Source organism: Solanum pennellii, chromosome 7, assembly GCF_001406875.1.
Source record: "Solanum pennellii chromosome 7, SPENNV200".
Lineage (NCBI taxonomy): Eukaryota > Viridiplantae > Streptophyta > Magnoliopsida > Solanales > Solanaceae > Solanum > Solanum pennellii.
In genome coordinates this window covers 8,080,462-8,133,402 of record NC_028643.1, presented here as the reverse complement: position 1 = coordinate 8,133,402, position 52,941 = coordinate 8,080,462, and the positions used below count along the sequence as shown (strand labels likewise).

Genomic DNA, 52,941 nt, shown 5'->3' with positions numbered 1-52,941 from the left:
ATTAGTTTAGTTAAATTATGGTTATATTTTGAATCACTATTTTACAATTAAAATAATTATATTACTAAAATAAAGAAGCTCGTTGATTAATTAATACAAATTCGTTTTATTCAAGGTTTAGCCAAATTTATTTTCTTAACTCAATTTGGTTATTTATTAAATTTAACCCATCTTCCAACTTAATTCAACTTTGGGCCCATTACCCATCAGCCGCCCCAGGCCCAATTACTTCCCTTTTAATTTAATTCCCAGCCCACTTTTCCCAAACCCAAATCTAATTCCCAGCCCAAATCCTCCCAGGCCCAACCCTCTTCCAACTCAACCCATTTTCCCAAACGTCTTCCAACCCGACCCAATTCCCCCCTTCTTCCTTCTTCGCAAGAAATTCCCAGAACAGCCCTCTGTTCTTGTCTTTTCCCCCGCATAGTTCGGCGCGACCTTCCCCTCTCTCCTTTATCTCGTACGAATAGTATACCTAGGTGTCGAAATCTCCTCTCCCCTCTTGTCCTTTCCCTCAAATCGGACGGCTATGCTCATCTTGCCGTTGGAGAATAAGACGAATTCGTACCATTCCGTTTCAAACCTTATCCCTTTAGGTTTTGGAATTCAAAAGGGGACATGAAATCGCGAATTTGCCCCAAGCCTTCTTCCGTTTTTCCCCCGCTCTCCACCCTTGAGAAATGGCTATATATATGGCCACCTTCACTGTTTCAAGGTTTTTTTTTTTGGGAGGCTGGAATTCCATTGTGATAAAACACAAAGATAATCGAGAAAATTGAAAAGTCAAGGCAATTTTCAAGAAAATTTTCCTTGTTCTGTTCTTATTCCTTCACTGTCTCTGGAGTGTGTTGAAGTTAGCAGGCGTCCATTGTGGTCGTGGAAGGTCGTTTCCTTCACCGGCTAAGTCTCAGTCGCTGCTCGGAGAAAGGTAATGCTTTCTTTTACTTACGTTTTTCTTCAAGTGTTGAATGCGATGCAATGAATGTTTGTTGGTTCCTCTGTTTCGTCACTGATTCATTTCGATTTTTATACTCTTCTTCGAAGGATTGTTTGGTTGTCGATTTGCTTCGAATAGTGTAAGTAACTCTCTGTTGCTTATGACGGATATGCTTCAACTTTGTTAAGTTCCATTTGGAAATGCTCGTATGCAGTTTCTTTGCTTCGATCATATTGTGTTTAGCTTGAATATGTAAGTTCGAAATGAGTTCTCGTATTGTTTGTCGGATAGTCNCAATGCACAGGTGGATCCAAATTCGAAATCTGGGTTTGTAGCAGTGAAGATATGCTGATAAAAGGGAACTTTCAACTTTCGAAAGTTGAAAAAACATGCTGATATACATCCTGTATACACCGATATACAGAGACGTTATACCTTGAATAGGTGTAAAAAATATGAATTGCAGGTTAACGTACAGGNGTGTTCCGGCTTCGCTTTTCCCTTTCAACCTCATTGTAAAACGTCCATAGGCTGGTATTGCTCTGCTTGCGACTTAAGAAATATTAGATTGTTTTTGTTATCTTGCNGCCCGTATACATTGGTATACATCTTTTGGGCGACGATATACAATTTTTAAACAGGTTTAAAAATGGTACAGGTACAAACACGCAGAAATAATATAGGAAATACAGGGTGATTAGCGAGAAATGCGTATGCGAACAAGTGCATGGCTCAAAAAGTCCAAAATGAATTGGATATGCACAGTATACATCATTTGTATACTTTAATTGCTTTTTCTTTTTTCAGGAAATTGGGCCAGGGCCCTTTTCAGCAACAATTTTGATAGGCCCGAAAGGCGACAAATATTTTTCTGCAGGATTCTAAATTGTTAAAAAAAAAAAGGGCCCAAGCCCACATTTTGAAATTAGTTTAAGACAGGTGGGCCAAAGCCCAAATGAATGAATTCGGGCAATCAAACCCAAGTTCAAATATTTTACTCTCTATTATTTATTTGTTTGAATTAATTAATATTTTGGTAAAATTTTAATAATCTCCTAAAGGGAAGCCATTTTTTCATTATTTTAAATCTTACTATTTTATTAACTTATTTTGTTTTATTTACTTTTATCACCATTTAGTTTTCCTTAAGTTATTTCCCTCTAAATATTTCCCTTTAGAAGTAAAAAATATTAAAACGAATTATCTCTTTACTTAGTTAAAAATTTTATTTTAAAAGTCATTTAGTCAAATCGCCGGTCAACCGCAAGTTAGCGGGCATCCCGAGGGCCTAACACCTTCTCGGGATGTACATTGAACTTCGAACCTTTTTCAATTGATTTTATCTGTTTTGAATCTTTTGAAAATTTTATCTTTTTCTTGATTTTATCAAAAATTAACTGGCGACTCCGTAATTTGGAAAGTCGATTTTTCTTAAATAATAAGATTAATTGAAACAATAAAACAGTGGCCATTGCAAAAACAAAAAAAAGAATAAATTAGAAAAATACATAGTTCAATCCAAAAAAAAAGTAAAATGAAAATTTTATTTTTAGCATAAGAGACAAATAAAAAATCGTATAACATTTATTTATTAATAATTAATATAAATTATGATTTATTAAAATTATTTAATTCTATTAATTTGAATAATTTGATACAAACTCGGATTCTTAAAATGGAAAATATAGTGAGAAACTAAATGGAAGAAATTAGAGTAGACATCATCATTAGAATAAAGGGTAGGGGACTTGAGCACACGTTTATGTACTTGTCAATTTAAAAAGTTCAATGGACCCCAAAAATTTACTGACTTTTAAATATATGACAGGATATAACCTGTAATTTAAATGGAAAGGGTGAAATTGTTAATAAAGTCTAAAAAATAAAGTAGAATAGATAGCATTTACTATATACCCTTAACATTTATATTTAATCTCCAAAAACTAATATATTTAAATTGGAGAACTCTTACCCACAAACTAGAAAATAAAATGCGAAAGGGAACAAAATATAAGCTAAACACCCTATTAAGTACGGAAATACTCCCAAATATATTTAAAACAAGTAATTTTGAGAAATACATTGATCTCTTCCAAGAAACTAGCCTAAACAAGTATATCATGCAACCAGAATATTGTCAAATGACATAGCAAGAGTAGTATGCATGTACTTTAATCTTTCATAGTCTACAAGAATTGCAAGTAGATGGAAAAAAATACTCTATAATTTGATAAAATTAAATTGCAAAAATGCCAAAATTATACATTTGGAATTCAAGATACTATAGCTACCAGCTATGTCAACAACATCAATATATTCTACTCATGGATATCGATCTATCGAGAGGGAAATTTTATGGTTCATACCTGGAATGCCTTGGTGATTAATCCGCTATGAACCTCTTATCTAACTATGACATTAACTTTCTTTTTGTTGAATCTATTGATAAGAGAAAATAGTGAATTGGTCGTCAACATTATTTATAGTTGTCATCCTAGATGTTCTAAGGTTATATCAATGAGATATAAATATAATATTTATTACCAACATCGTGTCGAAGAAGTTTTTGATGGAAACGATTACATGAATCAGTGAGAGCTTTTGATGCATAGAGTGAAATTAATCGAACAGATGTGGAATCTTGGTCATTGAAGAATCATCACATGGATAAGCTCCAATTTTTCCCATAGATTGTCTTTCTCATGAATATTTGATGGAGCCGATGGACGGTGTAACCTTTAGGCGCAACTTTCCCCTTTTGCATTTTCACCGTTTTCTGGAGTGTTTTATCATTTTATTTGTTTTGTTCCCTAATCCAACTGGAAATAGGATTATTAAAATTGGCTTTGTGAACTTTTTGTTTTATTCGGAATAAAAGGCGGCCTCTATAAAAAGAAGAAGAAAACAATCAAAAGAATACATAGTTCAATAATTTTTTCTTTACTTTTAGCATAAGATATAAATTAAAAAAATGTATAACATTTATTTAATAATATTTGATTAATATTAATTGTGATTAAAAGTATTTAATTTTATTAAGTTAATTAATTTGATAAAAACTCGGATTTTTAAAATGGAAAATATAGTGAGAAACTGAATGGAAGAAAATATAGTAGACATTATCATTAGAATAAAGCAACGGGGGGACTTGACCACAAGTTTTATGTACTTGTCAATTTAAGAAGTGCAATGGGACCTACAAATTCATTAATTTTTAAAAATATGGCAGGATATGACCTGTAATTTAATTGGAAAGGGTGAAGTTTTCTGGAATTGTTAATAAAATTTAAAGAGAAAATGCACAAGTAACCCCCCCCCCCAAACCTATGCTCGAAATCTCACTCAACTTAGAGAATTTATCTTGTAAAATCATTGGACTTTATTTTATATCAATAAAATTACTCAATTTATGAATTTCTATCAATAAAATCACTCAACATATGTATTTGTATCAATAAATCAATCAACTAAATTGGGCAAAATGAAAATTTTATTTTTATACCATGCAACATAAATCCCACAAGTAAATAAAATAAATAAAACACATTAAGAAAGTTTTTTGGACAAATTTATTAATTAGTGAAACAAATACTCTTATGACATTACAATAAAAATATACAATAATATTATATGAAATTTCATGCTCTACAATTATCATTTCTAGGTAAAAAGTTTAATTACCTATCATTTTCCATGAAATTAAAGTGTTCCACAAATATTTTCATGGAAAACACATTAAAATGATTCAAAATAGAAGTTCAATACTCTCCTTTTCTTGTGGATAATACTCACCAATGCGATGCATTCTGAAATTTGTCGTAAACAAAGCATATTTTTTTTAAAAAAACAAATATTCGCAACTTTCTGAAAATAGAATAAATAAAAAGTCGTACACAGAAGTGAAAAAACAAAGTTGAATTTTGTAACCTTCGAGTTTTCGTCGTGAATTTGTTTTGAATATCAGTGCATATTTGTTTATTGTAATGTAATATCGTAAGAGTATTTGCTTAACTATTTAAGTTTGTCTTTAATTTTTTTTCTTGAGTTATAAAATTTTGATTTGTTGTGGAGTTTATGTTTACATGTTATAAAAAAGTAATTTAATGATAAATTTAGTTGAGTGATTTTATTGATATAATATACAAATTGAGTGATTTTATTGATACAAAACAAAGTTTAATGACTTTACTAGATAAATTCTCTAAGTTGAGTGACCTTTTAAGATATTAACTCTAAGGTCTTATTACTCCCTGAACTTATTTTATATATAATTTTCTACCCCTTTTCAGCCTACGTGGCACTATCTTGTGGGCGCAACGCGTGTTGACATTTTCTTAAGCTAGTGTCACGTAGTCTAAAAATGGGTATAAAATTATTTGTAAAAAAGTTTAGGAGGGTAATATGATCTTAGTATAGTATAAGTGTGTATTTGGAATTTCAGGCATAGGTTGGAGAGGTACTTATGCATTTTCCCAAATCTAAATAATAAAGTAGAAAAGATATAATATCTTAATAAGTTGATCTTGTAAGATGATTAAAGACTATAATAAATTTTACATTTTTATTTAATGTCCAAAAACAAATATGTTTAAATAGGAAAGCTCTTAGCCCCAAATGAGAACATAAAATACGGAAGTGAGCAAAATATAAGCTAAACACCCTATTAAATACACAATTACTCCCAAATATATTAAAAACAACTAGTTTGCGAAATACATTGATCCCTTCCAAGGAACTAGTCTAAACAAGTACAGAAGCTTCTAACAGAATAAAATGTTTGAAATTAAATACACATAGCTCCCCCATAAAGGAAGAGGGTGTAGAACATGTCGAATATCATATTCTTCTTCGCCTAATACACATCGATTATCATGCAATCAGACTATGCCAAATGGCATAACAAGAGTATCAATACAACCACACGTATTGGAAGGCAACATTGGTTAACCCGAATCCACCATATAATATCAAGCAATCAATCAAAGAAAACTTGGGACAAATAATTATGACCCAGATTCTTCATTCACCACCCTTACTACCACATAATATTATCCTTAAGCTTATACACTTCATCTCAAGTCACCTCACCTCCTTCCGCTGCCAACCTCGCCATCTAGCCCATTTACCTTCATATCAGAACCTTTCAATCACATGGAAACTTTTTGAACCACTCATTCTTCCAACACCAGGATTGCTATACTATTTCCATTCTTGAATCCAAGTTCACTAATAACTATGTTAGTTGTCCTATTACTCTCCTTCAAGGTCTCAAGCAAACAGTATGGCCCTGGACTTATTTAGTAAACCACAAGCAATATTTTTGCTTAACCTCCTTGACTTGAATTCCCTTTATCAGATATCTCTCAAACCAACTAGACTAATAAATATTGCAAGTTAGTGCATCAGAAAAACTCGGCATCAACACACCTACATAGCAATAACCCAAAACATGTCCAAAATATAGCAATCACCCACCTCTGATTCATCACACCTTTCAAGAAATCTAAACCATCAAAATCCTTATGACATCATCTTAAGTGTTTAACATACTGTCCAAATCTACACGAGAACCATCCCAACATCTAAACATAAATATCGACCACTCGTGACCGACATGTAATAATCATGTAACAAAGAAGTAAACTTGATTCTCTAATGGAACTTACACACAAAATATCAATGTACCATGCATGGTACCTTACCCAATCATTAGTAATTTATACCAGTGTGGTACCCGAGTCAACTTTAGTATGTACCAGGCGTGGTACCCTATCCAACTATGGGAATATGTAGTATCAAGTGTAGTAACTGAGCCAACTAGCAATCACATTATAATTATTATCATAATGTATAGAAATACACCATGCATACACTACGCAGTTATTAAAAACATATACCATGAATGGGAAGCAAACAACCATTACCTACTCTAAACTAGTTTCATAATGTTCCCTTCTCATATTCTATTACCCGCAATCACCTTCCGCAAGTTAGCACCCAACGATCATCATAAGATAAACATTAAATAATCATGAGTTTTGACCCTCTTTGCACCAAAATCCCTCCCCTCTATTGTTCTAAGGCTTAGGAGGGTTTTTGAATAACCCTTGTTTAGTTTACCAATAAAAGTTGGAGGACAATTAAAAGACATTGTATTTTATAGGATTTGATTCTATCAACACTGCAATAGTGGCCATGCATGCACTATGGAGGTGCGCCATATTGTGAGTCTTACATATATGCTGGGCTGATGTCAACCCGAATGATTTAAATTCAGATTATATTGTTTATTCTCATGTTACCCCAATTTTAAATTTGCAACATATTAAAAAACTATGAGACCCACATGAGGTGCCTTTTGAATAACAACGGGAGAGGTCGTAATTACAATAGCTCGGGGCCTAGTGCAGTTGGTTTCTATATAAGGAATTAAGAAGTCAATTTGGTGAATGTTGAATCTAGGAAATTAGCTTAACACACAATTTTAATAGCTTAAGCATGGATATTTGGAGAAGGTACAATGTTTTCCTCTAATAATGGGAGAATACAAGTGGTGGTAAAGATTGATTCATGAATCATGAAGAAAAAACCGAATGGAGTTGCGAGGTACTTGGTGTTAGCTTTGGAATATGTTGCAAAATGACTAGTTCTATGTTATTGCGATAAATCAGGTAACGTGCACCAATAAGACACAAAGAAAAAAAGACCAATATATCACTATCAATTCAAAGAGAATTAGAGGAAAGAATAGATTCACTAATAATATCAATCAAGAGTTAATAAAAAAGAAAATAAGATAAACGCAACAATCAACCAAATCAATACTCATCTATGTATGAAAGGAAACCAAAAACAAATATCAGCCAATAAAGATACATAATAAAAAAAGGGAAAATAGATCTGATCAATGAAATGGACGTGAACATATATATATATATATCAACGAAATAAAAAATCATCAGTATACATGAACATATATAATGTGGACGTGTGTCATCTAAATAAAGGAAACGATACTACTCCTTGATTGAAGGAAAATCCCTTGGGTTTTCCTATTAGAGCTAAAACGGTCAAATAATTCTGATTTGCATATCAGACATATTGTGAGGTTCAAAACTCTGTACAACCAAAGTTGTCTTCAAGCTCTAAAGGAAGCCCATGAAACTCAAGGGGGACTGGAAATAGGCACCACATTTGTATTCTGAACCAGTATAAAATTCTCTAATTCATTTTATTTCCGCAATTCGATTCTTGCAATTTTTCAAATTAGTAATTGCATTAGTAATTGCAGGTGAGTCAACTATTATATACAGAAAGTCGAGTAAAGAATTTTTTATTCCCCCCCCCCCCCCAAACTTTCACTTGGAGTATTTTTTGGAGATATAGTTCATAAAGAGTTTAATAAAGAAGGGGTATATTTATACGAAGCATGTTTATAGAAAGGCAATGAGTGAGCAGCCTATGTAACTAAGTGGTATATATTGTAAGTAATATAATGTTTCGTAATCTACAAGAGGTGCCAGTAAAAGGAAACAATACTTTACTCTTTAGTAAAAGTAATATTTAAAACATCATAATTCAAAAATGCCAAAATTCTAGTTTTGACATTCAAGATACTACTAGAGCAACCCACTACATCAACAACATTAATACAACCAACTACATCAACAACATTAATACATAATGTATTCTAGTTTTGCTCCTTTGTTTCATTTTTATTTCTTTTGTTCCCCGATCCAGGTGGATATGGGCTTTGTGGACTATTTTTCTTCATTTGGAATAAATGATGGACTTTGAAAAAAAAATCAGAGGAAAACAAAGTTCCACCAAAAGAAAAAGCAGAACGAAAATTTTGCGTTTAGCATAGGAGAGAAATAAAATGAAATGTACAACATTTATTAAATATAATTAATTAATATAAATTATCATTTACTAAAACTACTTATTATATTAAGTTTAAATAATTTCATAACCACTAAAATTTTCAAATGGAAAATATAGTGGCAAATTATATGGAAGAAATTAAAGTAGGCACCATCATTAGATTAAAGGAAAGAGGCAATCTTGAGAATAGGTCTTATGTACTTTTTGATTTTAAGAATTCAATGGACCCCACCAATTCAATGACGTTTTACTAAATATGATCTATAATTTTGTGGGAAAGAGTGTTTTTTTTTTTTTGAAATTGTGAATAAAGTCTAAATAATAAAGAAGAAATAACATTTCTTAGAAACCTGATCTTGTAAAATGTTTCATACACTATAACAACCATAAACATTTTATTTAATGTCCAGAAACTATCATGTTCAAATCATTGTTTTTAATATAGTGATAATTGATATTAAAGGAGCTTGAACATGCATGTCACTTTGAAAAATATTTATTTTATTCAATGTTAGTATTCACAGTAGGGGTTGGGTTTACCTGGGGAATGTGTGACATTCTGAATTCATGTTGTGTAGGACCCACTAAATAAGAAAGAACTTCCTTCAAAATGTCATTCTTAGTCACCGTTAATTGTTGATAACCCAATCGGAGGTCAATGTTGGAGAAATAACTCGCTCCTTGGTGTTAGTCAAACAAATCATAAATCCTTGAGATAGGATAATTTTTCTTAATCGTGACCTTATTCAATTGTCAATAGTCAATGCCCAACACATTTGGAGAGAACCATTTTTTTTTGAAACAAACAACACCAAAGCACCCCATGGAGAGATACTTGTTCTAGTAAAACACTTATCTAACAAATCTTTCAAATGGTCCTTTAACTCCAATAGAGATCAGTTGTGTATATGGAAGAAGGTCAACACCGAAGTTATTTCCCTTTCGAGAGGAATATCGAGAAGATCATCGAGAAACACTTCCAGAAACTCATTTATAATTAGAACTAACTCAAGAGTAGGGGTTTTAGAATCTACATCCCTAACCCAAACAAGACAATAAATGCAAACTGTAGAAATCATTTTCCTAGCTTTTAGGCAAGACACGAGTTGACCCTTTAGAACATAATTTCCCCATTCCCCTGACATGTTTAGTTCATTCAAAACCTTAAAAGTGACCGATCGGATCCTACAATCTATAAAAGCATAAAATGCATGAAGTCAATCCATCCCAAGGATACATTAAAGTCTAATATATATAATCTCTACAAGGTTAAAATGGGTGACTATGAGAAACGGAAATAGGACTCTCTAAGCGACATAGCATCACCGAGGAGACTAGATTCATCAAAGGGATTAGTTAGGATTTTGGGTGCAACATCAAATCACATGGGCATATAAGGAGTGATAAAAAATAAGGTAGTATCGTGATCAAGTATAGCATAAACATCAAGATGAAAGATTTTCAACATATTGATCACCACATCCGGAGAAACCTCACGATAAGAGCATATGATCCATTTTTCTTTGGATCACCAAAACCGGAACCACTAGGTTGAATTTTCCTACCATCCCTTACCTTATTAGGAAGCAATGTGCAATCTCACATTTTGTGATCACTCTTTCCACACTTAGAGCAACCATCTATAACGGCCACACACTTGTTGTCATGTTTCCTACCATACCTAGTGCAAGTATCCATTATCACTATTTCCTCCTTAAGCCTAAGAGTTTGACACGTTATCTTTGTCGAACATAGGAGCCGATACATTAGAAGAATCTTGACCGAAAAACTTTGCCGTAAGTTAAGCACGCCTATGTCCACTGGGCCTAGAATTAGAAAAGTCGCCATCACCGCTCTTTTCTCTCTTGTACTCTTTTGCCCTTTCCTTGAGATTTTACTTCTCAATTTGTTGGGCATGGATTATCAAACGACATATATTCATCTCATTAATCAGCATTGTGGTATGAAACTCTTTGACAACCAAGTCGGACAAAACCGACACAAACATACTCATTCTTTCCTAGAATCGGCAACCGTAGTTGGAGCATACTTAGTCAATTGAGTAAGATTTAAAGAATACTCGTTCACACTTACATTGCCTTGTCGGAGGTTAATGAACTCAAGCACATTCAATTCTCTTATTTAAATAGTAGAGAAATGATCAAGAAAATCTCCCATAAATTTTTCTCAATCAAAAGGACCATATCGACTTCCCTCTCACTTTTCCATTGTTAAAACCACACTTGAGAAACACCCTTCAGTTGATAAGCGGCCAACTCCACCTTCTCAACCGTAGAAAAACCATAATACCTACTGTCTTGTAAAACTCATCAATGATCTCTTAAGTATCCTCCTCAAACATAGAACCATGTAATTCGAGAGTATTCATCCTAGTGAATTCCCTATCCTTGCTGCCTTTGTACTCACATTTAGGTTCACTGGAGCATTAGCCTCTTTATTGGACTTTTCCATCGTAGCTTGAACCAAAAATTGGAAAAACGACTTAAAGTTCGGTATAAGCCACTTGAGCGGCCAAACGGTTAACTAAAACTTGAGGAACCTCAAGCTCCACATTGTCGTTACCCGAATTACTTTTCACATAAGCTCTTTGGAGGGGCCACATCCTAAAAAGGATTGAACACGATATAGGAGAAGTATATTTGTAAAGATAGACTCCATGACATTAATTTAGAAAAATGAAAGAATTTGAATTCCTTGAACTCTTTATACCCTTCTATTCATAAATGTGACGCGCCTCACACTCATGAACAAGTTTCTACTCAATGCGGCTTACCAAACATCATAAGACCTTTTTCTAAAACATTGTGCTTTAAATTCCAAGTTTGTCATGACCCAAAATACACATATTCGTGACATGGTGTCTAAGACCTCGAGAGACCCTTACATGTCACTTGACATGCATATACACAATGTAATAGACAAAAGTAGAGCATTCTATATCAATATAAAAAGAGTTTGACATTTCAAAGAGGAAGTCTAACATAGTCTTGACAAGCCATCTATTACATCATAAGGAGTGGTTGGTACATAACTCGTACACCATGTATAACATCCGAAAGTAAATACATAATTAAGAAAGCAATAAAGGTGATATGGTCCTCATAGTATAAGGACTCACCATGTCTTCAAATGCCTAAAGTGATGAACTAGACATGAACGGAGGGAAAGGAGTCGTCAAGCCCTATATTGGTGAAACAATATAGGAAAAATCATAAATTGCTTGACCAAGATAAACATCCTAAAAGCCCTTAAGGGAACATCATAAAACATTAATATGGTCAATGCACCTTAAAACATACGAAAGCTTCATAAAATCTCTGAAAGTAACTTAGTTCATTTTGTAGGATATTTACTATTAACCAACTTACAACATATGGGTTATAACTTGGGATCCGGTGTCTTGCTTCAACACTGAGAAGAAATGTCCTTACTTGCCAAATCAAGAACCTTAACATCTATCTTAGGTGGATCAACTAGATATGTCACTTACTAAAACCTATGTGGACATGTAGTTAGGGACAAAGAGAATGATACTACAGACCCGACCTCTACTAATAGAAGATCCTCCATCTCAATATCCTCGGTTATAAATAAAATCCCAATGAATAGACATAATCATAAACATAGCATCATCCTTGGAAAACACAATTAAGTTACTAATCAAAGCTAAAAATATCATCAAATAGCTTCTTAAATCTTGAATCATGCATGAGTAGAAATCCTTTTAGCAAACCATGATCCCTTAATGTGAAAAAACCTTTCACAATTGAATTGATGTCATTCTCGATACAACCTAGATCATAAGACATTTATTTTCATAAATCATGCATGTCTTTCATGAGAACATCATTCATAACGTTATAGCTTCATTATAAGTTTATGTATATTGGGTTCATAGCAAAAATAATGATCAATGTATGGGTTCATATCGAATTGACTTGAAAGCATGTAATTGAGTCCAGATAATCATAACATGATAAAAATCAAACAATTAAACCCATACAAGTAGAAACCATGAGGAATTGAATGAAAATCTAATCAATTTAGGAAAATTGAATTTCATATATTGGAGAATACTTTGGGAGTCAATGGGTGAATGGAACCCATTGATGAACTCCCTACATACATTGATCTTGAAGCCCTAATCAATGATAAAGAAAGGAGATTTGAATTTGACGAGCCCTAGAATCTCTATTCTTCTTTCATTGAGTTTAAGAGGGAAATTTAGGAGGATGAATTTGATTAGTATTTGGATATAAGGGGAAATAGTTTTCAGTGGGTACTCTTAGGACCTAAAAACCGTATATAGGATTTCGAATTAGGGTAAAAATGACATAAGCATTAAACACATAGGAGAAGACCCAAATAAACTTGTAAATATAACTGTTGGCAGACCCTACAGTAGTGGCATATGGACCCTAGAAATTCCTACGGATATTACAGGTCAACCGTAGGTCAAGTAACTGGGCCTAAAACTTTTGGGGAATCCTACGACTCATTTTCATGGACCATTAAACTTTCTATGGTTCGTAGATTTCAGCCTTTAACTCAAATTTTACTAAGTCTGGAACTTTTCTATGGGATCTTCCTATGTCTATAGTCTATTCAGCGAACCGTCTTGATCAATCAAAGAATGAGTAATTAGGGCTTGATTTCCAAAATATTTTTCCCACTTCCTACATATTAGTCCATGACCCATAGAAGTTTCTATAAACTGTTGACTAGGATTGCGAACTTGAACCAGTAGCCATAATTTGGCATTTTTTCCCTTTTTTGAATTCCTAGTTATTACATGAGGGATCTTAGGGATCAGTTATACTCTTCAAAATAAGCATAAACTAAAATATTATAGGAATTAAAAGATTGAGAAAAGACTCAATTAACCTATGAGAAGTAACTATCGAATAGGAATCATGAGAAAGTTTATGGACCATACTTTCTTTTATGGATCGTAGAGTTCGTTTGAGCAAAGATATTGAAATTTCCTGATATCACTACCTTAAACTACAAGGCACCTTTTTACGACCATTAATACCTTCCATGATCCGTAGTGTCTAATCGTAGAATCTACTATTGAATTAATGTTCCTAACTTGTACTTCCCTATTCATACAACATAAATGGACCTAGTCGATGATCAATCCTATATATTGTGATTTTATATTGATACTGCATTTGCTCTTTGTTTGTTGACTATATGACATATTTAGACTGTTTTCCGCTATCCTGAGTGTGATACCTCAGTTATCTGAATCCAAGTGTGAGCCACTTTCTCTAGGTTGATATGGATTCTTAATTATTTCCTCAGTAAATTTTTTTGGACTCAATCATTTTAGACTTGTGCTTTTATTTCTTTGGGGTTGTATCATTTTCTTCTAGATTGTTCGAGTTTTGATATTGTGACTTTCAGTTTCTAGGGGGTTACTTCTATATTTGTTGATGGCTATGATTTTCTTCTTTACAAACATGTTTTAATTAAAGACTACTTCTTACATATTTGTAACTTCTTAATTTAATCGTATTAAACAACTTAATAATTTAATTATATAGAGATTAGTATGCATGGTCACTCGAGCACGAAGCAAAGGTATAAGAACCTTTTCTCATAAATGTGCTAAAAGATTGAGTGAATTGCTTTAATATAATCGACAACATGGTAGTAGGCCATCTTTGATTAGTGAGGATATACGGCCTAAACTAAATGAGTACTGTGCCTCTTTAATCCAATACTCTAGAGAGGCCTAATACACATAAAGAAGAAAATAAATTATTGTGACACCCGTAGCCAAAATAGACCAAAAATCAGTTTTTTTTCAAAAAAATCTGCAGGTGCAACCAACGATGGTATCCACGGTCCGTCCTGCACAACCGTCGATGGGATCAGAAACTCCCAAAAATTTCAATCGGGAAAAATTGGCTAAGTCTTGATCGATAGACGGACCGACGGTCCATAGGTCAGATAATGGTCCGTAGGGCGTGACCGTGGATCGATACCCCCATTCACCCACTCTTTTACAAGAGCTACGGATTACCAGCACAGTCCGTAGGTGGACCTACGGTCCGTAGGTGGAAAATTTGCAGACAATTAAGGGGAAATGCAATTGGGTCAACTTCAAATGGTCATAACTCTTAGATTAAAATGAATTAGGTGTCCCATGACCTACCCACAGATAGATAATTGAAATAGCTTTTCATATCCACCAACCTTGCTAAAATTAGACCTCCGAGTAAAAAGTTATGCCAATTTTAGTAAAGGCCTATTTAACAGGACCAGTCGACGGACCCAACGACGGGGCGTCGGTCAGACGACGGACCGTCAGTGCTAGCTGTCGTTTGGTCCGACAGCAACTTACCCAGGGGTCTTTTGGTCTTTTACCACTTTGTTTAAACCCTAAGTTACATCGTTTTGATCCTAAATCATCATATTTTCGTCAGTTTAAGCCTAGAAACAGAATTAAAACGAATCTAAGTCAAATCATTAAATCAAAAGTTAGAAAATTAGAAGCAAGAAAGGAGAAAAAGCTCAAGAACCCTAGTTCAAGAACGAAGCAAGTTTCCAGCAGTTCCAGCCCCAAAATTAAGCGTTTCTTCGTGAATTTCATCACCAGGTATGTGAGATTATACCAGTGGGTTCCTTTCACCCATTGAGTCCCTAGTTTTCAGTCAGTTCTTGATTGTCTTATCAATTAAACCTAGGGTTTCTAGAACTTTGATATAACTTCATGATTTAGTTAAAATATATGTTCCAAATCAGATTATCATGTTACTAATAGGTTATCGCATGAATTTCAGAACCCTAGCTTTATATTTCTTTAGTTCTTGAAATACATATGCTAGGTCAGATATTTCAGTTATGCAGTTATACATGCTTCAGTTTTTTAATGTATCATTATGAGATTAAATGTTGCATTTTTCAGTTTGCATGTTCAGTTTTGAGCTATCCAGTATTTACAAAAACTCAAACATAATCAGTAAATTTATAGAATTCATTGGGAGTATCATAATTCCGAGTTGGACTAGGGTTTAGCGTACCCAATAGTCCCAGAACTACTAGCCAAGTAGGTTGTAAGTCCCCTCTGTGGGCAATTAGTTTAGTGATCTTGCCAGCATGCCTTTATACCTTTCTTTGGCAGGGTATATTGGGTCCTCTCAATGGGGTGTATACATCGGACTCCACATTTAGCTAATGTGGTTTTCTTATTGGTTATTAGTAGCTCCCACAGATCAGTCAAACTCTCTGAATTGACCATTTATCAGTATATTTAGTATTCAGTTTCAGCATGTTATAAATTGGTCATTGCATCCAATTAGCTCAGAATTCATTTTATCATGTCAGATTATTATTATACTTGCTTTTATGCTTGTTGAGTTATGATTTATTTTCGCTTAACTCTATCCTACATGCTCAGTACTTTCAAGTACTGACACATACGTGCGCTACATCTTCTCGTGATGTAGGTTCAAGTTCTCAGCATTCAGATCACGCATATATCGATTTTCCGATCTCCAGTTCAGCAAATTCTGTGGTGAGTCCTCATTCTCCGAGGACCATAGTCATGAGTTCATTTAAGTTTTCTTTTAGTCATTTAGTTCCAGTTTTGCTAGATTTAGCTGGGGCTTGTCCCAGTATTTCTAGTCCAGTTTAGAGGCTTATTTCATACATAGTTAGATTCAGCTTAGTATTGAGTTAATATTTCCTTTGTATTAAACTCATTGTTTTCAAATATCTCAGTTATAGAATATGGGTATCCCCCATCTTTTCAAATTTAATTATGATTTAGCTTCCGCATCAGTTTATTATCTTTAGTATGCTCATGATCATGCCAGCAGGGTTAGATTGAGATCACTTGTGGTCCTAGGTTCCGTGTTCTCGTCTCGGGAGTAGCTCGGGGCGTGACACGTATCATTTTAACATATCCTCTATGAACATGTTCTCTTACTTTTGCCTTCGTTTTGACTCACCATGTACACTTGATCTACATATAATTAATTTGTTTTATTGGTTAAATTATTCAACATGAAGTACTTCTATTTAAATGACATATTGAGAGCATGCAGACTTGTTATTTTGAAATTGTTCTAGACCAAGAAAAAGTCAGGGTATTCAAAAAAGTGTAAAGGCAAGTTTTATAGAACATTTAGACTTGTTTCGAGGTAGGTGATGGATGATGTTTTCCCGTTAGTGTTATACGTTCTTGTTAAGCACTTGGTTAGTATAACATGCATGATGTATGATAAAGGGGAAAAGAAAGAACATGATGTGAAATGAAATGATTCTTTCAATCACATCCAATGAATGTGTTACTTTTATTTACTCATTGTCCTGGTGATTGTATTTTGTGCTAGTTTGTTTGAATGGGTACAATGCCGGTATGTTAATATTTTGAACTGATACCACTTGTACAATGGTACCATGTACCACGCTAGTAAACTAACAACGGGAATGGGTAACAAGCTCGGACAATAAGAATAAAATTTTGTACCAGGCTCGTACACTAAGAATTCTTATGTATGTGTTCCATAAAGATTTGGAGTGGCTTTTTGTCTTGTGATGGTTCTTATTAATTTGTATAACAATTCAAGTTTAGGACTGGAACGTGATATGTTATGTACTTGCATTATTATAGTGTATAACTAACTTTCCTAAGGTGTACTTTCCTATTCATACGACATAAATGGACCTTTTCGATGATCAATCCAGCATATTGTGATTTTGTATTGATAGTACACTTGCTCTTTCTTTATTTACTATATGACATATATAGGGTTCTTTTTCGCTATCAAGAGTGGGATACCTCAGCTATCTGAATCCAAAGCTGAGCCACTTTCTCCGGGATTATATGGATTCTACATTGTTTCCATAGTACATTTGTTTGGATTCAAACATTCTATACTTATGCTTTTCTTGCTTTGGGGTTGTATCCTTTTCTTCTAGATAGTTAGAGTTTTGATACTGTGACTTTCAGATTCTAGGGGTTTACTTCTATATTTGTTGATGGATATGATCTTCTTATTTACAAACATGTTTTAATTAAACACTACTTCTGAAATCTTTGGAACTACTTACTTTAATCTCATTAAGCAACTTAATAAATTAATTATATGCATATTATTGTGCATGGTCATTCGAGAATGAAGCAAAGGTGTAAGAACTTTTTGTTAGAAATTTGCAAAAAGGTTTAGTGAATTTCTTTGATATAACGGACGACATGGTGGTAAGCCATCTTAGATTAGTGAGAAATATATGGACTACACTAAATGAGTATTGTGCGTCTTTAATCCAAAAATTTGGAGAGGCCTAATACTCATACCAAAGAAAATAGCTTCACCTTTTAACATATCCTCTATGAACATGTTCTCTAGCCTTTGCCTCATGCTCGACTCACCATGTACACTTAATTACATACAATTAATTTGTTGTATTGGTTAAATTATTCAACATGAAATATTTATATTTGAATAATATATACATCACAAATGATTTGTTATTTATTGATTATGTTATTTTTGAAATTGTTCTAGACCAAGAAAAAGTCAGGGTATTCCAAAAATTATAAATTCAAGTTTTCTAGAGCATTCAGACTTATTTCGAGGTAGGTGATGTATAATTTCCTGTTTGATACTGTGACTTTCAGTTTCTAGAGGGTTACTTCTATATTTGTTGATGACTATGATTTTCTTATTTTCAAACATGTTTTAATTAAAGACTACTTCATGAATTTATGGAACTACTTATTTTAATCTCATTAAACAACTTAATAAAAAAATTTTATATGCAGATTAGTGTGCATGGTCACTCGAGCATGAACCAAAGGTATAAGAACTTTTTCATAGAAATGTTGTAAAAGGTTGAGTGAATTTCTTTAATATAATCGACAACATGGTAGTAGGCCATCTTAGATTGAGTATTGTGCCTCTTTAATCCAATACTCTGGAGAAGCCTAATACTCATACTGAAGAATATAACTTTACCTTTTAGCATATCCTCTATGAACATGTTCTTTAACTTTTGCCTCGTGCTCGACTCACCATGTACACTTAATCTACGTATAGTTAATTTTTTGTATTGGTTAAATTATTCAACATAAAGTATTGCTATTTGAATGATATATACATCACAATTGATTCGTTGTGTATTGATATGTTATTTTGAAATGGTTCTAGACAAATAAAAATTCAAGGTATTCCAAAAAGTGTAGTGTCAAGTTTTCTAGATCATTCAGACTTTTTAGAGGTAGGTTATGGATGATGTTTTCCCGTTTGTGTTATATTTTCTTGTTAAGCGTCTTGTTAGGATAACTAACATGCATGATATATAATAAGGGGAAAGAAGAGAACATTATGTGAAATGAAATGATTCTTCTAATCACATCCCATGAATGTGTTACTTTTATTTACAAGGGCGATTGTTGCTCATTGTCCTGGTGATTGTATTTTAGGCTTGTTTGTTTGAACGGGTAAAATGCCGGTACGTTAATCATATGAACTGATATCAAAGGTACAATGGTAGCATATACTATGCTACTAAACTAACAATGGGATCGGATAGCACGCTGGGACACTAACAATGAAATTTTGTAACATGCAGGTAGACTAACAATTTGTATGTATGTATTCAATAAGAGAACTCGAGTGGCTTGTTGTGTTTTAATGGTTCTTATTATTTTTAATAAAATTTCAAGGTTAGGACTGGAACATGGTATGTATTGTACTTTCATAATGAATGTGTATAATTAACGTTCCGAAGGTGTACTTTCCTATTTATACGACATAAATGGACCTAGTCGATGATCACTCCTGTATATTGTGATTTTGTATTGATACTACACTTGTTCTTTCTTTATTGACTATATGACATATTTAGGGTGCTATTTTTTTCTATTCTAGAGTGGGATACCTCCGTTATCTGAATCAAAGCGTGAGCCACTTCCTCTGGGATGCTATGGATTCTGCATTATTTCCTTAGTACATTTGTTCGGATTCAAACATTCTAGACTCATACTTTTCTTGCTTTTGGGTTGTATCTCTTTCCTCTAGATAGTTTGAGTTTAGATACTGTGACTTTCAGTTTCTAAGGGGTTACTTCTATATTTGTTGATGACTATGATTTTCTTATTTACAAACATGTTTTAATTAAAGACCACTTCTTAAATATTTGGAACTGCATACTTTAATCTCATTAAACAACTTAATAAATTAATTATATGCAGATTAGTGTGCATGGTCACTCGAGCACGAACCAAAGGTATAAGAACTTTTTCATAGAAATGTGCTAAAATGTTGAGTGAATTTCCTTAATATAATTGATAACATGGTAGTAGGTAATCTTAGATTTGTTAGGATATATGGCCTAAACTAAATGAGTATTGTGCTTTAATCTAATACTCTGGAGAGGCATAATACTCATATCGAAGAATATAACTTTACCTTTTAACATATCCTCTATGAACATGTTCTCTAACCTTTGCCTCGTGTTTGAGTCACCATGTACACTTATTCTACATATAACTAATTTTTTGTATTGGTTAACTTATTCAACAGGAAGCATTTCTATTTAAATGATATATATATCACAAATGATTTGTTGTTTATTGATTATATTATTTTGAAATTGTTCTAGACAAAAAAAGAAGTCAGGGTATTCTAAGAAGGGTAAACTTAAGTTTGGTAGAGCATTAAGACTTGTTTCGAGGTAGGTAATGTATGATGTTTTTTGATTTGTATTATATATTCTATTTAAGCGCCTCGTTAGTATAACAACATGATATATTATAAGGGAAAAAGGAAAGATCATGATGTGAAATGAAATGATTCTTTCAATCGCATCCAATGAATGGGTCACTTATATTTACAAGGGCGATTGGTACTCATTGTCCTGGCAATTGTATTTTCTGCTTATTCGTTTGAATGGGTACAATTTCGGTACATTAACAATTTTAATTGATACCACATGTACAAAGGGAACATGTACCATGCTAGTAAACTAACTTGGAAAGGCTACCAAGATAGGACACTAACAATGGAATTTAGTACCATACTAGTACACTAACAATTTTCATGTATGTGTTCCATGAGAGAACTCGAGTGGCTTGTTGTGTTGTGACGGGTTTTTGTTATTATGTATAACAATTCTAGGTTAGGACTAGAGCATGGTATGTATTTTACTTGTGTTATGATTGTGTATAATTAACGTTCCTAAGTGGTAGTAGCCTATTCATACGACACAAATGGACATAGTCGATGATCAAATATGTATATTGTGATTGTGTATTGAAATTGCACTTGCTCTTTATTTATTGACTATATGACATAGTTAGGCTCCTTTTTCACTATCCCAACTGTGATACCTTAGTTATCTGAATCCAAGGGTGAGCCACTTCCTCTGGGCTGTTATGTATTCTTCATTATTTACTTAGTACATTTGTTTGGACTCAAACATTCTAGACTTATGCTTTTATTGCTTTGGGGTTGTATCTTTTTCTTCTATATAATTATATTTGATACTGTGACTTTATGTTTCTAGGGGGTTAATTCTATATTTGTTGATGACTATGGTCTTCTTATTTGCAAACATGTTTTAATTAAAGACATCTTCTTAAATCCTTGGAACTACATACTTTAATCTCATTAAATAATTTAACAAATTAATTATATGCAGATGAGTGTGCATGGTCACTCGAGCACGAGGAAAAGGAATAAGAACTTTTACTTAGAAATGTGCTAGAAGAGTTGAGTGAATTGGTTCAATATAATCGACAACATGGTAGTAGGTCATCTTTGATTAGTGAGGATATCTGACCTAAACTAAATGAGTATTGTGCCTCTTCAATTCAATACTCTGGAGAGGCCTAATACTCATACCGAAATAAACTACTTAACCTTTTAACATATCCTCTATAAACATGTTCTCATACTTTTGCCTCATACTCGACTCACCATGTACACTTCATTCACATATAATTAATTTGTTTTACTTCTTAAATTTTCCAATAAGAAATATTTTTATTTAAATGATATATACATCACAAATGGTTACTTGTTTATTGATTATGTTATTTTGTTATTGTTCTAGACCAAAAACAAGCCAAGGTATTCCAAAAAGGGTAAACTCAAATTTTCTAGAGCATTCAGACTTGTTTTGAGGTAGATGATGGTTGATGTTTTCCTGATTGTGTTATATGTTCTTTTTAAGTGCCTCGTTAGTATAGAAAGGATAATATGTAATTAGGGGTAAAATAAAATAACGTGGTGTGAAATGAAATGATTCTTTCAATCGCATACAATAAATTGGTTACTTATATGTACAAGGGTGATTGTTGCTCATTATGCTGATGATTGTATTTTGTGCTTCTTTTGTTGAATGGGTACAACACTGGTACTCTAATAGTTTGAAATGATACCACAAGTACAATGGGAACATGTACCATGATAGTAAATTAAAAATGGGAATATGTACCAAGCTGGGACACTAACAATGGAACTTGGTACCATGCTGGTAGATTAACAGTTTGTATGCATCTGTTCCATGAGACAATTGGAGTGACTTGTTGTGTTGTGATGGTTCTTTTTATTATGTATGACAATTCAAGGTTAGGACTAGAGTATGTCATGCATTGCACTTTCATTATGATTCTGTATAATTAACGTTCCTAAGTTGCCGTCTCCTATACATACTTTATAAATGGACCTAGTCGATGATCAAACATGTATATTGTGATTGTGTATTGATACTGCACTTTCTCTTTCTTTATTCACTATATGACATAATTAAGCTGCTTTTTTTGCTATCCTAGCTGTGATAACTCAGTTAACTATCTGAATCCAATGGTGAGCCACTTTCTCTAGGCTTCCATGGATTCTACATTATATTTAGTACATTTGTTTAGACTCAAACATTCTAGACTTACACTCTTCTCGTTTTGTGGATTGTATCCCCTTCTTCTAGATAGTTTGTGTTTTAGTTCTGCGACTTTAATTCAGTTTCTAGGGGGTTACTTTCATATTTGTAGATGAGTATGGTCTTTTATTTACAAAGATGTTTTAATTAAAGACTACGTCTTAAATCTTTTGAACTGCTTAATTTAATTGCATATTGGACTATGTGTGGGTAGTTGATTGGGTTCTCTCGTTGATCTCATTGTTCTAAAATAGTTCTAGTAGAGTCTTGAAGAATGGTATGGATACATCTGTTCTTTTTTTTTTCTTGAGGCTACAAAACTTTAGAAAAATTCTATTCTTTCTTCTTTCCTCGTGTTCAAACTTGATTCCAACTGGTATTTGTCAATCCAAATTGGTATCTAACCTCTTTTATTATCTATGCAATATATTCAGAGTACCAGTTCTAGAAAACCAACGGTCAAAAGTAGAAGAAAGGTAGAGGCGAAGGCAGAGGCATGGGAAGAGGGAGGGAAACACCCTCTAGTGATTGAGCTCAGACAATTTTTTGCGTTTTCCCACCAATTTCTTTGGTAAAGGTAATTTAGTTACTTCCCTAAGTTGTAATTTCTCCTAAGCCTTAGAATCTAGGGTGTTACTCTTGGGGAGTGGTTTTACTTGAATTAATTATGGGAAAACCCTTGGTTTTGGGTAGAATGATCATGAAATTGCCTTAGGGTTAGGATTAAAGTAATAATTTGATTTTAATTAGGACATTGTTCATTGATTATTCTATTATTTAATTGTCGTAGAGCAAGAACAAGCTAAGGCATTCCAAAAGGGAAAAACTTAAGTTCATTGGATCATTTAGGCTTGTCTCAAGGTAGGTGATCCTTTATGTTTTTGCATTTCTTTTATATGTGATTGCTATTTGCCTCATTAGTCCTGTATGCATGATATATGATTAGGGGAAAAAGGAAATAACATGATGCGAGATGTTGTTAATCGCATGCAATGAATGAGTTTCTTGAATGACAAGGACGATTGTTATTCATTATAGTGGTGATTGTGTTATGCATTTATTTTTTAGAACGGGTACCACACCGGTACAATAATAGTTTAAAAGGGGACCACACCTATATAATCTATAATGGGAACATACCACGCTAATATAATAACAGTTGAAACAGGTACCACACTCGATGCACTAAAAGTTTATATGATAGGTCCCGTGAGGTAACCTGAATTGCTAGTTGTGCTTGATGTTTCATGTTTCTGTACATACAAATTCAGGTTCAGGACTAGAGTTTGGATTGTGTTGTACTTGCGTTATAATTGTGTATTTGTTGTGTTACTAAGTTGTAGTTGCATTTCAATATTTTACATAACTGGAACTAGTACATAATTCTACAGATAGTCTATGGTTGTGTATTCATATTGCACTTTCTCTTTCTTTGTTGAGTACATGGTATGTTTAGACTGTTGCTTTGTAACCTCAATTATGAGACCTTACTTATATGAATCCAAGGGTGAGTCACTTTCTTCATGCTTCTCCGGACTCCTCGTTATTTTCATATTACATTTGTTCTTACTTGGACATTCTAGACATATGTTTTTCTTGTTTTGGGGTTGTATACCCTTATTAGTTAGAGTTTGGTAATGTGTCAGTTTCTAGGGGGTTGCTTCCACATTTGCTGATGATTATGGTTTTCTTATTTACAAACATGTTTAATTAAAGACTATTTTTAAAATCTCTTGAATTGCTTACATGATTGCATATTAGATTGTTTGTGAGTAGTTGGTTGGTTCTTCTACCGGGGGTTAGTGTGGGTGACACTCATGGTCAGTTAGGCTCGTAACTATCGAAGGTCTTTTTTTCACTACTGAAATGTTAAACATGAGACTACATATTGTAGAAGAGTTTACCAAAATGGGAGTAGTAAAAGATGTGAGGTGTTGTTTGTTGCAATGAAAATGCACCTGAAATATTCCAACATTTGTTTTTAACTTGCTCTACAACTATGAGGGTGTGGAAAACTCTTATTGGTGCTATTAAGAATAAAATTTCATTTCTATAGCTTTAAGTAATAACTAAAAGATGGTGAGAAGTGAATTACTCAACTAAGACAAAGCCAGTGCACAACACTATTCCTGCTTTCATTGTGGCCTGTCTGGAGAACAAAAAATGTTACTAAGTTAGGATGATAGAAGGACTGCTAGCAATTTGATTTTTGAAACAAACAAGAGTCTCTATGTATTAGATAGAACAACGTATCCATGGTTGAAGTATATACCTAAGAAATAACCCTTCATAATGCAATTTTTAGAAGAGTATGTCCCTCTAATAACCCCCAAGATGGTAGTTAGTGAAGAAAACAAAGAGACATCTTCAAATGCAACTGTGATGGACTATCAAAACGAGAGTCAAGGCCTAGTGCAATGGGTTTCTGTATAAGGAAGTGGGAAGGTAATTTGATGTATGTTAAATCTAGGAAATAGACTAAAGGCATAAGTTTAATAGCTTAAGCAAAAACAATTAAAGTAGGTATATAATTTTGCTTCAATGATGGGAAGACTCAAGTCGTGGTAGATATTGATTCATTAATTATGAAGAAGGTCTTGGATGGAGTTTGCGAGGCACTTGGAGTATCGCTTTGGAGATTAAGTACAAAAAGGATTAATAAGAAGGCACATATTTATGTGAAGCATGTTTATTGAAAGGGAAATATGTGAGCAGACTATTTAACTAACTTAGATGTATATTTTGCAGGTACTTTAATCTTTCAATCTACAAAAGTTGCAAGCAAAAAGGAATAATACTCTAAAAATTGATAAAATTCATATTGCAAACATCTGGACATAAAAATACTGAAATTCTAATTTTGGCATTCAAGATACTATAGCTACCAGCTACATCAAAAACATCGATATATTCTACTTATGGACATCGATGAACAGTAGTCTCATGTTTCAGGTTTGAGTTCAAAATTTAAATCTATAAGAGGGAAATTTGATGGATTGTACCTGGAACGCCTTGATGATTAATCCGCTATGAATCTCTTTTCTAACAATGGTATTAGATTTTTTGGCTCAATCTATTGAAAAGATAAAATAGTGAATTGGTCATAAACATTCTTTATAGTTGTCATCCTAGTTGTTACTAAGGTATATCAATAAATATCAAGAGAAGATTTATTACCAACCTCGTGTCGAAGAAATCTCAGATAGAAATGATTACATGACATCAGTGAGAGCTTTTGATGTATAAAGTGAAACCGACCAAACACATGTGAGATCTAGGTCATTGAACAAGCATCACATGGTAAAAGTTCCAGTTTTTCCTAGAGGTTGTATTTCTCATGAAGATTTTATGGAGCCGAAGGACGGCATAACTTCGAGCACAACCTTCCGCTATTAGGTTTTCAAAATTTTCTGGAGTATTCTGTCATTTGTTTCCTTTTTATTTGTTTTGTTCCCTAATCCATGTTGACATGGGCTTATTCGAATTGGACTTTGTGTACTATTTTTTTCATTCAGAATAAAAGGTGGCTGTTGACACCCAATTTGACCCCTCCATGATAGGAGTTGACTTTCGAGCTTCTTAAATTCCAACTACTTAAAATAATTGACTTTATAAAATTCCAAATATTTTCACAAGTTATTTTAAATGGTTTATTCACCTTCTACAATTTTCAAATAATATGTATGCTTAGTATATTTCATAACTATTCGAAAATCAACTCATAAAGATTTTCAATTTTTAATAAGTACTTTGTTATATTAGTTTAGTTAAATTATGGTTATATTTTGAATCACTATTTTACAATTAAAATAATTATATTACTAAAATAAAGAAGCTCGTTGATTAATGAATACAAATTCGTTTTATTCAAGGTTTAGCCAAATTTATTTTCTTAACTCAATTTGGTTATTTATTAAATTTAACCCATCTTCCAACTTAATTCAACTTTGGGCCCATTACCCATCAGCCGCCCCAGGCCCAATTACTTCCCTTTTAATTTAATTCCCAGCCCACTTTTCCCAAACCCAAATCTAATTCCCAGCCCAAATCCTCCCAGGCCCAACACTCTTCCAACTCAACCCATTTTCCCAAACCTCTTCCAACCCGACCCAATTCCCCCCTTCTTCCTTCTTCGCAAGAAATTCCTAGAACAGCCCTCTGTTCTTGTCTTTTCCCCCGCATAGTTCGGCGCGACCTTCCCCTCTCTCCTTTCTCTCGTACGAATAGTATACCTAGGTGTCGAAATCTCCTCCCCCTCTCGTCCTTTCCCTCAAATCGGACGGCTATGCTCATCTTGCCGTTGGAGAATAAGACGAATTCGTACCATTCCGTTTCAAACCTTATCCCTTTAGGTTTTGGAATTCAAAAGGGGACATGAAATCGCGAATTTGCCCCAAGCCTTCTTCCGTTATTCCCCCGCTCTCCATTCTTGAGAAATGGCTATATATATGGCCACCTTCACTGTTTCAAGGGTTTTTTTTTTTGGGAGGCTGGAATTCCATTGTGATAAAACACAAAGATAATCGAGAAAATTGAAAAGTCAAGGCAATTTTCGAGAAAATTTTCCTTGTTCTGTTCTTATTCCTTCACTGTCTCTGGAGTGTGTTGAAGTTAGCAGGCCTTCATTGTGGTCGTGGAAGGTCGTTTCCTTCACCGGCAAAGTCTCAGTCGCTGCTCGGAGAAAGGTATTGCTTTCTTTTACTTACGTTTTGCTTCAAGTGTTGAATGCGATGCAATGAATGTTTGTTGGTTCCTCTGTTTCGTCACTGTTTTGGCTTATTCGTTTTGATTTTTATACTCTTCTTAGAAGGATTGTTTGGTTGTCGATTTGCTTCGAATAGTGTAACTAACTCTCTGTTGCTTATGACAGATATGCTTCAACTTTGTTAAGTTCCATTTGGAACTGCTCGTATGCAGTTTCTTTGCTTCGATCATATTGTGTTTAGCTTGAATATGTAAGTTCGAAATGAGTTCTCGTATTGTTTGTCGGATAGTCTTTATTTGCTTGTCTTGAGGATGTTGTGGGGAAGATTAATGGCAGTTTACTTCGTCCATTTGTGAGGTTTCAGTTGCTGTCTCTCCCTCTTAGGTTTTTTATATGTTTCTATGTTCGAAATGTGTCGATTTGAAGCATCGTCATGTAACTCGTTGTGTTTAGTTGTTATCTTTGTTCCGGCTTCGCTTTTCCCTTTCAACCTCATTGTAAAATGTCCATAGGCTGGTATTGCTCTGCTTGCGACTTAAGAAATATTAGATTGTTTTTGTTTTCTTGCTTTTGAATGTTTGTCTATATTAAGCTATCGAAGTCGATTAAGAGCAGTGAGTACACATCATAAATGAGCATGCATTCCCTTTATATATCTCCCTTTTTGCACTCCATATGTGTATCTATGTTGATGTGTGAGCTTGAAACTAGCATTTCTGCATTTAGTGTCGATAAGTCTTGCCAAATGGTAGAGCATTTGACTAACAGGAGTTGGCATATCTACTGTGTGCATTTTCTAGTCAACAGAGGGGTACTTCCATGCCTTTGATAAATTCATTAGTATGTGTCTATGCGCTGCATGCTACTGCCTTTCTCCTTATTTGGTGTGAATTATTTTATTCTTAGTTTCATTCTGAATTGTTTTTAAATCATTTATTTCCCTCCTTCTGATTCGTATATCTAAGTAGTTCTTCTTTTATCTCCGTTTTGCTCAAGACACTTGCTATTAGTTTATCGTTCAAGGTGCTAATTCTCTTTTGTTTGTTTGATTGCATGTGAAATCACTTTCGAGTCCCCATGGACTTTATTCCCATCTCTTGCACTTTTTCCTTGAGCCATAAAGGCTTAAAACATCCTCCTCGAGTCGTAGATTTCTTTCAAAACAGATGTACAGGTCAAAACAGCAGAAATGCAGTGCTGGAAATCAGTTACAGGTTCATCAGAACCTGGAAAAGTGGCTGGAAATTATTTTGCAGGGATTTGAAGAAGATGTATACTGCAGTATACATTTTTTATACACAGTTATATATTGATATACAGATCTAAAATGCACAGGTGGATCCAAATTCGAAATCTGGGTTTGTAGCAGTGAAGATATGCTGATAAAAGGGAACTTTCAACTTTCGAAAGTTGAAAAAACAGGCTGATATACAGCCTGTATATACTGATATACAGAGACGTTATACCTTGAATAGGTGTAAAAAATATGAATTGCAGGTTAACGTACAGGGACGCCAATTTCAGATATAAATACGGAAATAGGCAATGAATACGTGCATAGAATACAATCTGTATACATTGGTATACATCTTTTGGGCGACGATATAGAATTGTTAAAAAGGTTTAAAAATGGTACAGGTACAAACACGCAGAAATAATATAGGAAATACAGGGTGAATAGCGAGAAATGCGTATTCGAACAAGTGCATGGCTCAAAAAGTCCAAAATGAATTGGATATGCACAGTATACATCATTTGTATACTTTAATTGCTTTTTCTTTTTTCAGGAAATTGGGCCAGGGCCCTTTTCAGCAACAATTTTGATAGGCCCGAAAGGCGACAAATATGTTTCTGCAGGATTCTATTGTTAAAAAAAAAAGTGCCCAAGCCCACATTTTGAAATTAGTTTAAGACAGGTGGACCAAAGCCCAAATGAATGAATTCGGGCAATCAAGCCCAAGTTCAAATATTTTACTCTCTATTATTTATTTGTTTGAATTAATTATTATTTTGGTAAAATTTTAATAATCTCCTAAAGGGCAGCCATTTTTTCATTATTTTAAATCTTACTATTTTATTAACTTATTTTGTTTTATTTAATTTTATCACCATTTAGTTTTCCTTAAGTTATTTCCCTCTAAATATTTCCCTTTAGAAGTAAAAAATATTAAAACGTATTATCTCTTTACTTAGTTAAAAATTTTATTTTAAAAATCATTTAGTCAAATCGCCGGTCAACCGCAAGTTAGCGGGCATCCCGAGGGCCTAACACCTTCTCGGGATGTACATTGAACTTCGAACCTTTTTCAATTGATTTTATCTGTTTTGAATCTTTTGAAAATTTTAACTTTTTGTTGATTTTATCAAAAATTAAGTGGCGACTCCGTAATTTGGAAAGTCGATTTTTCTTAAATAATAAGATTAATTGATTTTTTCTAAACCTAGTCATCTTCACACTATTTTTAAACAATAGTAAATAATTAAAACAATAAAACAGAAATGGCGACTCTGCTGGGGATGAATTAAGTTCTAACCATAAGATTTGACTGTTTGACTAATTGTTTTTAATTGTTAAATGATGTTTGTGCCGAATATGTTTAAATTTTCATAAACTATCATTGCATTCATGGCATCTTCCGATATGTATGCATAGTATTTTAAAGGATGGTTTGCGGAGCCGCAACCGGACTTTAAAATACTCAATCCTTTTCCGGAATGATCGACAATTTATTGGTTCGTCATGCGTCCAATGGTTGTCGTGAATTCCAGCCTAAGTTGTCCGCTTGGGTTCCTGGTCTTTCAAAAGCCACTCTTAGTCAACTAGGATAGAGCTAAACCAAATCCTGAAAATAGCGCATTTGAACTAAGATGACCCAATACCCAAGGCGTGTTGGGCCCATTAGAAGACCACCTTGAGTCCAAAACGGCCCACGATCTAAATGGACGTTCATACTTATATGTTAAATTTGAAGGATATGTATGTTGATTTGTAAGTACCATTGTCCTTTTGGGTTGGGGTTTTATTTTATTAGGTAATTTCTTTGTTTAATTTAAGTGAAGATACTCCTCATCAAGAAGTAATTCAAAAGCATCAAGAAGTTCGGGAATGAAGATTCATACGGAAGCTTAGCTTAGTTATCATTGTACCCCTACGTGGGACTAATATTTATTTCTCTTTTCTCTATTGTGTATCCCTATTTATTTTATTTATAAGTTTTCTATAAATATTTTTGGGCAATGGAACGATTTACAAATGATATACACATCCTTCAAACGTTAGGCTTACCTTTGGCTTGAAAGGTCACATGTATGATAGGAGGCGTTATATATTGTTTGTGTTAATTGTTACAAATTTTGTTTCATTTGTGCTTGTTTGACCTATGTGTTTGTATACATATGTTTTTGCTTTAAGCATAATTGGTCCATTATTCTATTCCAATGTTTTAGAACATCAATCCAATTTTAACCTTCCAAAATACTATAACTCCATTACCAAAATACGTTCAAAATTACTCCAGAACTTTTAAAAATTATTAGGTCATCATTCAAACTCACGTTGACCTCGTTATTTCTTGAAAATTATTTTCCACACCTACTAGCGGCGTTACTAAACATTCCTTCAGTTTCAAGCAAATATCAAGACGCTTTCCTTTCTCCGAAAGAGATTTCCAATTGAACCAAAACCCTTTTCTTTCGTTAAATTTCAGTTCACAATAAACAATTTTTTCCATTTGATCATTTTCTAGAAACTCATCTTCATCGAATTTTTGACTAGTTTGTTTAAAACAAAACACATGTTATTCGTTTTATGTGTTACTTTGGTTAATTATTATGATTAGTGGACTAAATTTCTTATTTTTGAGTTGTTTCAGAAGGAGAGACTGACTTGTGTTGGCAATTAAACTTGCTCACTTCACCAAAGTATCCGCTGGCAGAACATTCATATTTTACACGGTCTAAGGTCAAGGGAATTTCTACAGACTCATCGTTTCTTACTTGGACTACTAAGCGAACTCGATCAAAAATGGATCACACTATCAACACAGTTGCTTCGTCCGAAATGATCCCAACTTTATCTGTCGTGGCCAATCCTAGTGCCTCGGTAGCAACAGAATCACCTATGGAAGTCATTGCTCGTCTAGAGCGACAAATTAGCACACTAAATCTCCTGGTAGCTCAATACCAAGCTGTTTCTCTGAATCAACCACCTGATGCTCGCCAAAAGGAACCCATGCCACCTGTGTATCCGACTTCGAGTGAGTTTCATCAAGGAGATCACTTTGCCACCTTTCAGCAAACTCAAAGCGCCTCACTAACTAATTCAACTCAGGATACTCCTCTTGTATACACATTTGCTCCCCCAAAAGCTCCAACGGTAACACATCACACTCCGCCAGTGTACACTTATGTCACTGCTCCACCCGTTACCAAGGCTCCAGAGTTTCATCGCCCAGATGTTAATCACTATATTGAAATTGAGGGGGACGGAAAATCAATTGATGCTGAAATGATGAATAAGAAGATGAAAAGCTTGGAAGATGCTATGAGAGGTCTTCGTGGTTCGATAGTAGCCAGAGTGTTAGATACGAAGAATTGTGCACATTTCCTGAGGTTGAGTTGCCACCCGGTTACAAGATTCCAAAGTTTGAGAAGTTTAGTGGATCAGGAAATCCATTCTTTCACTTGAAAATTTACTGCGAAAATTTGATTGGCGTTGGAAACAACGAAGGGATAAGAATCAAGCTGTTCAATCAAAGCCTAACTGGAAAAGCATTGGAGTGGTACTCTAAGCAAGATGTGACCAAATGGCGTACTTGGGATGATCTGGCGAATGTTGTTGTGGATCACTACAAGTTTCATGTTGAAATTGCTCCCGATAGAATTTCTATTACCAAGGTGAAACCCAAGTCGACTGAATGCTTTCGAGAATATGCCATTCGCTGGAGAGAAGAAGCTTCTAGGGTACACCCACCTATGGAGGAATCAGAAATGATCACTTACTTCATTCAAGCTCAAGAATCGGAATACTATGAGCGAATGGTGACTATGGGTGGAAAGACATTTGCTGAAGTTATTAAGGCTGGAGAAATGATCGAAGACGGTCTCAAAACTGGCAGAATAAGGAGTTACGCCTCATCTCAATTTGCTAATAGAACCTATCAAACTGGTTCTTTTGGAAAGAAAAAGGAGAAAGAAGTTATGATGATACCGACCCGATGAGCTGCATCATATAACCGTCAACCACCTCCAGGCTATCCTAATTCACAATACTATGTTTGCAACAATCAAGCAACATTTCGTTCTCCACGACCAATGCAAAATCCCCGAAACAATGCACCTCGTCCTAATTTTCAGAAAAAACCTGCTAGAGTCTTCACTCAATTGAGCGAGACACGGAGTCAACTTTTTGAGAGACCGAAAGAGGCGGGAATACTTCATCCAGTGGAAGCTAAGACTGTGAATACTTCAGCCGAGTGGTATGACCCAAGTAAGCGTTGTGCTTATCATTCAGGGGTTGTTGGTCATGATACCGAAAAGTGTATCACTCTCAAACACAAAATTCAATATCTAATTGACATGAGGTGGTAAAACTCTTTCAAGCTCCATCGAATGTAAATACCAATCCGTTACCCAAGCATAAGGGGTAGTGGTTGACATGACCAGTTGCAAAGAAGAAGCAAGTTTCCTGAAGGTCGCACTTTTGGCATCTTTTAGTCTTGCATTTAGAGTTTGTTATTTTATTTCTCTGTAATCGCACTTTTATCGCTTTATTACTTTGTAATCATTTTTTTGGTTTAGATTTCCCTTTTAAGCATCTTTCACTTGTAATGAACTACGTCATACCTGAATTCTCAAGAATGAGATACGTAGGCGGCCTATGTTGGCCTCGGTCATTTTCTTAGTCAAATTTTTTCTAGTCCTGTTAGTCCTCGAGAGTTGGAACTACGTTTGACCTGATTCCTGCTCAACGGGATACGTAGGCGCCGCACCGGCTCGGTCATGTTCCCCGTAAGTTTTTCATTTCTCTTTGTAATGAAAACTGGGGCAGATTTTGAGAGGATCTCAAAATTCATCAGAAAGAGAAATTTATTTAGTCCAGAATCAAGGATCACTTCAGAGTTGCAACTGGGGCAAAATTTTTGAGATTCACTCAAAAATTCAACTGAAAACTACAGAAGGTTCGAAATTTATGTTATGTTTTAAACCGGGGCAGAATTTTTGAGGAGGTCCTCAAAAATTCCATCAAGTGGCATTTCAAGACCAAACAAGTTTGTAATTCAGAAGGCAAAAGAGCATCAGGATGGCAAGACAAAGCCAACATGAATCAGTCTCTCAAAACTAAAAAATTTTCTTTGGATGCAGGAATTATAAAGTTACAACACATCATTAGACCCACAGTGGCCTCATCATGACTCAGATGATTTCTACTCTTGTTCATCTTTTAAAATTTTCATTTCAATTCACTGTGACTTACACATTTTATATTTTACCAGATGGGATAGCTTGGCGCAAGGGTGATGATCATAAAACATTATTCAAACCAATCTAAGCTGAAAAAAAACATCATTTGAGAACTCATCTTTTACTTTGATAATTTTTGCTACTAATTACATCTGAGCTTTGCAGGTGTCGTCAAAGTTCGAGTCAAAATTTCAAGAGATCCTTTCAATTTTTAAAAGATCTGCCCAGACATTCACCAGACAAAGGACACACACTAGTCCTTACCCAAGAATTTTATTATGAAGGATTCCTGACACCAGGGAACCAATCCAAACTGATTTTATCCTCTATTTTATTTGAAGAGTTTTCTTTCTTCATTTTTCAAATCTCTCGTCCTTTTTAATGGCAAATTTTTTCATTCTTTAAAAAATTCCTTTAAGTTTCAGGTTCGAACTACGTCAGACCTGATTTCTTGTTCCAGCAAGATACGTAGGCAATCCTATAAGGATTCGGTCTTCCTAATGTTTCAAATTACAGGCCCCAGAGGAAACTGGGCATGTTTTTGAATTAGTCATTCTTGTGTCTTACAATTTATTTCAATTAAGTACCCTTGGACTGGAAACAGGGGCAACTTTTGAAATAGTTCAAAACTATCCAAATCTTCTGTTCAACTATAAATTTCAAAAATAACCTTTATCTAACCAATCTCCTCTTTGCAAAAGATTCCAGATTTAAAGTAGGGACACATCTCGCCTGAGATCCTTAGTAGGTCTTGAGCGTCTTCTTTCAAAGTTAAAAGCTCTTGATTTGTTCTTCCAGAATCTCGCATTCTCTATGATTACTAGATCGTCATGACTCGTTCAAAAGTCCTGACATTTATTAATTTTCCTGTTCTTGTCTAACAAAGTTTTCATGAGCGCAGCAACGACAGAGTTGTAATCACAACTAAAGAAATTACCAACTTCACAAACTACAAAAAGTTGCTCAGATTACTCTGTTACAACCTGATTCTCTGATTTCTGAGCGTCGCTTCCTTCAACGTGACACATTAATTATTATTGGAGCGTCACTTCCTTCAACGTGACACGTTAAATTACTGGAGAGTCACTTTCTTCAACGTGACACGTTAATTTACTATTGGAGAGTCACTTCCTTCAACGTGACTTTTAAAATTACTATTGGAGCGTCACTCCCTTCAACGTGATATGTTAAATTATTATTGGAGAGTCACTTCCTTCAACGTGACACGTTAAATTATTATTGGAGAGTCATTGAGATCACTTGTGGTCCTAGGTTCCGTGTTCTCGTCTCGGGAGTAGCTCGGGGCGTGACACTTATCATTTTAACATATCCTCTATCAACATGTTCTCTAACTTTTGCCTTTGTTTTGACTCACCATGTACACTTGATCTACATATAATTAATTTGTTTTATTGGTTAAATTATTCAACATGAAGCACTTCTATTTAAATGACATATTGAGAGCATTCAGACTTGTTATTTTGAAATTGTTCTAGACCAAGAAAAAGTCAGGGTATTCAAAAAAGTGTAAAGGCAAGTTTTCTAGAACATTTAGACTTGTTTCGAGGTAGGTGATGGATGATGTTTTCCCGTTAGTGTTATACGTTCTTGTTAAGCACTTGGTTAGTATAACATGCATGATGTATGATAAAGGGGAAAAGAAAGAACATGATGTGAAATGAAATGATTCTTTCAATCACATCCAATGAATGTGTTACTTTTATTTACTCATTGTCCTGGTGATTGTATTTTGTGCTAGTTTGTTTGAATGGGTACAATGCCGGTATGTTAATATTTTGAACTGATACCACTTGTACAATGGTACCATGTACCACGCTAGTAAACTAACAACGGGAATGGGTAACAAGCTCGGACAATAAGAATAAAATTTTGTACCAGGCTCGTACACTAAGAATTCTTATGTATGTGTTCCATAAAGAACTTGAGTGGCTTTTTGTCTTGTGATGGTTCTTATTAATTTGTATAACAATTCAAGTTGAGGACTGGAACGTGATATGTTATGTACTTGCAATATTATAGTGTATAACTAACTTTCCTAAGGTGTACTTTCCTATTCATACGACATAAATGGACCTTTTCGATGATCAATCCAGCATATTGTGATTTTGTATTGATACTACACTTGCTCTTTCTTTATTTACTATATGACATATATAGGGTTCTTTTTCGCTATAAAGAGTGGGATACCTCAGCTATCTGAATCCAAAGCTGAGCCACTTTCTCCGGGATTATATGGATTCTACATTGTTTCCATAGTACATTTGTTTGGATTCAAACATTCTATACTTATGCTTTTCTTGCTTTGGGGTTGTATCCTTTTCTTCTAGATAGTTAGAGTTTTGATACTGTGACTTTCAGATTCTAGGGGTTTACTTCTATATTTGTTGATGGATATGATCTTCTTATTTACAAACATGTTTTAATTAAACACTACTTCTGAAATCTTTGGAACTACTTACTTTAATCTCATTAAGCAACTTAATAAATTAATTATATGCATATTATTGTGCATGGTCATTCGAGAATGAAGCAAAGGTGTAAGAACTTTTTGTTAGAAATTTGCAAAAAGGTTTAGTGAATTTCTTTGATATAACGGACGACATGGTGGTAAGCCATCTTAGATTAGTGAGAAATATATGGACTACACTAAATGAGTATTGTGCATCTTTAATCCAAAAATTTGGAGAGGCCTAATACTCATACCAAAGAAAATAGCTTCACCTTTTAACATATCCTCTATGAACATGTTCTCTAGCCTTTGCCTCATGCTCGACTCACCATGTACACTTAATTACATACAATTAATTTGTTGTATTGGTTAAATTATTCAACATGAAATATTTATATTTGAATAATATATACATCACAAATGATTTGTTATTTATTGATTATGTTATTTTTGAAATTGTTCTAGACCAAGAAAAAGTCAGGGTATTCCAAAAATTATAAATTCAAGTTTTCTAGAGCATTCAGACTTATTTCGAGGTAGGTGATGTATAATTTCCTGTTTGATACTGTGACTTTCAGTTTCTAGAGGGTTACTTCTATATTTGTTGATGACTATGATTTTCTTATTTTCAAACATGTTTTAATTAAAGACTACTTCATGAATTTATGGAACTACTTATTTTAATCTCATTAAACAACTTAATAAAAAAATTTTATATGCAGATTAGTGTGCATGGTCACTCGAGCATGAACCAAAGGTATAAGAACTTTTTCATAGAAATGTTGTAAAAGGTTGAGTGAATTTCTTTAATATAATCGACAACATGGTAGTAGGCCATCTTAGATTGAGTATTGTGCCTCTTTAATCCAATACTCTGGAGAAGCCTAATACTCATACTGAAGAATATAACTTTACCTTTTAGCATATCCTCTATGAACATGTTCTTTAACTTTTGCCTCGTGCTCGACTCACCATGTACACTTAATCTACGTATAGTTAATTTTTTGTATTGGTTAAATTATTCAACATGAAGTATTGCTATTTGAATGATATATACATCACAATTGATTCGTTGTGTATTGAATATGTTATTTTGAAATGGTTCTAGACAAATAAAAATTCAAGGTATTCCAAAAAGTGTAGTGTCAAGTTTTCTAGATCATTCAGACTTTTTAGAGGTAGGTTATGGATGATGTTTTCCCGTTTGTGTTATATTTTATTGTTAAGCGTCTTGTTAGGATAACTAACATGCATGATATATAATAAAGGGGAAAGAAGAGAACATTATGTGAAATGAAATGATTCTTCTAATCACATCCCATGAATGTGTTACTTTTATTTACAAGGGAGATTGTTGCTCATTGTCCTGGTGATTGTATTTTGGGCTTGTTTGTTTGAATGGGTAAAATGCCGGTACGTTAATCTTATGAACTGATATCACAGGTACAATGGTAGCATATACTATGCTACTAAACTAACAATGGGATCGAATAGCACGCTAGGACACTAACAATGAAATTTTGTAACATGCAGGTAGACTAACAATTTGTATGTATGTATTCAATAAGAGAACTCGAGTGGCTTGTTGTGTTTTAATGGTTCTTATTATTTTTAATAAAATTTCAAGGTTAGGACTGGAACATGGTATGTATTGTACTTTCATAATGAATGTGTATTATTAACGTTCCGAAGGTGTACTTTCCTATTTATACGACATAAATGGACCTAGTCGATGATCACTCCTGTATATTGTGATTTTGTATTGATACTACACTTGTTCTTTCTTTATTGACTATATGACATATTTAGGGTGCTTTTTTTTTCTATTCTAGAGTGGGATACCTCCGTTATCTGAATCCAAGCGTGAGCCACTTCCTCTAGGATGCTATAGATTCTGCATTATTTCCTTAGTACATTTGTTCGGACTCAAACATTCTAGACTCATACTTTTCTTGCTTTTGGGTTGTATCTCTTTCCTCTAGATAGTTTGAGTTTAGATACTGTGACTTTCAGTTTCTAAGGGGTTACTTCTATATTTGTTGATGACTATGATTTTCTTATTTACAAACATGTTTTAATTAAAGACCACTTCTTAAATATTTGGAACTGCATACTTTAATCTCATTAAACAACTTAATAAATTAATTATATGCAGATTAGTGTGCATGGTCACTCGAGCACGAACCAAAGGTATAAGAACTTTTTCATAGAAATGTGCTAAAATGTTGAGTGAATTTCCTTAATATAATTGATAACATGGTAGTAGGTAATCTTAGATTTGTTAGGATATATGGCCTAAACTAAATGAGTATTGTGCTTTAATCTAATACTCTGGAGAGGCATAATACTCATATCGAAGAATATAACTTTACCTTTTAACATATCCTCTATGAACATGTTCTCTAACCTTTGCCTCGTGTTTGAGTCACCATGTACACTTATTCTACATATAACTAATTTTTTGTATTGGTTAAATTATTCAACAGGAAGCATTTCTATTTAAATGATATATATATATCACAAATGATTTGTTGTTTATTGATTATATTATTTTGAAATTGTTCTAGACAAAAAAAGAAGTCAGGGTATTCTAAGAAGGGCAAACTTAAGTTTGGTAGAGCATTAAGACTTGTTTCGAGGTAGGTGATGTATGATGTTTTTTGATTTGTATTATATATTCTATTTAAGTGCCTCGTTAGTATAACAACATGATATATTATAAGGGAAAAAGGAAAGATCATGATGTGAAATGAAATGATTCTTTCAATCGCATCCAATGAATGGGTCACTTATATTTACAAGGGCGATTGGTACTCATTGTCCTGGCAATTGTTTTTTCTGCTTATTCGTTTGAATGGGTACAATTTCGGTACATTAACAATTTTAATTGATACCACATGTACAAAGGGAACATGTACCATGCTAGTAAACTAACTTGGAAAGGCTACCAAGATAGGACACTGACAATGGAATTTGGTACCATACTAGTACACTAACAATTTTTATGTATGTGTTCCATGAGAGAACTCGAGTGGCTTGTTGTGTTGTGACGGGTTTTTGTTATTATGTATAACAATTCTAGGTTAGGACTAGATCATGGTATATATTTTACTTGTGTTATGATTGTGTATAATTAACGTTCCTAAGTGGTAGTAGCTTATTCATACGACACAAATTGACATAGTCGATGATCAAATCTGTATATTGTGATTGTGTATTGAGATTGCACTTGCTCTTTATTTATTGACTATATGACATATTTAGGCTCCTTTTTCACTATCCCAACTGTGATACCTCAGTTATCTGAATCCAAGGGTGAGCCACTTCCTCTGGGCTGTTATGCATTCTTCATTATTTACTTAGTACATTTGTTTGGACTCAAACATTCTAGACTTATGATTTTATTGCTTTGGGGTTGTATCTTTTTCTTCTATATAATTATATTTGATACTGTGACTTTATGTTTCTAGGGGGTTTATTCTATATTTGTTGATGACTATGGTCTTCTTATTTGCAAACATGTTTTAATTAAAGACATTTTCTTAAATCCTTGGAACTACTTACTTTAATCTCATTAAATAGTTTAACAAATTAACTATATGCATATGAGTGTGCATGGTCACTCGAGCACGAGGAAAAGGAATAAGAACTTTTTCTTAGAAATGTGCTAGAAGAGTAGAGTGAATTGGTTCAATATAATCGACAACATGGTAGTAGGTCATCTTGGATTAGTGAGGATATCTGACCTAAACTAAATGAGTATTGTGCCTCTTCAATTCAATTCTCTGGAGAGGCCTAATACTCATACCGAAATAAACTACTTAACCTTTTAACATATCCTCTATAAACATGTTCTCATACTTTTGCCTCATACTCGACTCACCATGTACACTTCATTCACATATAATTAATTTGTTTTACTGCTTAAATTTTCCAATAAGAAATATTTTTATTTAAATTATATATACATCACAAATGGTTACTTGTTTAATGATTATGTTATTTTGTTATTGTTCCAGACCAAAAACAAGCCAAGGTATTCCAAAAAGGGTAAACTCAAATTTTCTAGAGCATTCAGACTTGTTTTGAGGTAGATATTGGTTGATGTTTTCCTGATTGTGTTATATGTTCTTTTTAAGTGCCTCGTTAGTATAGAAAGGATAATATGTAATTAGGGGTAAAATAAAAGAACGTGGTATGAAATGAAATGATTCTTTCAATCGCATACAATAAATTGGTTACTTATATGTACAAGGGTGATTGTTGCTCATTATGCTGATGATTGTATTTTGTGCTTCTTTTGTTGAATGGGTACAACACTGGTACTCTAATAGTTTGAAATGATACCACAAGTACAATGGGAACATGTACCATGATAGTAAATTAAAAATGGGAATAGGTACTAAGCTGGGACACTAACAATGGAACTTGGTACCATGCTGGTGCATTAACAGTTTGTATGCATCTGTTCCATGAGACAATTGGAGTGACTTGTTGTGTTGTGATGGTTCTTGTTATTATGTATGACAATTCAAGGTTAGGACTAGAGTATGTTATGCATTGCACTTTCATTATGATTGTGTATAATTAACGTTCCTAAGTTGCCATCTCCTATACATACTTCATAAATGGACCTAGTCGATGATCAAACATATATATTGTGATTGTGTATTGATACTGCACTTTCTCTTTCTTTATTCACTATATGACATAATTAAGCTGCTTTTTTGCTATCCTAACTGTGCAGTTAACTATCTGAATCCAATGGTGAGCCACATTCTCTAGGCTTCTATGGATTCTTCATTATATTTAGTACATTTGTTTAGACTCAAACATTCTAGACTTACACTCTTCTCGTTTTGTGGATTGTATCCCCTTCTTCTAGATAGTTTGTGTTTTAGTTCTGCGACTTTAATTCAGTTTCTAGGGTGTTACTTTCATATTTGTAGATGAGTATGGTCTTTTATTTACAAAGATGTTTTAATTAAAGACTACGTCTTAAATCTTTTGAACTGCTTAATTTGATTGCATATTAGACTATGTGTGGGTAGTTGATTGGGTTCTCTCATTGTTCCAAAATAGGTCTAGTAGAGTCTTGAATAATGGTATGGAGACATCTGTTCTTTTTTTTTCTGGAGGCTACAAAACTTTAGAAAAATTCTATTCTTTCTTCTTTCCTCGTGTTCAAACTTGATTCCAACTGGTATTTGTCAATCCAAATCGGTATCTAACCTCTTTTATTATCTATGGAATATATTCAGAGTACCAGTTCTAGAAAACCAACGGTCAAAAGTAGAAGAAAGGTATAGGCGAAGGCAGAGGCATGGGAAGAGGGAGGGAAACACCCTCTAGGGACTGAGCTCAGACAATTTTTTGCGTTTTCCCACCAATTTCTTTGGTAAAGGTAATTTAGTTACTTCCCTAAGTTGTAATTTCTCTTAAGCCTTAGAATCTAGGGTGTTACTCTTGGGGAGTGGTTTTACTTGAATTAATTATGGGAAAAGCCTTGGTTTGGGTAGAATGATCATGAAATTGCCTTAGGGTTAGGATTAAAGTAATAATTTGATTTTAATTAGGACATTGTTCATTGATTATTCTATTATTTAATTGTCGTAGAGCAAGAACAAGCTATGGCATTCCAAAAGGGAAAAACTTAAGTTCATTGGATCATTTAGGCTTGTCTCAAGGTAGGTGATCCTTTATGTCTTTGCATTTCTTTTATATGTGGGTACTATTTGCCTCATTAGTCCTGTATGCATGATATATGATTAGGGGAAAAAGGAAATAACATGATGCGAGATGTTGTCAATCGCATGCAATGAATGAGTTTCTTGAATGACAAGGACGATTGTTATTCATTATAGTGATGATTGTGTTATGCATTTATTTGTTAGAACAGGTACCACACCGGTAAAATAATAGTTTAAACGGGGACCACAACTATATAATCTATTATGGGAACATACCACGCTAATATAATAACAATTGAAACAGGTACCACACTCGATGCACTAAAAGTTTATATGATAGGTCCCGTGAGATAACCTGAATGGCTAGTTGTGCTTGATGTTTCATGTTTTTGTACATACAAATTCAGGTTCAGGACTAGAGTTTGGATTGTGTTGTACTTGCGTTATAATTGTGTATTTGTTGTGTTACTAAGTTGCAGTTGCATTTCCATATTTTACATAACTGGAACTAGTCGATAATTCTACAGATAGTCTATGGTTGTGTATTCATATTGCACTTTCTCTTTCTTTGTTGAGCACATGGTATGTTTAGACTGTTGCTTTGTAACCTCAATTATGAGACCTTACTTATATGAATCCAAGGGTGAGTCACTTTCTTCATGCTTCTCCGGACTCCTTGTTATTTTCATATTACATTTGTTCTGACTTGGACATTCTAGACATATGTTTTTCTTGTTTTGGGGTTGTATGCCCTTATTAGTTAGAGTTTGGTAATGTGGCAGTTTCTAGGGGGTTGCTTCCGCATTTGGTGATGATAATGGTTTTCTTATTTACAAACATGTTTAATTAAAGACTATTTTTAAAATCTCTTGAATTGCTTACATGATTGCATATTAGATTGTTTGTGAGTAGTTGGTTGGTTCTTCTACCGGGGGTTAGTGTGGGTGACACTCATGGTCAGTTAGGGTCGTAACTATCGAAGGTGTTTTTTTCATTACTGAAATGTTAAACATGAGACTACATATTGTAGAAGAGTTTACTAAAATGGGAGTAGTAAAAGATGTGAGGTGTTGTTTGTTGCAATGAAAATGCACCTGAAATATTCCAACATTTGTTTTTAACTTGCTCTACAACAATGAGGGTGTGGAAAACTCTTATTGGTGCTATTAAGAATCAAATTTCATTTCTACAGCTTTAAGTAATAACTAAAAGATGGTGAGAAGTGAATTACTTAACTAAGACAAAGCCAGTGCACAACACTATTCCTGCTTTAATTGTGGCCTGTCTGGAGAACAAAAAATGTTACTAAGTTAGGATGATAGAAGGACTGCTAGCAATTTGATTTTTGAAGCAAACAAGAGTCTCTATGTATTAGATAGAACAAGGTATCAATGGTTGAAGTATATACCTAAGAAATAACCCTTCATAATGCAATTTTTAGAAGAGTATGTCCCTCTAATAATCCCCAAGATGGTAGTTAGTGAAGAAAACAAAGAGACATCTTCAAATGCAACTGTGATGGAATATCAAAACGAAAGTCAAGGCCTAGTGCAATCGGTTTCTGTATAAGGAAGTGGGAAGGTAATTTGATGTATGTTAAATCTAGGAAATAGACTAAAGGCATAAGTTTAATAGCTTAAGCAAAAACAATTAAAGTAGGTATATAATTTTGCTTCAATAATGGGAAGACTCAAGTCGTGGTAGATATTGATTCATTAATTATGAAGAAGGTCTTGGATGGAGTTTGCGAGGTACTTGGAGTATCGCTTTGGAGATTCAGTACAAAAAGGATTAATAAGAAGGCACATATTTATGTGAAGCATGTTTATTGAAAGGGAAATATCTGAGCAGACTATTTAACTAACTTAGATGTATATTTTGCAGGTACTTTAATCTTTCAATCTACAAAAGTTGCAAGCAAAAAGGAATAATACTCTACAAATTGATAAAATTCATATTGCAAACATGTGGACATAAAAATACTGAAATTCTAATTTTGGCATTCAAGATACTATAGCTACCAGCTACATCAAAAACATCGATATATTCTACTCATGGATATCGATGAACAGTAGTCTCATGTTTTAGGTTTGAGTTCAAAATTTAAATCTATAAGAGGGAAATTTGATGGATTGTACCTGGAACGCCTTGATGATTAATCCGCTATGAATCTCTTTTCTAACAATGGTATTAGCTTTTTTGGCTCAATCTATTGAAAAGATAAAATAGTGAATTGGTCATCAACATTCTTTATAGTTGTAATCCTAGTTGTTACTAAGGTTATATCAATAAATATCAAGAGAAGATTTATTACCAACCTCGTGTCGAAGAAATCTCAGATAGAAATGATTACATGACATCAGTGAGAGCTTTTGATGTATAAAGTGAAACCGACCAAACACATGTGAGATCTAGGTCATTGAACAAGCATCACATGGTAAAAGTTCTAGTTTTTCCTAGAGGTTGAATTTCTCATGAAGATTTTATGGAGCCGAAGAACGGCATAACTTCGAGCACAACCTTCCGCTATTAGGTTTTCAAAATTTTCTGGAGTATTCTGTCATTTGCTTCCTTTTTATTTGTTTTGTTCCCTAATCCATGTTACATGGGCTTATTCGAATTGGACTTTGTGTACTATTTTTTTTTTCATTCAGAATAAAAGGTGGCCATTGCAAAAACAAAAAAAAGAATAAATTAGAAAAATACATAGTTCAACCAAAAAAAATAGTAAAATGAAAATTTTATTTTTAGCATAAGAGACAAATAAAAAAACGTATAACATTTATTTAATAATAATTAATATAAATTATGATTTATTAAAATTATTTAATTCTATTAATTTGAATAATTTGATACAAACTCGGATTCTTAAAATGGAAAATATAGTGAGAAACTAAAGAAAGAAATTAGAGTAGACATCATCATTAGAATAAAGGGGGAGGGGACTTGAGCACAAGTTTATGTACTTATCAATTTAAAAAGTTCAATGGACCCCACAAATTTACTGACTTTTAAATATATGACAGGATATAACCTGTAATTTAAATGGAAAGGGTGAAATTGTTAATAAAGTCTAAAAAATAAAGTAGAATAGATAGCATTTACTTTATACCCTTAACATTTATATTTAATCTCCAAAAACTAATATATTTAAATTGGAGAACTCTTACCCACAAACTAGAACATAAAATGCGAAAGGGAACAAAATATAAGCTAAACACCCTATTAAGTACGGAAATACTCCCAAATATATTTAAAACAAGTAATTTTGAGAAATACATTGATCTCTTCCAAGGAACTAGCCTAAACAAGTATCATGCAACCAGAATATTGTCAAATGACATAGCAAGAGTAGCATGCATGTACTTTAATCTTTCATAGTCTACAAGAATTGCAAGTAGATGGAAAAAATACTCTATAATTTGATAAAATTAAATTGCAAAAATGCCAAAATTCTACATTTGGAATTCAAGGTACTATAGCTACCAGCTATGTCAACAACATCAATATATTCTACTCATGGGTATCGATGAACAATAGTCTCATGTTTTAGGTTTGAGTTCAAACTTTAAATCTATCGAGAGGGAAATTTTATGGTTCATACCTGGAATGCCTTGGTGATAAATCCGCTATGAACCTCTTATCTAACTATGGCATTAACTTTCTTTTTGTTGAATCTATTGATAAGAGAAAATAGTGAATTGGTCGTCAACATTCTTTATAGTTGTCATCCTAGATGTTCTAAGGTTATATCAATGAGATATAAATAGAATATTTATTACCAACATCGTGTCGAAGAAGTTTTTGATGGAAACGATTACATGAATCAGTGAGAGCTTTTGATGCATAGAGTGAAATTAATCGAACAGATGTGGAGTCTTGGTCATTGAAGAATCATCACATGGATTAGCTCCAATTTTTCCCATAGATTGTCTTTCTCATGAATATTTGATGGAGCCGATGGACGGTGTAACCTTTAGGCGCAATTTTCCCCTTTTGCATTTTCACCGTTTTCTGGAGTGTTTTATCATTTTATTTGTTTTGTTCCCTAATCCAACTTGACATAGGATTATTAAAATTGGCTTTGTGAAATTTTTTCATTTATTCGGAATAAAAGGCGGCCTCTATAAAAAAGAAGAAGAAAACAATCAAAAGAATACATAGTTCAATAATTTTTTCTTTACTTTTAGCATAAGATATAAATTAAAAAAATATATAACATTTATTTAATAATATTTAATTAATATAAATTGTGATTAGAAGTATTTAATTATATTAAGTTTATTAATTTGATAAAAACTCGGATTTTTTAAATGGAAAATATAGTAAGAAACTAAATGGAAGAAAATAGAGTAGACATTATCATTAGAATAAAGGAACGGGGACTTGTCCACAAGTTTTATGTACTTGTCAATTTAAGAAGTGCAATGGGCCCTACAAATTCATTAATTTTTAAATATATGGCAGGATATGACCTGTAATTTAATTGGAAAGGGTGAAGTTTTCTGGAATTGTTAATAAAATTTAAAGAGAAAATGCACAAGTAACCCCCCCCCCAACCTATGCTCGAAATCTCACTCAACTTAGAGGATTTATCTTGAAAAATCATTGGACTTTATTTTATATCAATAAAATTACTTAATTTATGAATTTGCATCAATAAAATCACTCAACATATGTATTTGTATCAATAAATCAATCAACTAAATTGGGCAAAATGAAAATTTTATTTTTATACCATGCAACATAAATCCCACAAGTAAATAAAATAAATAAAAAACATTAAGAAAATTTATGGACAAATTTATTAATTAGTGAAACAAATACTCTAATGACATTACAATAAAAATATACAATAATATTATATGGAATTTCATGCTCTACAATTATCATTTCTAGGTAAAAAGTTTAAGTACCTATCATTTTCCATGAAATTAAAGTGTTCCACAAATATTTTCCTGGAAAACACATTAAAAATGATTCAAAATAGCAGTTCAATACTCACCTTTTCTTGTGGATAATACTCACCAATGCGATGCATTCTGAAATTTGTCGTAAACAAAGCATATTTTTTTAAAAAAAACAAATACTCTCAACTTTCTGAAAATAGAATAAATAAAAAGTCGTACGCAGAAGTGAAAAAACAAAGTTGAATTTTTTAACCTTCGAGTTTTCGTCGTGAATTTCTTTTGAATATCAGTGCATATTGGTTTATTGTGTAATGTAATATCATAAGACTATTTGCTTAACTATTTAAGTTTGTCTTTAATTTTTTTTTCTTGAGTTATAAAATTTTGATTTATTGTGGAGTTTATGTTTACATGTTATAAAAAGTAATTTAATGACAAATTTAGTTGAGTGATTTTATTGATATAATATACAAATTGAGTGATTTTATTGATACAAAACAAAGTTTAATGACTTTAATAGATAAATTCTCTAAGTTGAGTAACCTTTTAAGATATTAACTCTAAGGTCCTATTACTCCCTGAACTTATTTTATAAATAATTTTCTACCCCTTTTCAGCCTACGTGGCACTATCTTGTGGGCGCAACGTGTTGACATTTTCTTAAGCTAGTGTCATGTAGGCTAAAAATGGTAGAAAATTATTTATAAAATAAGTTTAGGAGGGTAATATGATCTTAGTATAGTATAAGTGTGTATTTGGATTTTCAGGCATAGGTTGGAGAGGTACTTATGCATTATCCCAAATCTAAATAATGAAGTAGAAAAGATAGAATTTCTTAGTAAGTTGATCTTGTAAGATGATTAAAGACTATAATAAATTTTACATTTTTATTTAATGTCCAAAAACAAATATGTTTAAATGGGAAAGCTCTTAGCCCCAAATGAGAACATAAAATACGGAAGTGAACAAAATATAAGCTAAACACCCTATTAAATACATAATTACTCCCAAATATATTAAAAACAACTAGTTTGCGAAATACTTTGATCCCTTCCAAGGAACTAGTCTAAACAAGTACAGAAGCTTCTAAGAGAATAAAATGTTTGAAATTAAATACACATAGCTCCCCCATAAAGGAAGAGGGTGTAGAACATGTCGAATATCATATTCTTCTTCACCTAATACATATCGATTATCATGCAATCAGACTATGCCAAATGGCATAACAAGAGTATCAATACAACCACACGTATTGGAAGGCAACATTGGTTAACCCGAATCCACCATATAATATCAAGCAATCAATCAAAGAAAACTTGGGACAAATAATTATGACCCAGATTCTTCCTTCACCACACTTACTACCACATAATATTATCCTTAAGCTTATGCACTTCATCTCAAGTCACCTCACCTCCTTCCGCTGCCAACTTCACCATCTAGCCCATTTACCTTCATATCAGAACCTTTCAATCACATGGAAACTTTTTGAACCACTCATTCTTCCAACACCAGGATTGCTATACTATTTCCATTCTTGAATCCAAGTTCACTAATACCTCTGTTAGTTGTCATATTACTCTCCTTCAAGGTCTCAAGCAAACAGTATGGCGCTGGACTTATTTAGTAAACCACAAGCAATATTTTTGCTTAACCTCCTTGACTTGAATTCCCTTTATCAGATATCTCTCAAACCAACTAGACTAACTAAATAGTGCAAGTTAGTGAATCAGAAAAACTCGGCATCAACATACCTACATAATAACCCAAAACATGTCCAAAAATATAGCAATCACCTACCTCTGATTCATCACACCTTTCAAGTAATCTAGACCATCAAAATCCTTATGACATCATCTAAAGTGTTTAACATACTGTCCAAATCTACACGAGAACCATCCCAACATCTAAACATAATTATCGACCACTCGTGACCAGCATGTAATAATCATGTAACAAAGAAGTAAACTTGATTCTCTAATGGAACTCACACACAAAATATCAATGTACCATGCATGGTACCTTACCCAATCATTAGTAATTTATACCAGTGTGGTACCCGAGTCAACTTTAGTATGTACCAGGCGTGGTACCCTATCCAACTATGGGAATATGTAGTATCAAGTGTAGTAACTGAGCCAACCAGCACTCACATTATAATTATTATCATAATGTATAGAAATACACCATGCATACACTACTAACGAAGCAGTTATTAAAAACATATACCATAAACGGGAAGCAAACAACCATTACCTACTCTAAACTAGTTTCATAATGTTCCCTTCTCATATTCTATTACCCGCAATCACCTTCCGCACGTTAGCACCCAACAATCATCATAAGATAAACATTAAATAATCATGAGTTTTGACCCTCAAAATCCCTCCCCTCTATTGTTCTAAGGCTTAGGAGGGTTTTTGAATAACCCTTGTTTAGTTTTCCAATAAAAGTAGGAGGACAATTAAAAGACATTGTATTTTATAGGGTCTGATTCTATCAACACTGCAATAGTGGCCATGCATGCACTATGGAGGTGCGCCATATTGTGAGTCTTACATCTATGCTGGGCTGATGTCAACCTGAATGATTTAAATTCAGATTATATTTTTTGTTCTCATGTTACCCTAATTTTAAGTTTGCAACATATTAAAAAACTATGAGACCCACACGAGGTGCCTTTTGAATAACAACGGGAGAGGTCGTAATTACAATAGCTCGAGGCCTAGTGCAGTTGGTTTCTATATAAGGAATTAAGTAGTCAATTTGGTGAATGTTGAATCTAGGAAATTAGCTTAACACACAAGTTTAATAGCATAAGCATGGATATTTGGATAAGGTACAATGTTTTCCTCTAACAATGGGAAGATACAAGTGGTGGTAAAGATTGATTCATGAATCGTGAAGAAAAAACCGAATGGAGTTGCGAGGTACTTGGTGTTAGCTTTGGAATATGTTGCAAAATGACTAGTTCTATGTTATTGCGATAAATCAGGTAATGTGCACCAATAAGACATAAAGAAAAAAAGACCAATATATCACTATCAATTCAAAGAGAATTAGAGGAAAGAATAGATTCACTAATAATATCAATCAAGGGTAAATCAAAAAGAAAATAAGATAAACGCAACAATCAACCAAATCAATACTCATCTATGAATGTAAGGAAACCAAAAACAAATATCAGCCAATAAAGATACATAATGAAGAAAGGGAAAATAGATCTGATCAATGAAATGGACGTGAACATACATATATATATATATATATATATATCAACGAAATAAAAAATCATCAGTATACATGAACATATATAAATGGACATGTGTCATCTAAATAAAGGAAACGATACTACTCCTTGATTGAAGGAAAATCCCTCGGGTTTTCCTATTAGAGCTAAAACGGTCAAATAATTCTGATTTGCATATTAGACATATTGTGAGGTTCAAAACTCTGTACAACCAAAGTTGTCTTCAAGATCTAAAGGAAGCCCATGAAATTCATGGGGGACTGGAAATAGGCACCACATTTGTATTCTGAACCAGTATAAAATTCTCTAATTCATTTTCTTTCCGCAATTCGATTCTTGCGATTTTTCAAATTACTAATTTGCAGGTGAGTCAACTATCATATACAGAAAGTCGACTAAAGAATTTTTTATTCACCCCCCCCCCCAAACTTTCACTTGGAGTATTTTTTGGAGATATAGTTCATAAAGAGTTTAATAAAGAAGGGGTATATTTATACGAAGCATGTTTATAGAAAGGCAATTAGTGAGCAGCCTATGTAACTAAGTTGTATATATTGTAAGTAATATAATGTTTCGTAATCTACAAGAGGTGCCAGTAAAAGTAAACGATACTTTACTCTTAGTAAAAGTAATATTTCAAACATCATAATTCAAAAATGCCAAAATTCTAGTTTTGACATTCATGATACTACTAGAGCAACCAACTACATCAACAACATTAATACAATCTAATAATGCATATCGATGAACACTAGTCTCGTGTTTCAGGCTTGGGTTCAAAATTTAGACCTATCGAGAGGGAAATTTGATGGATCATACCTGGAAGTTTGGATGGTTAATCCAGTATGAACCTCTTTTCTAACAGTGGTATTAACTTTTCTTGCTCAACCTATTGAAAAGGACAAATAGTGAATTGGTCATCAATATTATTTATAGTCGTGAACTCGTCATCCTATTTGTTAATAATGTTATCTATGGAAGATTGAGAGATGATTTATTACCAGCATCATGTCGAATAAGTCTTTGATGAAATTGAATACAGGACATCAGCGAGAGCTTTTGATGTATATAGTGAAAATGATCCAACACATGTGAGATCTTGGTCATTGAACAATCCTTTCATTGTATAAGCTGCAATTTGCATAGAGATTAGCTTGCTCATGAAGATTTGATGGAGCTAATGGACGATTCAACTTCTGGGTGCAACTTTCCCCTTTTGCATTTTCCAAAGTTTTCTAGAGTGTTATTTGCTCCTTTGTTTCATTTTTATTTCTTTTGTTCCCCGGTCCAGGTGTATATGGGCTTTGTGGACTATTTTTCTTTTGAAATAAATGATGAACTTTGAGAAAAAAAACCAAAGGAAAACAAAGTTCCACCAAAAGAAAAAGCAGAACGAAAATTTTGCTTTTAGCATAGGTGAGAAATAAAATGAAATGTACAACATTTATTAAATATAATTAATTAATATAAATTATCATTTACTAAAACTACTTATTATATTAAGTTCAAAATAATTTCATAACCACTAAAATTTTCAAATGGAAAATATAGTGCCAAATTATATGGAAGAAATTAAAGTAGGCACCATCATTAGATTAAAGGAAAGAGGCAATCTTGAGAATAGGTTTTATGTACTGTTTGATTTTAAGAATTCAATGGACCCCATCAATTCAATGACGTTTTACTAAATATGATCTATAATTTTGTGGGAAAGAGTGGTTTTTTTAAAAAATTGTGAATAAAGTCTAAATAATAAAGAAGAAATAACATTTCTTAGAAACCTGATCTTGTAAAATGTTTCATACACTATAACAACCATAAAATTTTTATTTAATGTCCAGAAACTATCATGTTCAAATCATTGTTTTTAATATAGTGATAATTGATATTAAAGGAGCTTGAACATGCATGTCACTTTAAAAAATATTTATTTTATTCAATGTTAGTATTCACATTAGGTGTTGGGTCTACCTGGGAATGTGTGACATTCTGAATTCATGTTGTGTAGGACCCACTAAATAAGAAAGAACTTCCTTCAAAATGTCATTCTTAGTCGCCGTTAATTGTTGATAACCCAATCGGAGGTTATGTTGGAGAAATAACTCGATAATTGGTGTTGGTCAAACAAATCATCAATCCTTGAGATAGGATAATTTTTATTAATCGTGACCTTATTCAATTGTCAATAGTCAATGCCCAACACATTTGGAGAGAACCATTTTTTTTTCAAACAAACAACACCAAAGCACCCCATGGAGAGATACTTGTTCTAGTAAAACACTTATCTAACAAATCTTTCAAATGGTCCTTTAACTCTTATAGTTCTGTTGGGTCTATATGATTAGGAGGAATAGAGATAAGTTGTGTATATGAAAGAAGGTCAACACCGAAGTTATTTCCCTTTCGAGAGGAATATCGAGAAGATCATCGAGAAACACTTCCAGAAACTCATTTATAATTAGAACTAACTCAAGAGTAGGGGTTTTAGAATCTACATCCCTAACCCAAACAAGACAATAAATGCAAACCGTAGAAATCATTTTCCTAGCTTTTAGGCAAGACACAAGTTGACCCTTTAGAACATAATTTCCCCATTCCCCTGACATGATAAGTTCATTCAAAACCTTAAAAGTGACCGATCGGATCCTACAATCTATAAAAGCATAAAATGCATGAAGTCAATCCATCCCAAGGATACATTAAAGTCTAATATATA

General features: G+C 33.4%; 1 protein-coding gene across 1 annotated transcript; it reads left to right on the top strand.

Annotated features, from left to right (window-relative positions):
* Positions 1 to 31,467: 31,467 nt before the first annotated feature.
* LOC107024815 lies at positions 31,468 to 32,663 on the top strand. Its single transcript, XM_015225767.1, has 2 exons — positions 31,468 to 32,010; positions 32,055 to 32,663. The coding sequence occupies exons 1-2, from the start codon at positions 31,468 to 31,470 to the stop codon at positions 32,661 to 32,663; spliced, it is 1,152 nt and encodes a 383-aa protein (XP_015081253.1).
* The last annotated feature ends 20,278 nt before the right edge of the window (positions 32,664 to 52,941 follow it).

Coding starts and splice junctions, on each gene's coding strand:
- LOC107024815 (XM_015225767.1), top strand. CDS start 31,468: ATGGATCACACTATCAACACAGTTGCTTCGTCCGAAATGATCCCAACT. Junction 32,011..32,054: donor GAGGTCTTCGTGGTTCGATA/GTAGCCAGAGTG, acceptor ACATTTCCTGAG/GTTGAGTTGCCACCCGGTTA.